Source organism: Stegodyphus dumicola, chromosome 1, assembly GCF_044657685.1.
Source record: "Stegodyphus dumicola isolate Sdum_Otavi_A_Nest chromosome 1, ASM4465768v1".
In the NCBI taxonomy this organism is placed as follows: Eukaryota; Metazoa; Arthropoda; class Arachnida; order Araneae; family Eresidae; genus Stegodyphus; species Stegodyphus dumicola.
Window position 1 is genome coordinate 12,070,655 of NC_140768.1, and position 72,089 is coordinate 12,142,743.

At 32.4% G+C, this 72,089-nt stretch overlaps 1 protein-coding gene across 1 annotated transcript; it reads right to left on the reverse strand.

The window, feature by feature from the left end:
* Positions 1–1,212: 1,212 nt before the first annotated feature.
* On the reverse strand, positions 1,213–57,566 carry LOC118187337 (aldo-keto reductase family 1 member B1-like). The gene is made up of 11 exons (XM_035357537.2): positions 57,461–57,566; positions 30,535–30,607; positions 30,251–30,418; positions 27,549–27,665; positions 20,858–20,935; positions 18,053–18,169; positions 14,317–14,423; positions 11,296–11,377; positions 9,139–9,222; positions 5,558–5,640; positions 1,213–1,369 (listed from the first exon to the last, which is right to left on the reverse strand). The coding sequence occupies exons 2-11, from the start codon at positions 30,604–30,606 to the stop codon at positions 1,327–1,329; spliced, it is 951 nt and encodes a 316-aa protein (XP_035213428.1). The 5' UTR covers position 30,607; positions 57,461–57,566; the 3' UTR covers positions 1,213–1,326.
* Between the last annotated feature and the right edge of the window lie 14,523 nt (positions 57,567–72,089).

Sequence of the window (72,089 nt, forward strand, 5' to 3'; positions counted from 1 at the left end):
AAGATAAGAAAGCCTGGACAGGAAATAAGCCACTGGCGCCATCTGTTGATGAAACCAGAACTAAAACATTATTTTTTTAAAGGCTGAAGGCAAAGATGAATTGGAATTAGGGTTGTTAACTAGAACAGAAAGTTCTTTTTTTGAGGCATTTCACATTCAAAACCAAAATTAGGTGAGTGTACCACAGTGAAGGATCTGTTGATGGTGATTGCCAAGTACTTAAGTGTTGTTTACAATTGGTACTGGCTTTCCAAAAATGATTTAAATTTTAGTGGCTAAATTTTTAACTTGAGTTTCCGAATGAGCAGTACGTGTGTATCTGCGATTTGTTGGGGTTCATGCGAGCCTTTCAGGTTTTATACCACTCTTGGATGGCAAGAATCTAACTTTGGTGTTTGTAGAGGGTATATGTTCAGGTTTTCTTGATTTGGCTAAGATGGCAGCAACATCTGTGTAGCAAGCTAACAGGGCATTATGATCCTGATTAGCCTTTGGAAAGCTATTCATGTAAATTATGTACAGAATTGGACTCAAAATTGAACACTGCTGCACTTCTGCCACGATGTGATACATATCTGAGATGTTATCCCCACATTTCACAGCAAAAATACCGTTTTTGAAAAAGGAGGGGAGAATCATGACAATTTCCTTAAAAGGAATTCCTCATGGTAAATTTGTTGAAAGATCCCTCATGCCAAATGCTTTGGCCATGTCTAGCATAAGAACAGCAAAATTCAGTGTGTTATGCAGTGCAATTTGCATGTTCTCACAAACTGTCTTGTAGTCAATAGATGTTTTCTAAATCCATATTGATCATCTGCCGGGATTTCAAGACTTCCTTGCATTCTGTAATAAATGATCATCCCAAGAGATTTCGCAGCAAAGTAAGAAGATTTGTAAGCCTGTAACTCATAGTCAGCTTTGAGAATCATGAAAATAACTATGTGTTCCCATTTTTTTGGGAAGTAGCAATTTCACAGACAAACATTTAAAATATTGCTGAGGTACGCGAAGAATTTTTTGGGAGGTTATTTAACATACGACGTTTTACAGTTTTTCTAAACAATCACAGTTTATTACATTATGAATTCTTAAATACCCTTGAAAAATGCACCATATTAAAGTCATAAAAAGTCACCTCTTTCTGTAACATTTAAGATGTTCATTATTACCAGAACACAATTAAAACAAAATAAATAGCAACACATTAAATTATATTTTTAATAATTTTAATCATAGAAAAGAATGTTTTACAAACAAAAGCCATTGAAAATGGTAGTCTGATCAGGTATTTCAGTAGCATTAGGTATATTGTGAAAAAATGCTTCAGAATTCCAGATGGAAAGGATAATTAGAGTCATTCTTGAGCCTAAAAACAGAAAAATGTGAATACATTTCCTTAGCATGTAAAATTAAGATTTCAATTCCAAGCCTTATAAATGTAAACTTTAAGGTAATATGAAATGCAAGATACTTTATATAGTGCAAAATAATAATAACATTAAAAGTTTTAATATTATTAAGTGGGGTACTTGCAAGCTGGGAACAGTTACAAATATGTATAACAGAATTTATAACAACAGTAACAAATGATGTAATAAACACATATTTAAAATATTTCAAATACAATATACTTTACAAAATACATGTGTTTACAACACATAAGGGCAAAGCGGCAAGTCAAATACCAGAAAGCAGTGAGGGAAGTTTTGTGCTAACACATAGCATTTAAAAAAAACATTAGCGAGCTGTGAAAATGACTTTTACAGAATCAGGAACAATTACGGCCCTCATTTTAAAGTAATGTTTCTATGCCCATACAAATATTTATAATGTCAAAGGCAACTAAACACATGAATAAATCAAGTCAATTTACAGATAAATTTTGGGTATGCTGTTATCCTGAGATAAAATTGATGACTATTACATTTAAGGTTTAAAAAAAGAAAACACGGCATTGATGCACATACAGCAGGAAATATGTTGATTTATTCAGCATTTTTAATATGGAAAATGACTGGATGAAAAAAAAATATCTTTGAAATCTTCAATATTTAAACTTGTACTTTTTGGTAGGAGGGACCATTAAAATAGATAAATGAAATCTATAACACAATTGGAATATTTCCAGTTTCTCAGATGATGCAGCTTACAATTTTTTCCACTAAAGATGGTATGCTTAGAGGCTGATTTCACCACTCTGCAGTGGTTTGGAAAGGATACTAACAAGCCTGTTTCAACCAATGTGGAATTAGGATATAATACAACTTTAAAATATGAAAAAAATCATAAGTCACAAAAGGCAGTCACACTCCAACGAGACATTCAACTGAAAATTACTTTTATCTTCAAAATCACTAATACATTTGTCCAATCGTTCTGTCAGCATTTCAGACCTAGCTGCATAAAATTCTGCGGGTTGCTGTCTCAGACCAAATAGTACTTAACGCTGAACATCATTAAGATTTACAAAACATCTGCCTCCACAATGTTTCTGCAGTAGATCAAACAGGTATGGTTATTGATGTTATTATCATTGTGTACATTGTATTTAATGAATCAGTTCTTCCACTGCTGTGCTGTTGAATCTGTCTCAGTTTGAAAAAGACACCTGCTATGGAGCAGCCTTGAGAAAATATTTTGACCCACTTCTGCATGGCTTTGCACAAAAACTACTTTTTCTCTTAAACAAGAAACATTCTTTTATGAATATATTCAATGGTTCTTTTCCTGTTAAGAAATTACACATCTTAAAACAATATTAAGGGGCTTTATTAGATGTTAACACTATTTTATTATTTACATCACCATTCATATTTTAGGAACATATGCTCTCTATCTATTATGTGCTCAAGATTCAATATTACACTCTACTGAACATGTACAGATAAATGCTAGTAATGTATTAGATCGATGAAGTGTTGAAAATCAAATTCACTAAAAACACTGTCATTTGAACCAATATCTACAAATAAATACAGACAAACATAAAGCAAAACACAGGATAACTTTTATGAATACGTTAGAAAGTGAAACAAGTGATGAAAATGATTGGAAGCAAAAGTTTTATGAACAATTTTAAAAGATGAAATACATTTTAATTTGTGTTATCTTTTTAAATTTGTTACAGTAGATAAAGATATATATCTAAAACCTTTCTTTGTTACAGTTAAAACTCTATCTTTTGTTACAGTGGTTAAGATTATTATATTTTTCCAACATAAACTAAGTAACAAAATATTACACATGCAATAACCCAAAATGTTAAAACTCTAATCAAGCATTATTTACAAAAAGACACTCAACAACCCTCAGACACTAAACTTTTCATTCTGACTCTTCAGTATTACTTGGTAAAAGAAGAAGTTCCCAAACCTCAAAGGGTAAAGAGAAACTGCACTGGTTTTCTGATGCTGTAATATATATGTTTTAAAAGCTTGAAAATGTGCCAAAAATGTGTAAAACATTTCAAGTTGAAATGGATGATTTACTTTTGTACATAACCTTGTAAATATTACACCATTTCTCTTTTACTAATATATGATAAAGCATATGGAAACCTTATGATTAACTTCACTGCACTTTGATAACGAGAAATGGCTTCCCCACCCACCCACCCACCCACCCACACACACCAAAAAAAAAAAAAAAAAAAAAAAAAAAAAAAAAAAAGCGCCACAGCTAAAAATTGCGCAACTTTTTTTATATGCATTTAGCCTTTAAAATTTGCATTAAGTTTAATTTTGTTTCAGAATTTCATTTTAAGTATGCAAATGACCAGATTACTTTCATTACAGCTCTGAAACTGTGATTCACAGACAACAGAAAATATAGTATACAAGATTTTTTATATGAAATAAATACCGAAAAATATTTTAAGAATTCACTATGTAGAGGATCTACATATATCAAAGTAAAAATGTCATATTAGTGTACTTATCCACCCTAAAAATTATAAACAATAGTTCAAAAATCATTTTATAATATAGTTGAAATATTTAAACTTAGATTAATTCCAAGCAAATTTTTTTAGCAATTTTTACTTTTTTGATTCATGGAAATTATACTAATACATATATAACAAATATAAAAAACTTTAGATAGATCATAATTGCATAAAATTTATCTACGTATTAGCCTATTTTGTTTCACAAGAATTATTTGAATTAAATTTAAATAATTCTCTTGCACTATTGCTGTTGGAATATTATATTTTTTCACAAGAATTATTTGAATTAAATTTAAATAATTCTCTTGCACTATTGCTGTTAGAATATATTTTTTCATGGCTTTAGATATGTACACTTAATTTATATATGCTCTTAGAATTTAAATGGTATTATAAATTAGTTTGCAGCAATAATTAATCTTTTATATTTGCAATTAAAATTAATTTTATACAAATAGAGAATATTTGTTAGCCTATTTTGTTATTTATTACCATAAAATAAATACAAATCTATCATAAAACATGAAAACTTGTCAAGATGTCAACAGCCAAACTCATGCATACTTTGCAAAGAGTCACTGGCAATAGAGATGGAAACAAAAAGATAAGTCATACCAGCATAAAATTAACTATAGTACTTACTGTGTGGTAATAATATTTCCAGTATTGCTAGCACTGACATATTATCAGGATCTATTTGTAACACTGAAAGGCACTGATCATCTCTACCTGAATAGTTTACCACTCCAGTAAACATGAACAACCATAGTTCTTGTAAAGACATGGTCCAAATTAATGATACCAATAAATACAATATTGTCCTGCAGATATATTTCCTCTTCCTCATGATTCTCTATCCTAAAATTTCTCCCTCTTCTCTAATTTACTTCATTCTAAGCACAATACATGGTGTACAAATTTTATTAATCTTATACATAAATGCAATAAAAACAAAATTTAGAAATACTGATGCTGGAACACTGAGACGTAGGAATGCAGCAATGTTGTTTGGTGTAGAAGGTAGATCCATACTGAAGAAGAAACTTGGCAGCCAAGGCAAATTAAATCCAATTTTATTTCAATAAACATGTTGCGGCCACACACAGCTTGGCACATTATTTGTGCCCATTTCAGAAACATTTACATTTTCGATACTGTTGTGATAGGAAGAGGGCACAAGAAGTCCAAAAAACACACAGAAAGAAGCTAACATGTGTATTTGTGTATTTACCCAATATGGCAGTCTCTTAAAGAGAAAGGTTTTGGTTGAAGTTAGAATGGTTTCAGTTCTCAGAGTTCAAGTTCCCAGTAAACTATGTGATCAGCATTACGCAAGCTTTATGGCATAGATTAATCTAAAAATGGCGCAGTCCAGAAATGCTGTTATTCTTAGAATACAGAAACAAAATACTCAACGAAATACCAAAATGAAAAATGAGGAATTAAGAGGCTATTAATAAATTATAAAGCTGATTTACATATTTTTTATCTTACATATTTGGGAATAGTCTATTAAGTTCAAAACAAAATTTATATACAGATGGGACAAGTTGATCTTGCACTTCAAGAGTTGAGAGTTTATATATATATAAATGAACAAACACTTACCAGTTCAAATGACAATAACGATACTTTTCTTTAAAGTCATTGATTGTAGCCATCTCTTCTGAGGTTAACTCAAAATCAAATATCTAGAAATTTTACAAAAATCAAATATAAACACTAACTTATGAATTAAACAGAGAATACCTAATAGTTTCCTTTGAAAGTTTAATAAAGAGACTGCAACATAATTTTGACATCTAACAGAACTGATATAGAAATAAAATGACAAGCACAAGCAATGACTATTGAAGATAATTTTTACAATTTTTTTTGGTGTATTTAAAACAAAAACAAAAACTTTGATCACTGAGAAATTTTTAGAAACTTTTTTTACCCTCATCTAACATCAAAATGCCCCTTTAAATGACTTTTCAAAACCTAGAAGATGGTGTGGTAGTAAATAAGAGTAATTATTCTCACAGAAAACACATTTGCATACATATTTATGAGAATACTGGGGAGCAATTAGCATTTCTAGCATGGTAAATGTTTATATCACAGTCCTTCCATTATTACAGCTATTATGGAAAGCTTTCGCAGCATTTTTATTTCTTACAGCCTCACAAACTGCCAGTTCTCATAAGCATTGATACACGACATAGCATAAAATACTTATCTTTCAATAACTACACTTTGCTTGATTAACTGAGCAATTCAAAAGTAATACTTATGCTTCATAATAATTTATAAATTTACTTCTTATAGCAATGCTGCAAACTATAGTAAATTTATAATATTTCTAATTCATGTAATTCATAATAGACCTAATTTATAATTTTTATAATCATCTGAACTATTAGTATAATTTACAAAAGATGTTGTCTATGATACATATTATGTACTCTAATAGACTGTAATCATTAACATGTCATCTAGCAATGAGTTAGTTAATTTTTATGAAACTCTGCATACTTGATTTGAAACAATATACACAAATTTTGTTAAATATTAAATGCATCCTAGATACTTTATTCAAGATAAAGGAACAGTTATTAAAACAATAACAACTAATAAGTTTAATTACTAAAGTACATTGTGCAGTGAGAACACGAAAAGAAATATTCCAGCAAAAACGTTCCCAAACATAAAGAAATATGACGACATTAAATAATTTCAATTTAAGAAATTCCACAGTTGACTTAAAAGCTATTGAATTTGAAATAGTATTTAAAGAGAGAAGTCATCCATTGTGAGTGCCTGATTAAAAAAGCATATAAATGTTTCAGTTAAAACTGGCAAGTTCAGTTAGTTAAGCAAATAATAAATGACTATAAAATTGCAATTCAAATATTATAAATTAGAAGATAATCTTTTCACATGAATTATATACATTATTATCACTTAAATCTTTACCTCAATAAACAGACATTGAAAAATACTTTAAAAAATGTTAATGGTACATAGTTCGAGATCCAGACTCATTGCAACTTCGGCAATACCGAAATTTTCTGGATATTTGACTGTTAGTTTAAATCAAGTAAGACAACATGTAGAAATTATAAAATTTGGAACCTATTGGAAGTTTGTAGCCCCTTTGACATCTTGGTGAAAAAGTGAAGTTTGGGACGACCATACTTCCACAATAGCTTTTAATATGTTATCAAATGCTTTTGTCGTCCCAATGTCTCCACATAAATTCTACTAGCTATGATTGAAGATGATGGTGAGCAGGGTCTCTTTTGTTTTTGATTCCGCCACGTCACAGAACCCCACAGTCTCTTGATGTTTTACATGTGTATGCTTGTAGTTTTATCCAAAAAGTAGTATTTATGGTTTACAGTCATATGATAATAACTTGCTTTAGAAGATCCTTAGTTTTATAAGCCTGCCAACAGTCAGAATAAATTATGGATTCCTCCTCTACATATTTGACCACCTTTGCCATCAAAGCACTTGCTTCTTTCACTACCTGAACTACAAAACATTCACCAGTTTCATGGCATATGTTGCTGAATACCCAGTACTGGGGTGGAATCCTCCCTTCATGTTTTTCTGTCAAACGAATGGGTTCTCATCGATTTCAACTATTTTCTCAAAACTATTCTCTTTTTAGGTTGTGGGAGGAGATCCAAACAACATTCTTCTCTAATGAAATTGTTCCAATGAAATTGTTCAAGCATTGTTTTATCGCTGATATTTAGTTGCACTACTTTTCACACTACTTAATTGAAGTAAGCTCTTCAGCCCAACAGTAAATAAATCTTAGCACTGTTGCAAGTGGAATTCTTGATCCACTAAACCAATTATCAGATCAAATGCATGTTTTAAATTTGCAATTCTTCATGTTGCACAGCCATATATTTGCACTGATGCAGATTTTCTGTGACCATTTTCACAGGTTTAATTACAAGGCAAAATATCTCTTTCTTGAAAGAAAACTATGGAATCTCTTCACTTCTCAGTAAATTAAAAATAGAAACCTTTTTGGAACAGAAAGTATTAAATAATATAATATGATAAGCACTTTATAATTCACAATAAATAACATGTGGATCAACAAAACTGCAGTAATTCAGTATTCATGATAAATAACACGTGGCTCAATGAAACAGCAGCAATTCAGAATTCACAATAAATAACATGACTCAACGAAACTGCAACAGTTAGGAAATAATGATTTGGCCATAGTTTTTAACTATCATTGGTGATTTATCATGGGGACCATAAAATTCCATACATACCTAAAATTCAAAATATGAAACAGTGGTTTATGAAATAACGAAGTCTTTATAACCTTAAAGGAATAAATAAAACCTCAATATTTATTTGTTTGCTTTATTACATTTTTTCTCAATCTAAGTTATTTAAGTTGCTTAGTTTTTTGGGTTAATACTTTCTCTTTACTTCCATAGATAGACATGATTTTATTGTTCAGTTACAAAGTTCCATAGTTCAAGTCCCATAATTGTCGTGTCTTTGACTCTTACTAAATTGTCATTCAAATTTTTTTCTCATTTTCAGCAATCTCTCTGTCACTTTCTTCACATTTGGTAGTGATATATTATAGCCTTAGAATCATACTACATACTTCAATGTCCGTTAATTGATTCATGATTGGAACATTGTGATTGTAATTGAAAATTTTCTGTTATATCATTTATCACCCCTCCACAAATTTCATTAATTGCAAAATTTAGAGTTCTGTTTGCAATATCCATAAACCTTCAAATTCATGGCTATCATTATAAAGCTTAGCTAAAGTCCACTACACACTATTGGTGATGTATCCCGAGTTGGCGACTAAAGATATGCTGTTCCACTAAATTCTGTCTTGCTTCTATCGCACACTGACACCTGAATTATACATGTTTAGTTATTTATTATACTTATATCTATTTCCTACACATGTTTAGGGCTAATCCAAGTCCCAAATAAATAAACCCAAGGCTTATCAAGTGCTAGTGCTAGACATCCTAAATTCTAAACAATGGCATCTCAGTGACTTCCCTAAATTCTAAAGATTTTGCCTCTCCTAAATTCTGCTACCTAGTGCAGCTGCATCAGCTCTGGTGTTGGTTCTGAACTGCCCGATTTTTAAAATAACAATAATGTTAATTAAAACAGATTGACTTCAAATAACTTACTTCAAAATTATTACGAATCCTTTCTTCAGTAACACTCTTTGGTATAACTACTACTCCTCGCTGAACATTAAACCGAAGCAAAATCTGTAATTTAGTCAAAATATACATATTTAAAACTAATTATTTATAATAATTAAACAGCATAGCTATAAAAAAGCAACAAATTTTGAAAGAACACTGCATAGAAAATGAAAAAAGCAATTGAATACTAAACATGATTTGTCTTTTTGATGTAAAATGAACACAAATAGCTCAGATTTTGATGAATTGTAGTAATGTATCAATAAGATCACTAATAAGGTTAACACAACACTTTGTTTTCCCCCATGTGTAATGTGAATGTGAGCCATTTTCTATTACAAAGTCCTTCACAAAAGCACTCCTCCCTTCCATATACTTAAATCTGCATAATAAATTTAAACCCAGAAATTATTATTATTTGTTTATGCACTTAAAATTTATATCATGGAGGATGGAAGATGAAGCTGATCAATGACTTTGTATAACTTTGCCTAGCATGAGCAGGTTTCGTACTGTCTCAAAGAATGCACCATAACCCTTCCAATTAGATGAAGTGTGGGGAAGGGAATTCCAGCAAGCACATTTGAAGCACTGGTTGGGAAAGTATGATATTCCCACCAGATGTTAAAAGGAAAAATATTATGTATAACTAATCAGGGAAGCATACTTGGTAAATGAGAACTATACATACATAACTTATGCATTTCTGCATGTCTGATACATAATTCTAAACACTCAAAGGACACTATATTTGACAGATGTTCTGTTTAGGGAGTTCCAAAGTTTGAGCCCATACTGTTTGACAGGAATTATGTAAGTGTAAATTTAGCTGATCATCAATAACTTCATCCAAATATTTCAGGTATTTCATTTTTTCCCCCACTGCAGTCCATATAAGGGATACATGTATACCTTCTACTTGGGCTGATAAGCATCCCTTGTGGCTTGGGCACAGAAACTGTGATCTTCGGCAACACAAATAAAGAGATTAACTACCAGTTATTCTGTATTTCATTCATTCTTTTGAGTAGAATAAAGAAGAGATAAGAGAGATCATCAGCATAAGCCAATACATTCACAATGTTGTTTCCATGGAAAACTGCCTAGCCAAGTTTGCCACTTTATTCCACAGCCCTCAGGGCTCAAGGCAAGGATAAGGGCAACTTTTGTTAGCCCCCTAGTTCTACAGATCTCTCCTGCCTTAATTTCTATCTTTCACAGATTGAAGAGTCTCATTTATGAGATGCAGACTAACTATCCCAGAAGACCCTGTCACCAGAACTAGCTTTGCAGCTGGAGAAATATGTGACATACTGGGTATCTTTAAGAGTGCATACCAATCACTATTGTTTGTGATGCATGCATGGCAGTCAGTGGCCATTCATTTTAAACAATTCTTACAAAAAAAATCAAACCTTTTTTTTGTAAATATCAAAGATCAAAATGAGTTTTCATTTTCCCTATTATTTATATTTAGTGAGTATCTGCAGTCACATTTCACCATGTGTCGAGTTAAAAAAAAAAAAAAAGTTTACTTTTGGAAAGTGTGTGTGTGTGTGTGATTATGGCAAAGCCTCGGGGTCTATCTGCCTAAGGGGAGGGATGCCTTCGTGGAGGACTTTCTAAGGGAAACTGGCTCGTATACACGTTACACATGGGGAAAACCACGAAAACGCCCATGCAGCAAGCCCGTTCGTGGGATTCGAACCTCGGACCGAACTACCAGTGTTCAGCGACTTTACCGCTCGGCCGCTGGTGGGCCTTACTTTTGGAAAAGTTCCTCTTAAAGTTGTGATCATCTTTTCTCTTACTCCTGTATTTGCGAAATAAACTTGTTACAATAGTCACATGGGTGATTTCTTTTTGTACCATTTATTTTTAATTAACTTATACTACAGCTACATGTTAAAGCGTTTTACCAAATTAGAATACATGCTTTTATTTAATAGTATTATTAATCGCATTATTTCTCCTTTTAATGCCTGGTACAATATTATGAATTATTTAAAATGGTTTACACCAATTAGTTTGCATAAATGGCATTTTGTTGTATAAAATACCTTCTACTGGAGTACATAAAAAAAAATCAAAGTATTATGAAAAATAAATAACATTTGGAATGAATGTATTATATACCTGTGCTGGTGTTCTCTTGTGCTTTTCTGCAATTTCCTTGATTCGGGGATCTTCCAGAAGTGAAGGTTCATCGGGTTTAACCCTATAAAAAAATTACATGAAGATACCTTGAGTGAATTTAATAACAAAAAACTTGAACATAACATAAAAACTGACAGAAATAACAATAAAAAAATTATTCATTACTATCCAGAGACTCAAAATTTCCTTATGTTAAAAAATTTGCCTAAAACAAAACTTTGTATGGAAGATTCAGTTAGGCTTCTCCCACTTTGTGAAAACACAACATTCCTGTAAAATCTTTCATAAACCAAAATGGCATTAAGTAACTACCCATTATTTTGCATGAAATCTCTGACTGCTTCCAGATTTTCAAGGAAAAAAATCAAATTCCCAGATATATCTTAAAACCTAAAAGAACATATGTATGATTCAGTTTCAATTCCTAAAACTGAAAATAGAACACACATACCAGAAAACTTAAAATATGCTGGCAATGACTATGGTGAACTGAGTTTTAGAATGTGATAATGAAAGAGATACAGCTTACAGTACAAGAAAAAAGGAATAGATATCCTATGTTACCTTATTTCTATCCAATAGATTTTTATACAATCTGTTTACAATTTCTATGCCTGCCTGGCCTGATTCAAAAGTCAAGATTGGTTACAACCTGTCTTATAAAAGTTTTAATAAGAAGCTTTGGACTGCTAATGTTATTTGCTCCTCCTAATGCACTTGCATCACAGAAAACTTGCATGTGTAAACTACTCTGTTCGAAAGTTACGACAGTCAGGGACAGTGGAAGCGGGCTTGCACAGCCTGCACTGCAGGATAGCACCACCAAAAAAGGGACACTGATTGATAGTTTATTATAATACAAATTTTGGTACTGCTCTATTATAGAAATGGGTCTGGAAATGTATGCATGTATATATGGATGGATGTGTTCCTAAATGCATGTATAAGTATGTGCATGCATACACATGTGTACACAAAGACAGACATTTCTAATCTGGTCCTGATAACAGAAGAGTACCTAAACTTGTATTAATAATCACAGATCTCGAAAGAGATAATTAAAAAGTACAGCAAAAAATGCGATTACGGAAAGAGTATGTGATATTAGTATTTTTACTGAGCACCAAGAAGTAGGAATTGAATCTATTCAGTGTTATGTTTCCTAGAGAAATATCTCCTCAAATAAACAAAATCATCAGGTATCCTGGATTGTTATTTTAGATTGATGAGTCAAAGCAGCTTTATCCTAAAACAGTCTTGACAATTTTATTCCCGATTTAGCTCGGACTAGCTTTCGACCATCATTCATCATTTAATGAAGAGTAATACTTATTATAAATGTAACAAATGGTGATTTTATGCCACTTCATATTCTGTTCATTATATCAAAGAATCACATGATTTGCAATAACCTATTTTTGCATTTGATTTATCTTAAAGACCAATTTCTAGTCACAGCTTAACACCTCTGCTGCCCTTGTTGAGAGAACCAAGTTTCCCTGTAAGCTCGTCACCTTGAAGTGCTGAATGTCCCTGGGAACCCCCAAACCCATTTTGTAATTAAGCCCAGCATGCAAAAATAATTCCTATAAAACTTGCTTTTTATCTAAATATTTGGATTTTGACACATGTTATTTGAATAATATTTCTTGTAACAAACAGAAAATTCTAATACTGTGCAGTATTAGTAATAATGATCATATTCCCATGTTTAAATAATTTTTGTACAATAATGAAGTAAAAACTTAAGAATTTAAATATCTCATCAGTAGAATGATGCATCACTGGAGTTACCTAGGTTACCTTACATTCATTGAAAAATAAATTATTTCGAATATATCAATATAAATACAAAATTAAAAGTTTTAAGGTTTAAAAAAAAAAGGCCCATAAAAGAACAGAAAATTGCATAAAAATCACAAGTCCATAAGGCATGTACATGGAACAGTAGGTAAAAATATAGAGTTGGCGACACATGATGAATATGATTAAAATACAAGCACAGGCAGCTACGAAAATATAAGGCACATAATACGTGATTTTAACATAATAAACAAATAACATCACAGAAATGTGTTCATTCCTCAACACATATCTGTTCATCTCATAATTTTTATTACATAATTTAATTTTGTAACTCTGCTATGTAATTCTTCTACAAGTTTAAAAAAACTTGTGTTTAATGATAACTTATGCCTGTATGTAATTTGTGATTAGAAGCATCTAACATCATTTTGCCCCATATAATCTTTCGGGTTATTTGTGCCAGAAAATTCACTACTAGCACCATCATCCCCATCCACTGTACTTGTACATATTGCTTCAAACTAGCATTCTACACCATAATTATTTATACTTTTCTTCAGTGATAGTATAAAATAAATACTGAACTATATCACTTTCCACCTTTCTTTGCAAAAGCAAAATCTTCTTTGTATTTCTTTTGATAACTAGGAAAGGTAAAAATTTAGGTTTTTCATAAAAGTGAATTTTTATAAAGCTCGATGTCATGATTCATGAAGAAGTCTCACTTTCAGATGCTTTCTGATGTCATCTCAAGAATAGGTTATATTTTTCAGCTCCTGAGTTGCTATCATGCCACTTGAGAGGACTTGTTGTGCGCATTTTGATTTTTACAGCTAAGAATTAAATGCTACTGGAGACAGAAATGTGTGATAATTAATGATAATCAGTTCATGTTTGAAACTATCCTTATCAGATGATTTATGTGCAGCTTGGTGCTCATCAATGAATTAAAATTTCTTAAGAATGAAAGAATATGATAGAAGATTCAACTAATTGTCCTAGACATTGAAGCTACAGAAAAAGTAAGCAAATTCCTTCCTACCCTTAATTTAATTTGAAATATCACAGATATTATGTAGCCTTCATGAGCACCAACACTAGTATAATTTCTGAAATAATATTCATGTCATAAATAGATAAATAATAGATGAAAATTTAAAAGGCTAACAAAAGATGCTATAAATGAATGTTTACCAAGGTCTATCAGGAGAACCAAGAGGACTATATGCAGTAACAGCTATGTCATGCTTTTTGCAGAAATCAATAAGTTTGTTCTGATTCAGGTAAGGATGGCATTCAACCTGAAAAATTATAATGCATTATACTTTAGAAAAAATGAATTAGTGAAAAAACATGCAATAAAAATTTTAAATGCGTTAGTGCTATATTGATGAATTTAACTATGTATTAGAGAGATGTAATAATACAAGTCACAAGTCAAAATAAAAATGCAACAAAAATCAGTTTTAAATTGATAAATGATAGAAACTAGTTTTGACTAAAAGATTTAATCTAGGTGAATTGAAATAAAGCAGGAAAGTAAAATTATAACAGTTTTTATACTATGCGAGTAAATTTACTAACTCATTAAAATATTTTAATTCTCCGTGTTCATTACAACACATACATTTACTGTAAATTCATGACTACTTGCTTATCTTCAGAAATTTAAAATTTTGCTGGACCTGCAAGGTTGTTTTGTTCTACAGCTACTTTAGAAGAAATGCAATCTTAATTCTTGAAGCTAGATATTAATAAATTGTACAACTATAACGCCAGTATTAACTTTCAGCTTGTTTCCTTAGATTCATACTTAAAAAGGTTGCAATTTTATGATATCCTACATGAGTTTTCATACATGACTAACAAATAATTTTAACTTTCAATAATTTAACGGATTAGTTAGATGCAGAAGCAATAAATTCTATTAAGTCTGGGTCACATCAATTATGATTTTTAATATTTGAATAATATTCATATAAAATTTATCATTCTAATATGCACAGCCACAGAAATTTTTTTAATCTTAAAATTATAAATATTTTACAAAGCCTAAACTTGCATTGTTAAACAATTCCATGGAGACTGAAGGTAATGAAATGCTCTGCAACCTTCAAATGGAAATTCGACCTTTAGGCAGACACATTTCTACTACATTAAAAAGTGGGATGTCTCTGAAAATTTCTGTAAACTGACTTCTTCAATAATGTTTCTCCAAACTGCTTAAATCCTCTCTGCAGATGTTATAACTGTTTGACAGTACATATATGTGTGAAAATGCTTTTTTTGCTCTCAACCAAATTAAACTGAAAACAAGAAATTACGTTCAAAGTTATTCACTGGAATCGAGCCTGAGACTTCGCCTTACTGAAGTTACAGTGAATATTGATAAACTTGTATCAGAAAAGCAGTGCCAATCATCACACTGACTTCTCGGCTGTAAAATAAAGTGATATATTAAATAGTGAGTCATATGTAATTTGTTTTCTTCCTTTGCTGTCTCTGGATCTCTTTTTCTTATATTAAAGTTTGATTGGTCCTCAGGTATGGTCAACTATAGGTTGGGCCAAACTGTCAATCGGTAACATCTTTACTTTCAACCAACTGTACTATTCATACGACTGTTCAAGCAAAACAAGACATTTGGTACTTTCGTTTTCTTTAATAAACATCAAATGCATTACTTTTATTATTCTTTGAAAAGGTTCCTAAGCAAAGAAAGTCTAATGAAATAGACAGTCATATTTAAAAACATCTGGCATCAAATTTGATAAAATTCTGCATGACTAGCTGCTTGAATCAAAAGCTTGACCTATCAACACCCTGATGTCAATGCTGGAAAACAACTTGTGAAGCCTTTTGTCCAAGTTCATGAAAAAGGAAGAGTTAAATGAGATACTCATAATTATCCTTAATCAAGAACATTTAAATAAAAATTTTAATACAGTTTCCTTTTAAGCGCCATTCCCACTGGGGTTTATATGAGCTAACGGAGTCGGTTCCATGTGTCGACTAGCTTCGCTGTGCCTGCAGTTCAGATTTTTCAACTTGCTGCCCTTTTGGGAAAAACTGGCTTTGGAGATGGGTCGACTACGTTAGTTGTGTTCGTTAGCTCAGATAAACCCCAGTGGGAATGGCCCTTTAGAGTACAGTTGTATCTAAAATACTTTTCATGATTGGGAAAGGATAAGTGCTCTTCTAGGAGCAAAATAATATAAGTAAATTATCAGGAGGTGAAAAAGCTGATTAAGGGATCTGTCTCTCTTTGTTTTCGGCTTTACCTATAGACAGCAGCCATTTGATTGTTGAATTAGGTTGCAGTATAATAACTCGAATTTATTTTCTCTTGTACAAAAAATAACTATTTAAACTGTCTGACTTTACTTTTTTCATCAAAATTAAATATAAAAAGTGTTAAAACTCTACAAATGCAAGCTAAGTGATTTCATGTTCTTAAAATCAAAAGCCTTTAATAAGCTTCACAAATCAGTTCAAACATTTTTAACTTATTGCAGAACGATATTTTTAAAAATAATACACACTACATTTTTACTTTTTGTGAGCCAACACTTCTTAGAGCAGGGGACCCCAACCTTAAAAGCACATTCTAAAATATCTGTTGGATGGTGGGCACCATTAATTTTTTTTAAGGTGAATTTACAGTTGGATACAATTTCTGTTTCATTAAAAATGAGAAAACTTTCACAAAACACGTCTTGGAGTATATCAATCCCAGTGCACACAACACTTCTTGTACTGGCACCAAAGGTCACATGTAATCTAATTACTGTGTACAACTTTTAAACTTGAATTATTAAGCAATAAGATGCTTTATGCAATATAATAAACATTTGTCAATAGCCAATAAAACTATTTTTAGTCAGTCTAAATTTTATCAGATTTTATTGCATAGATAACGAGGAATTGTAGTTTACAGAAATACATATAATGCTTGAGGTTATAAAGCAAAGAAATTAAATAGCTAAACACACAACAAACAAATTAAGAAAGAATTCAAATTTCTAGCAAAATAATGTTGCTTTGAAAATGGTTGGTTTGATTTGGTTTGTTTGATTATGGTGAAGAACTCGAGGACTATCTGCCTAAGAGGAGATATGCCTTTGTGGAGGACTTTCTACTAGAAACTGGCTTGTATCCACATTATACATGGGTAAAACCATGAAAACACCCATGCAGCCAGGCCATTCACCGGGATTCAAACCCCAGACTGAACTGCCAGAGTTCAGTTACTTTACCGCTTGGCCGCTGGTAGGCTCTTTCAAAAATAAATTAAAATTAGACTGCTGTTTCCATATATGAAATCAACATTTCATGTGTATGTTTATTATCAAATGATTATTGTGTTTCAAGCCATTCCTTTTGTTAAAAACAGAAAACATGAAGTTATTTTGCAAACTGAAGCTGTTTTACCAAATTTTCAGTCCTTAATTACTAAATAAGATAATCTTACATTACACACTTATTTACCTTCATAACTGACCAATGAAAATTTTCAAACAGAGCCACTTTTAAAGGTTAATCGCATTAAAAATTGAAAAAAGGTGGAAATATTTAAAACAATTTCTTTTTTTAACTCCATAATTTTAACAGGGGGGGGGGGAAGAAGAAGAAGAGAGAGAGCACTGAATTTTTTTAACATTCAGTTAGGTTTAATTCAAATATTTCGAACTGTAGTTACTTTTATACATAGAAAGTAGTTAGTAAAATTTCTATGCAAACAAGTACAAAAGTAACTACAGTTCTATTAGTTACTTTTATACTTGTTTACAAAGAAATTACTGTAGTTTTACAAGTATACATGCACACAATGCAAACAATAATATAAATTAAAATGTTCATACAGAATATTTTTAACTCAATTCTAATTTGGATAAGCTTTAATAAATTATTAATAAAAATTAGGAAGTACCTGTAACATGACTGGTTTAACTTTGCATATATCAAGCACTCGTTTAATTTGCTCACTGTTGAAATTTGATAGCCCAATTGAGCGTACAAGACCTTTCTCATAACACTCCTCCATGCCCTGAAATAAATATAATTGTTTCCCTGTATAAAACATTTATTGCATATTATATGCTTTACAAAGAGTTGCAACATCACAGAAAATCTATTTCAGCAAATTAAATTTTGTACATTAAGGCAGCTGTAGTTAATAATAATAATAATAATAATAATAATATAATTTTCCAATTAAGATTTCACAGCATAGAACTCCCTCCCACCACACACACACACACACACACACAAAAAAAAAAAAAAAAAAAAAAAAAAAAAGGGAGAGGAGACTTCTATGGATATATTGCAATGTTTCTCCCTATGGACATATTAAATGAACTCTGTGCGTACTACTCTTTATACAACATGGGTTAACTTGAACTGCTAAATATTTTACTCCAAGATAACTCATGAAGTTATTGTGCAAGGAAAAAGCATCAAAAAGGAATATATTTAGTTTTTGAATTACATTTATTACTCAGTGGTTATTTACTGCCAAACATATACAGAATTATTTACACTCTCAAAAGACATTACATTTATTAACATGATTAACAGTAGAAGATTTTATTAGCAAACTGTTGCAAAAGTTGACAAAAAATACAAATGTAGTCCCCCTACAAAAAAACCTTATCCTCAAAGGAAGTGATAAAAAATGATTTAGAAAAGGAATACAGGAGGGAGTCTTCCAGGCATTAAAAAGAAACAAAGAACTAACTTTACGGTAAACTGGTTCTTTTGGTTACTATCATTAATAAAACATTACGATTTAAAGAACATTTGTAAAGTACACAGATTTGTTAGGATAGGGTAAACTTTGAGCATGTGCACTTTAGCCTAATCAATGCACCCTGCCTCAAACATTCAGACATTTCCAAGAAGGCTAAATTACAAAAAAGTGGTTACATGAGTCACATGACCAGAAGAGCAAGAAAGATAATATACTTTAACTAACTATGTGTTTCAAATATCTATGCTTATTTTGCTCATGTTATTCAGTATAAATAAAATGTTGTCCAATATTTGAACTTGTGTTTTTTCCACCTTATGCAATCAAGCAATAAATTGAGGGCCCACATTCATGCATTAAAGAAAGAATCCATAATTGATGAACATCACATTGAATTTAGAAGTAACTTTTTTATATTGGATTACATATGGTCCAATAAGGTGCAGATGATTCATCAGGAAACACAGATGTGCTTCAATTTATTCTGTTGGAAAATATTTGAAGTTAAATCATAATAGCAGAGCTTGTGAAACTCAGAAAGGAAAGTTATTAGTTCAACTATAACTAAAGTAATATGTTCTATTGAACTTTCAATTACTTCTAATAATACTGAAGATCTAGAAGAATAACTAGAAATTCTAAAAGTAAAAGTTGTTCCTTTGAAAGTGTTAGATGCAAAAATTGGGAATTTAACTGACATAAACAATACGGAAACCGAAATCGAAAGTGCCTTGGAATATAAGGAAAAGATAGCAAAATAGAATTTCAGAGGTACAAATTATAAAAAGAAAAACAAAATGTAAACGATATGCTAGGTTTTAACAGTACTTCTCCTGATAACAGTAACACATCAGTTGTTCCTGATGTTATTAGTAAATGTTTCTGTTTATAATATTTGTTAAACTGCTGAAAATTATGAATGATAAATTTCATGGAAATGCTCAGGAATGGCGATTATTTTACAATTCTTTTGATTTGGCAATAAATCAATACGAAAATTTAGTTAAAAGTGGTAAGTTCAATTGTTTGTATAGTTTATTAAGTGGTGTAGCTCTAAGAACTGCTGAAGGATAGTAAGTAACTTTACTGTGTTGCTCACCGGAATTTTTCAAAAGAACTGGATCTTTACCATTTAAGTTTAAATGGCAGACACATTTTGTAATTATAATAATTCTATAAAATTTTAGTTTAATTCTAAAAAGATTTAATGCTGATTTGTAGGGAATGGTACATCATTTCCATTGCAGAATTTTTTCAAAATTGGGAAATGGGCTTACTATAGAACCTTTCAGATATTTTATGGAAGGTAACCTAATGAACCATTATCTATCTTGAATGATAATTAAAAGGCTCGTCATAAAAAATTAAGGAAAGTGGCCCATGATAATAAAAAAAAGTTTATGCAAGAAAGAACTTACAACCAACAAATATCACAAGGAGGATAAGTGTATATTAATTTATCAATAAGCGTGTCACTGAAGTATTCTACTGTTACATGCTCTCATAAGTTACATTTTCTGAATAACAGTTGCATTTTTAAAGAAGTGCAGAAGATATCAAATTTTCCCTATTGTAAATCAATACCGAATGGTACTTTTCAAGGTTTTAATTTATGGAATGGTTTCATTATATTTCAATTTTACCCTTGAACAAATTTTACTTTTTTTTCAAAATCAAAAGTTGACTTTATTAAAAAATATTGACTTTCTAAACAAATACAAGAAATTAAAAAATCAGACTGGAAATTTTATAATTGCAATAATAATAAAGCACAATAGGAAATTTCTGCGCTGTCCAACAGAATACCCAAAAGCAGACAAAGAGGTTCCCTTCACAACGAAAGACTGCATATTTTATCTAATCAGGATACAGATGTTGCATATACTCAAAATTTATTATATGTAATTTTTTAAAGCATACAAATTATGAAATAAAAGTAGAACAATTACTTATAAAAAAGAAATAGGGGAAACATAACAGAATTACCTTCCATGTCTCAATATAATCAATATCGCTAGTAAGCATTTCTCCCTTTTCATTTTTTGGAAATAGCTCATCTCCTTCCTATGAAAAAAATTTAATGTAGTAGTAATAAAATGTAATAGCCAGATTGAAAAAAATGTAGCAACATTTAAATAAATAAAAAACAACTGTAGCAACAATAAATATATAAATAATAATTTTAAAAAGTCTGAAAGTTTTCAGATTTCATATTTTGCTCAAAGGGGTGTTTTTTCATGGGAGGTTCAAAACCAGATTTGAAAAGTGATACAAGCATTAACAGTCATTTAACACAAAATACCGTTAGACAATGTAATGTCTTTGAGTTGCTACGCTACCAACATAATACCAGTAAGAAATGTAAAGAAATCTTGCACATAGAATATCCGCACTTGAAGATGCACGCAATGATAATGTTAATGGAACACTTTGAAATCGTTGAGTTTGTTAATAAAAAATTCATTAAAAGTTGTACAAAACATGAAATAGATAATAAAGTAAATTTCAAATTTGAGCTTTCAGATGCCCATATTTGAGTGGAGGATTACATTATTCAAAATTTGATGTCTCTAGGTACCATTATTTTTTCACAATTGCGAAAAACATACATTCATGCAGATTCTTCATTATTTAATTTCTTTAAATACGAGGGCCATCCAGGAAGTAGATTACGTTTCCGTCTGTGTCCGCTAGGGGCGGGGCTAGCGCGGCCATCTTGGGGTCAGAGCGTTGCGCAGCTCAGTCTGCATCTAGCCGTGCTAGTGAGAGGTTCGTGCTGTGCTCCGTTCAGATACTGTGACGGTTTGAAATGTCTGCGTTAATTGAAAATCCCGCGAGCTGCGAGGTGCGCTCAGTAATAAGGTTTCTGACTGCAAAAAACTGTAAACCGATAGAAATCTATCGGCAGCTTCGTGAAGTGTATGGGGACAACATTATCACTGAAGGTGGAGTGCGTCAGTGGGTCATAAGATTTCAAAATGGCCGAACCAATGTTCACGACGAAGATCGAAGTGGGAGACCCAGCATAGTGACCGCCGAACTTCTCGAAAAAGTCGATGCTAAAGTCCGTGAAAATCGAAATTTCACAATAACGGAACTTTCTTTGAGTTTTCCACAAATTTCGCGAAGTTTGTTGCACGAAATCATCAGCGAAAAGCTTGGTTACCACAAGTTTTGTGCAAGATGGATTCCAAAAATCTTGACAGAGGAACCACAAAAATCAGCGAATGGCTGCAGCGTTGAACTTTTTGGATGCTTACCATACGGATGGTGACTCTTTACTCGATCGCATCGTTACTGGTGAGGAAACATGGGTGAAACATGTGAACTGTGAAACGAAATTGCAATCAATGCAGTGGGGGCACACAAGTTCTCCCCAAAAACCCAAGAAATGCATGCAAACAATGTCGGCAAGGAAGATGATGGCGACTGTTTTTTGGGACAGAAAAGGTAATTTTGGTGGACTTCCTGGAAAGAGGCACTACAATAAACTCTCAAAGGTATTGCCAAACTCTCCAAAAACTCAGAAGAGCAATTCAAAACAAGCGCAGAGGAATGTTGAGCTCTAAGATCTTGTTGATTCACGACAACGCCCGGCCCCACACGGCAAATGTCACTCGTAAAGTTCTTGAATCTTTTAAGTGGGAGTTGTTTCCTCATCCGCCGTACAGTCCCGACCTGGCACCGAGCGACTTCCACCTATTCCCAGCAATGAAGAAGTGGCTGGCTATGCAGCGTTTTGATGACGACGCACAGCTGCAAGAAGAGGTAACGAAGTGGTTGAAGGCGCAGGCGGCCGAATTTTTCGACGAAGGAATTTCCAAGCTCGTACATCGCTACGATAAATGCCTTAATTTGTATGGTGACTATGTAGAAAAGTAGTATTTGAGTGTGGCTTTCATCTGTATATAATAAAATTTGTTTCCTATACTTTGTTTATTTTTTTATTCCAAAACGTAATCTACTTTCTGGATAGCCCTCGTATAATGCAGGTATCTAATATTTGGTTGCAACAGTTTGAAAAATGATTCAGACTTTTACAGTGAACCACTGTAAAATGCCCCCTCCCCCCAAAAAATGACAGACATAATTTAAATATACAAACTGGATATTATTATTACTTTCCAAAATTCAATGATTAAATATTTGACATCAGTTTCAAAGAATAAGTGTTCTTTACTAGAATGGATCATATACTACAGCAGTTTATGTCAGAACATGATTCCTTAAACCCTTTTATTAATCATAAATGGTTATCCAAACAAGGAAAGAAGTATCGAATCTTATTTCAGTTCAAACAGACCTAAACAACTGGGAAAAATATTTATTGATCAATTTCATAGCAAATGTAAATTAAAATACAGGTAAAAAAACTATAAAATAATGTGTTTAGGAAATCAATTTTTAGTTTAATCTTGAAGCATCTGCCGCAACACATATTGTTTGGAAATCATAGCAATACTCTTAAGGCTTATCTAAGCCCTAAATAAATACCTTTCCATAGACTCCAACCTTCAGCAAACCTTGTCAGTAGTCAACACGCGAACGACATTTTTACAACTTTGAAAATGTGCGCGTAGCGTATGTTGTAATTAACCATTCATTAATTTTAAATTAATAATTAATTGTAATCAATTTTATTACATTTAAAATCCATATACATATAAAACTGAATAATTAAAAATATACCTTGTAAATTATATGCACATTTAATTAGAAATTTTCTTTTAACTCCTCAAGCATTCACTAATAAAAAGTACTTCAAATAACTACTAATCATGGAAAAAATCAGAAGCTATAAATCATATCTTTATTCTGGATATGATTTCTACAGGGAAATAAAATTTAAATAACCAAGAATGATACATATAAGTATTAAACAAAATATGCATAATTTATGAATGCAAAGATTTATATGTAGCATGCTTAGCAAGCTTAAGTTCTGATTTTGAGAATGTTTTTTTATAACACAGTTCTTCATTTGCCTGCATATTTATTTTTTCAATCAAAACTGCTTCAAGAGTTTTAAGACCTAAATTCGGTCGAAATTCCGTCTGATTTTTTTTAACAATAGAAAAAATTCTTTCGCAAGCTGCATTTGAATGAGGTATTATTAAGACAGCAAGCATTACAGAAGGCAATGCTTTGTATTTAATACACCCATTCATATTTCTTAATTTGGAAATTTCTTTCCATGCTATATCAATATGCAAATCTACAATTTCTTTCAAATCATGGAAAATGATACATGGAAAATTCAATTTCTACTTGATTAAGACATTTTTCATCAATAATGGATGGAAAAGTATTCATCAAGTAAAGAACAGATGAAAATGAGACTTCAGTTCTCAAGTTGATGTCAGCAACTTCAGCATGTTTTAGAAATGGATCACTCAATGGAAATTCATCAATTATATATGAACATGCAGTTACAAAAAAAGCTCGCACAGAATTGAAAAATGATTTCACTTCACTTTCATTCAACTTGGCATTTTTTAAATATAGTCTTGTTTCCGCACCAATCACTAAATTTTCATTTTCTTTTTGTTTACTATACTTCTGAAATGGAATAGACGTTAGAGTAACATCTTCATTTTCTTTAGAAATTACTGATGGTTTTACGAATCTAACAAATAAATTCATTAAAAGTTCAAAAAGTTCTCTTCTCAATTTATGTATATAAGGAGCTTGTTGTTGCAAATTAATATTTACTGTTATAAACAAAGGAAAGTATTTTTCAAAAATAACAAGTACAATTTGGTGGTCGGTGACTGTAAAATTTTTTTAATGTTTTGCAATCTCTTTCCTTCATTCTCACTGTTATCTGGTTTATCTCCAAAAAAATTTATCACAGCATCCCACTGTTCCAAAATCCTTGTTATAGATTCTAAAAGAGACAACCATCTCGTACTGCAATATTTCAAAATTTTATGAGATTTTGCATTCTGTCCCAAAATTTGTTGAGCAACTTTGAAGCTATGCTTCCGTTTCGAACTTTTCTCCAAGTAAAAATATATATCTATTATCAACATTTCAATTTCTGAGCCAATTAATTTTTCAGTAGCTTTTTTTTGCAGCTATATGCAAGAGGTGGCACGGACAACCTCGGGTGATTATACTTGGTTGATGCATTTTGATAAATGATGCTACACCTTTAAACTTTCCAATCATATTACTAGCATTATCTGAAGAAAATGATAAGCAATTTTTCCATTCTAAACCTTTGTTTTTAAAGTTTTCATTTATACAATTAAAAATACCTTCTCCTGTATTATTCGTGCATTCTAAAATAGAAACCAATGAAGTAATTATCACTCCCTTTTCTTTACTGTAGTATGTTATAACCAATGGGTACAGTTTGTTATCATTGTTATCATTACTTCCATCAGTACTTAGAGAAAATGATGTACTGCACACTGATTTTATAATATCAGCAACAGTATTTTCTGCAAGCGTTTTCACAATAGCAGCAGTTTTGGTATGACCGCAGCTAAATTTTTTTGCTATGGCAGAATCCGGAAACATTGCTTTGAAAAGCTCTTTGGAATGATCCGAAACAGAAAGCGGTAGATTATGTTCAATTAAAAAACGAACAAAATAGCATTCGGCTTTTATAGGATCTGTTTCATCATCTTTTATTAAGAAATTTATTTCTTTAGATTTTACGGTGCCAAGTTCTATATGCTTTTGAGAAAACACATGCCGTTTACAGTCATCTTTTCCGCCATGAGCAACTGAGAAGTCTTTGTTGCATACACTGCAGTGTGCGTGATTCACAGAAATTTCGGACGCTTTAATGCATGGAAATTCTGAAGAATATGGATCTTTAAACTTCTGCTTTGATAATTTTGGCTTCTTCGTTCGAGGCAGCATTATGATTAAAAATCTTTCACCTGATTCACAGTTCACAAGACACACGCTAAGCTCTCGTCGTAAACTACACAATGCAGCCGAATGCAGCCTAAACACGCATCAGCGAGGAACCTGGGAGACAGACAATTGGGTGGAACTATTGATAAGTCGTTAACGGTTGGAGTTACTGATCTACGATTGGCTAATTCTTCAAAACTAGGAATGCACTCAACACGTGATATATGATAACACGAGTATTCAGCCAATCATCGGATGAATTAGTTGGTTCCGTTTTGCATACTGGTTCTCCTGCTCTTGTTTCTGTAAAATCCGTAGTTTTTTCCATACTTTTCGTAGCTCGTAGTTTTTCATGAATTTCCGTAGAAACTACGGAGAATCCGTAGTAGTTGGAGTCTATGCCTTTCTCCATGTATTTAAAGTTTACTGGAACAACAAATTAATTATTTTTTATTCAAACAACACTAAATGTTATCTTTTGGCCTATAAATATCAGAGAAAAACTACAAAAAATTCATTTTTTGTATACGGAAGAGAAATACCTGCTAAATTGTTCACTACCAATGCACTCAATTTTTTGCAGTGCAGTTGGCCGAAGTCTGTATTTGCTGCTAAGCATAAAGTCAACAAAAATATTACCATGGTGTTTGATACTCATTTATTCAAGGGGAAAAAAAAATTAAGGCATGGCTGCATAAGTCATTTCTCAAGCAGCCATCAGTTGATAGATAGTCATACCGCATATAAAGCAAAGAATAAGAAAAAAATGAGTCTCCAGGTTGGCATCAGGTTATAAATTACTCAACACAATGTAAAATCACACATAAACTTAAGTAGAATGTTTTGGTTTCAAATATATGTCAAGCAAAAAAGGCAGCTACCGAGTCAAATTATTGATCATAGAGATTTATGCTAATAAATTATTGTATTTCTTTAACATGAAGGTGTTTTTTTAGTGCTGAAGTAAAATTAAGAATCGAGAACTTCCACATGCCTTATCATGGAAAAAATAAAAATATCTATTGTGCATGCAAGAAGCATTAAGCATATGCTAAAGAAAGATGTTACTCTTTGAATCTAACTCTTTTGCCTTTTTGCAAAAAATTTCTTTATTGCTCGTGATCCGGATATAGGACGTCCAGTTTTCGAACTTTGAACTATATCGAAAAGAACATTGCTTGCTTTGTTTTGAAGTGTGGTCTTGTTAAAATGCAGATTAAATTTACCAAAACAAATGAACACATCCTTCAAATTAATCTACTGAAAAATACAGGTAAATTGTTAATACTATTTTTTTCCCTATTATTTGTTATTTATAATATAAGGTATTCATTCCTCTTTTCTGCCCAACTAAAAGCATAATTTTAGTTCTAAAAGTTTAAGTTTACTTTTAGTTTGTACAAGTTTAGTTTTACAAAATTATGCAGTAATTTAAAGGGCAACAGTTTCACACCATTTCAGAGCTTTTATAAAGCCTTTAAATATTTTTGCATGAGCAGATGTTCACTGCAATTTTTTTCCAAAACAGATGCCAATAAACATATTATTATTATGCCTGGAAACATTATATTAAGCATATTTCATACAATTCAGTCATCATACAGTATAAACTCAAACCTCTTGATTACTTTCAGTTTGCAATTATCTTCTAAATTGCATCTTGGTTAACATCTTAAGACCTTGGTTGCTATAGTTAGACCTCTGATGGTAAGGTTACCATTATTTTTTAAAAGCAATAAAATAGACAAAATTTTTGAAAAAAATAGCAACTGTTTCTACTTTAAATTTAAAAATCTGTGTGTCTTACTTTATAAGCCAAAGGCCAATGAATGAGATACAAATCTAAATACTCCAAGTCTAAGGCTTTAAGAGACTTCTGGCAGCATTCTAAGACCTTTTCTCTCCTGTGGTATGTATTCCAAAGCTAAACAAAATATAAAAAGAAATAAGTAGAAGTTACGTTTAAGTACAAGTATGTTTTGAAAGAATTTGCAACTCTTTATTATGAGAAGCAATTTTTTTGAAATATACGTTTATTGATCTACGTCAAATAGATATAAATAAAAAGTTATATCAGATAAAATATAAAATTTAAGCACACCTCTTATACTGTGAATAAAAAGTATTTTTACATTTGTAACACCTCAAGGAGTCCACTGATGAAAAAGCTCTCTTGCCCACTGCAGTAAAGCATTACATGATACCAACAGAAAAGCTCTCAAATATTATATTTGAAAACAAATCACTAAGTATTATTACAGCTCGAACACCTCATCTGTGACCATAAGCACAAAGACACGTGTACTATTCGGACCAATTATTCTCAAAATAGAGTGGAAGGATGGGGACTTTCTTACCCCAAAGCAACATAAATTCTTTCTTTCCAGAGAAGAGATGTGACTTTTTACGTCGCAGCAAGTAATAATGTCCCTTTTGGACCAGTCTATGTGCTTTGGCAAAATGGCAGTCAAGGTTGTGTTTAAGGCGGTTGAACTACACAAATTATAAAGAAAGACATAAAATGCTACAGGAACAGGTAGAAGTGGGCAGAACACCAGAATGTCACTGTCGGTAGTACAGGTACAGTTCCACCTCTATTTGAAGGACAGCCCGGTGGGGGATGGACTGAGGGTCTCTTATCCCCATTTTCCCAACCACTTAACTCTCGAGAGGATTTTCGGCTCACCATGTATTTCGGGTGCCCCTATGCCGTGCAGACACTACACACTTACAAACATCCATGTCTTCTTCAGACCCAATGATATGGCAGTCAGCGTCACAACCACTATACCGGCTAGGCGACGCACCAACTGTTATAATCAGTTAAAAAGAAAGGCCATTAAATATTACAATCATCTGAAAAGAAAAATTCACCATATATCATTTTATAAATTCTACATATGGCTGAAAATTGATAAGGATTTTGCTTGCATAAATATTTCAATCCATGCATTAACAACTTTTAAATGTAATACATATTACAATGACAGCACTTTCTAATTATGACGGCCTTCGAGATACACAAAGAATATAATTAATTGCCAAATCTTATAACCAGATCAATTAACACTGATTCTTTCACGCTCAAATTAAAATTTCCTTGCTCTTTCTATAAAACAATGTGTATTAACTACGGGTTCAAAATTTAATCTCCTATCAGGTTGTGAAAAAATATATGGATAGTATTTAACTTTTTTAATATGTGAGAAAAATGCAATAGCATTTTCTCAGAAAAAAGGAATTTTAGTTTGTCAAAGAACATGGAAAAATAACACAAAACGCAACTGGCTGATGATAAAAGCACTTGGAGAAGCAAAATGAGTAATTGCAAAAAACAAATATTTTTACTCAGAACTAGTTTGTTTCAGATTCACATCCGTAAGAGAGTTGGGTAAAAGAATTCACTTCTATAAAATGGTATGACAAGCAGCTAGATACTAGTATAACTTGGAATGATTATATGATGAAGATGTGCACAGATTATTTAATGGAACAGTCTAGAGGTCAAAATATAAACAAGGTAAAATTATACATTTCATAATTTACTTGCAGAAATCTAATACTTTTCAGACAAAGGGCTCTAGTTTTCTAATTTTAATTGGCAAAAAGATGAAGAAATTTTCCTCCCGTGACCATATGTAGAGACTGACATTCATTCAGCACTGACCACTGGCAATTCAAACTCTCCATTTCCTCTTTTCCCCAACCCCAGCTATTTGAAGACTCTGTACTTATTTTCTATTTTTTTTTTTTATTCTGCCTCACATCAATTCTCATTCTGAGAACCCCCAAAGATCAGAAAACTAAAGATTTGGCAAGGCTAAGATCTTAACTTCCAAAATATGACTTACTAAACTTTAAACAGTTTCATTTATTTTAAATACCTAAATATCATTAATTTAAAATCATACACAGCAATTAAATTTCTTAATATTAAACTTTGCACAACACAAACCTGAAAGCATATGCAAGCAATGGATAAAATGGAACATATAATTTTCTTTTGCAAATGTATCCTTACAGTTGCTACAAATGCACATATAACATAATATTCATAACTTGTTTAATACTTCAACTGTATTGCTAAAAGAATAAATACACATTTAATTTTTTTAACTTAATACAAGATTTTCTCAACATGCTTTTAAAATTTAAATTTATTTGTTTTTAATTTAATAAACTTACACATGTTCGAACATAAAGGCTATATGGTTAAATATGTACAGAACAAGAGGCAGCAGCGGATATTAAAAACACTGTCAACAGACAAACAAAGGGTATCACATTCTGGCAGTTTATTTTCAGGGCTTCTAATGGAAAAGTACTTATAAAAGTATTTAGAGATAATTTTTTTATTGGCATGATCAAATTTCAGTGCATTAGATGTAAATAAGTATGATAAGAAAACCTGGAATCTAAAGTATTGGAAAGACAGATAATCAGATTAATCAGTATGAAATTTATCAGTTTATTGAAAGGCTACTTAATATTTAATATTTACTAACTTACCTTGCTAGTAACAAATATATCTTCTCTCTTGATGGTTTTGTCTGCAATTTTTTCCTTTATAGCTTGCCCAACTTCATTCTCATTTTGGTATGCTAAAGCACAATCTACATGCCTATATCCAATATCAATAGCAATTTTTACAGCTTCAAGCACTTGTCCTGGCTTTGACTGCAACAAAATTCAAGTATTACATAAATACATACAATAATAGTTAAACAGATGTTAAATTTTTATGATTTATACTATCTTTGTATTCTAAGTTCAAAAACAAATTATGTTATTACCTTCCAGGTTCCTAAGCCAATTATTGGCACTTCTTTTCCATTGCTCAGTTTAACATTTGGAACTTTTGCCATCCTAGAAATAAAAGTATAAAAAGTAAACAAACAAATAAAACTTTTTTCAGCTTTAACTAGAGAGATGACAGATAAGCTTAGAGTCACATGCATTTATTAAGAAGTCTCTGACATTTTTTACTAACAGCAAAACTTTTTGCTTTAATACAAATGCTTAAACTAAACTTTTTGTTATAATACATTCTGCATATTTTTGTAAACAAGATTAAACATTTAGATTCAATTGCTAAACTAAGCCTATAACTGGTTAGCCTTTAACTGCTGTGAGCGGTCTGAGAGACTGCTGAGGATTTTCTAACCATCGTTTCCACCCCTAAAAATGGAGAATGGTCCCTGTCCATTCTGCTACCTTTCCAAACCCGTGCCACAAGGTCACATATCCAGTTTCACACTTCGAGCTTTATTATGGTTTCAGTTACCATATTTTTTACTTTTTAAGTTGTCTGGGAGACCACTCGCAGCAGATGCGTACCAGGTTTAGTGGACAATAGACATTTATTGGATGCTTGTTTTTCGTAAAAGTGATAAATATGGCTTCAAATTTTACAAGAAAACGTCCTGTATATCTCACTCAAAAAGAAATTGAATATTTTGTTAAAAATATTTTTGATGCAGAATACTCTGATTCTGAAGAATCACGTAGTATTCACAGCGAAAGCAAAAGTGAATCTGAGCTTTCTCCAGATGAATATCATAATTTTCCTAACGACTGTGAACAAAATGATAGTTTTTATGGAAAAGAGCGCTTCTAATAGTGAAAAAAAGAACCAAATCAGGAGGTACAAACACCGAAGCATAAAATAATAATTCAGCTCCTTGGTCTGAAACATCCTGCAAAAATAGACTCTACAGCAGAGCCCGAAGATACTTTGAATTTATGCCTATACATATTGTTCCAGTCATATCCTGATGTTACCCCCTAAAAAAAAAGAAGAGCTTTTATTAGCTAATTGACTTATTAAACCGCATCTGAAAGCTGAGATAAACTTACGCTCGCTTTTTACCAAGGGAACTGAAGATAACAATTAGAAGAATCCTTTGACAGAAGGAAATTAAAAGAATGGATTTATTAAATCTAGAAGAAAGAAAAACACGTAGTCTTGTAAGAAGAGAAAAACAGCATACAAATGCTTGAATGCAAGGAACCAGTATATCTTCAGTGCTCTAAAAAAATGTGTTTTCAGACTTTCATCCTTGTAAACACAGATACACTGATCTACGAGGGTTTTTTTTTTTCCCAACCACCGATGGCACAGTATGATGGCAAGGCATGCAGCAGGTGGTTGGTGTGCCTATTAGGCAACTGCGCATTTAACCCTACATACACTCCGTCACTGGCGAGTTCAACCCGCCATTTCCTGTTGAGCTGCAGTCACGTAAACATGGCTGCGCTATTGATTCTCCTGCCAAGTGCGAATTGTTATTCTTTTCTTGCAATAGCGCAGTGGAAATTCATCGAAGAATGAGTGTATGGAGACAGCTTTACGAGTTATGGCATTGTTCATGAATGGCGTCGAAAGTTTAAAGATGGCTGAACTGATGTGCACGATGAAGAGGGTCAAGGGCGCAAGTCTGTCCGTACAGATGACATTGTTCAACGAGTTGACCAAGCACAGTTAAGGAAAATCGAAGGTTCATCATAGGTGAATTATCGATGAAATTTCCAAAAGTTTCAGGATCTTCCCTGTACTCTATCATTATGAACAGCTGCGCTACAGAAAAGTTTGCAGTCTCACAGATGTTGACTGACGACCACAAAACTTGCCGAATGGCTGCAGAGTTGGAGAGACATGCTGACTTCTGGAATTGTTCTGATCCATGACAATGCCCGTCCTCACAGCACTCAGCAATTTCAGTGAGACATTTTTGGACACCTACCATATAATCCCGACCTAGCGCAGAGAGACTTTCATCTTTTCTTTGAACTGAAGCATTGGCTTGGGGGACAGCGCTTCCAAAATAATGTGGAGCTCAAAGAAACCATTACAACTCGTTTCCAATCATTGGCAGGAACATTTTATGAAGAGGGTATTGCAAAGTTTATTCATAGATACGACAAATACCTCAATCATCAAGGTGATTATATAGAGAAATAATCTGTATTGTACATTTCTTTTTGAAATAAAATCTTTTTTGTATATTCAACCATCTTTTCTTTATAGCCTATCGGAGGTTGAAAAAAATAGCCTACATATTATTTATTAATAATTAAATTCATTGGTGTAGAATTGTGTTTTAATTGACAGTAATACTTGATTAAGTCACATATTTTCATGCATGTTTAATACAATCTTTGTTATTTAAAAGCTTTGTTCCTTAAAATAAAGAAAATGGTAGTTTTTTATGTGAATTTAACTGCACAAAATTAAGTGAAATAGAATTTCATACATATGCATAAAGTATCTGTAACATTCCTTGAAAAGCATAAAAATATGCATTTTTATGCATTTCTCTAAGGTAGTCTGTGAGTCTGAACTGATTAATGATTAATTACTGTGAGACCGCTTACAGTAATTATGCCAAAAAAATTGCTGTAGTAGTTAAGGTTAAATTCTATTATTTACAGAGCTACATAACAAATCCAAACAAAAAAATACTTCATTAGGACTGTACTTGAAAAAAAATTGTACATTTAAAAAAAAAAAAAATAAGTAAAATAAAAAATTAAAAAATTTTTTTTTGCCAGATTTACTATATTGACTTGAATTTAAGACTTCTTTCAAGAATTCTTGACCTTTCATCATCATTCTACAAAACAGTTCAACATAATGCAAAAGAGAATGCTAATATAAGACTATTTAAAACTACGTTCTAAGAAAGAGATTGAACTCTTCAGATATCAACATAACACCATAACTGTGAATGTGGTTATGATTACTGTTCAATTTATTATAGCTAGAGTAATAGTTTTATAATTCAGTACACTTGAGGATTTTCAATGATTTTACTCTTCACTTTGTTAAAGAATCCCAGACTATTTATCAGTCATTCTGTACTTTAAATACAGCTCTATATAAGGCATGATTAAAGAATGCTAAGATAAAATTATTTAAAATTACACAATAAGGGGGAAAATTTTTTTTAAAGCTCATCACTACATTAATGTAGGTGTGGTTTATGATTTCTATTAAATAAATAATGGCTCAAATAATAATTTTATATGCTGCAAATTTGAGAATTTTCAATGATTTCACAAATTTCGGATTTTTCTAAAAACATTCAGTACATCAGCAGATTTTGGCCTAATCTTTTAACTTTTTCAAATTGTTAGAATATTTTTCATATTTATATAGCTTTTGATACTATCTTCTACTAAAACTTTTGCAAAAAATACTGTAAAGTAAACTTATTTAAATATCCAAATCTGAACTTTAAACTAACGAGAATGAACTACAAGTTATTTAATTCATTTTTGCTAGATGTCTTTTATGTTGGAAAAAGACATTTTCTAAAGATGCATAAAACAATAGCCTTCTAATTGCCTTTCAATACCTGTAAACAATTTCAATGTAAAATATTCCCTTTTCTAAATTTAGAAACAAGCCACTTTATGAAGAATATCTATGTAAATTTAATGTATGCAGATTTATTATTAAACATATACATGCATCCAGATGTTATCCAATTGTAATCGAAATTTTGATCTGAAATTATGGTAATTGATATTACTGGATTTGGCAGATTGAAAATTAAATAATAATTAGTTACATAGTAGTTATTTCATTACTGTTACACAGTAAGAAATTCTTCCCCAGGGAAATAATAAAGCAAATTCTTTGTAGGCTGCAATTTTCATGAAATTATTTACATAAATCCACAAAATTTCATGACTTATTCTGAAACTGCACTATGAATTCTGGCATTTCTTTTCCTATGACGAAAATGCAGTCCTAAGTATATTTAAGTAAGTAAGTTTACTTGTCAGTAAAAGCACATGAGGCATATATATCTGTTTAAGGAAAGGAATGTCTTTCTGGAGGAATTTCCAAGAAAATTGCCTTGTATTAAAATTAGAAAGAGTTTGAAAATGTTTTGCAGTTAGCTCATTTCCAGGATTTAAAACTGGGTCAACATATGTTCCAGTCTCACACATCTGGTCACCGTGAGCCCTCATATTATACACTGATTGGGGATGCATAGCTACAAACAATAATGGAAAACTGCTCTATGAATGTGTCTGCAGTAAATCAAAGGCAATTGATGCTCCAGACCAACTTACACATGTATGCACCACCCAACCAATACAGTGGTTAGCATCGCTGACTGCCATGCCGAAGGTTCGAATTCCGGAGAAGGCATGGATGTTTGTATAGTATCCGTGTGGTATGGAAGCACTCTAAATATGTGGTGAGGCTAAAGTCCTCTCAACAGGTTGGTGGGAGGGAAGGAGGGGTGGGAAATCCTCAGACTTGTCCCTCCAGGGTGCTCTTTATCAAAATTGGGCATGGAACTGAACTAAATCACACTGTCACCTGTAAGGTGCTAAAAGCTGTTGCCAAGAACAGGCATATACTTGCACTCCTTGTCACAAGGAATTTTCGCAGGCTTGGGCTGACTATAGGTAAGAGCATTAGCAACAACAACAATATATATATATATATATATATATATATAATTTATCAAGCAAAGTAGTAATTATAATTTTAAAAAACCAATTTCAAATAAATGAAATTTCCCTTGAAAAGCCTGTTTGGAAGTCGAATTGGGCTAATTTACCATTTTCCGCTTACTTTTTATCTTTTTCTGTTTTTTTAATGTTTTACATGTCTTATGGTTTGATTTTCATATGTATTAATTTTTTTAAAACGTGTTGAACCTTTTGGGGCAGCAGCTCTTGGTAACTTTCAGGCGAGCTTACTACAATTTATATATATATATATATATATAGAGAGAGAGAGAGACAGACGATAAACAATTTAGTGATAATATGGGCTTTTTCTCACTCACTTAAGCATTTCTAAGATCCTGGAAGTGGAAAAAGGATTCTTTTTTTGATTATTTCTGGTCTTACCAAGAGACCACGTAAACAAACCACGTGCCCAAAATAAAAGCCCATACTGTTTGGTGCTGGTCTTACTATAACAGTGTTAGAATGTTACCATCCTAAATTTGATGAACCGTGAACAAACCTAATATCAATACTGCTATTAATAGTTTTACCGAAATTATTATCCATGTTCAGGAGAAGGCCACAACTATAAATGAAATTACTAGTTACTCTCTATAAACTTCGAAGACACATTACCGAAGTCATTTCACAAAGAAATTACCTCAAAACAATACCAATTCATGGGCACCAAAATTTTAATCATGCATAAAAAAGATTAGCATGCAAAAAAGAGATTTGACAAAAGTAAATTAATAGCCTGGATTGTGAATTCATAAAACACCTCAGGATAAAGGCTCTGTGAAACAAATTCTTAGAGGAAATCAAAGTTGTGTAATCAAATGAAGAAAAAGCCAAGTGATTGCTAATCATTTGAAGAATTCATTCACTCCAATATTAACACTTAACTTAAACTTAATCATTTATATTGTTTTTATCCGGCCGACGAGATATTTCTAGTATTTTCTGCTTCTCGAAATTACTAGAAGGAGTATAAGGCCCAGATACGGTTACAGTTAAAATAGCGATCAATTACAATACTTAGTACCGTGACACAGGGACCGGAATGTCGCCAAGTCTGGCGTTTTTTTTGGCGATTTCTCGTCGAATTTGGCGACAAAAATCAGTCACCAAAAACCGTTGCCAGCTTGGCGATATCTCGCCAAATTAGCGAGATAGACATTTACTCAATGTTAAATAAATTTACCCCTGTATTTTTACTTTTCCGGCACAGCAACATTTCTTTAGATTTCACAAACAAAAAAAGGGGGAGGGAGAGAAGGGGAAATTTTACATATAACTGCACTAAAATCATCTATGAACAAAATTCATAACGGTATACTTTCTCATAAACTAAAAATGAATAACAATAAACCTGCGTTCTCAGAATCCTGACAGACAGATTAAAAAAAAAAATAGTTTTTCATTATATTGATGGAGGCGGGAGGGAATTGAGTAATATCACATCAGCAAGGTTACTTTTACAACATTATTATGCTTTAAGCAGATCGTCATGGCATTATTTTATCAATTTTCATCCAGCAGGAATTCAAATAAAATCGGGGAAGCAAGATTTCTAGGTAATCAGGAAAAGAAACTGAATTCCAAATAAATTTATAGCAGCAATTCTTCAGCAGAATGTTTCGCAATACAGAAAGAAAAGTCTAAATGTTCGTTCCAGTTAGAAATATGGGAAAACTATTTTACATCTGAATAAGGAAATCTCGACTACGCTCTTTAAATAACTCAGGAAGGCTCAGAAAATAAATAAATGGTTTCTGTGTTTAGGATATGTGTTATGTATCCCTGCGAGGGGGGGAAAAAAAGTTTCAACCCTGTTCTTTGCTGCCATTTTTAGTAACAACATTACTCGGTGAAACAGACGTGCCGTTTAAACTCTTAAAGAACTCGTAATCCAATTCAGATATACCATTGTTTTAAGTCGAACAATGCTACAAAGCGCATACAAAGAATTTCGAAAATAAGATAGCTCTGTAACATAATAAGCAGATAAGAGTACGGTTTCATCAACCATGGCAAGTCCTCCTCCCTAGAAGTTGGATACGCTTGCAGGGCGTACAGGACATAGTTTATGAAATAATAATACTGGGTCAGTCCATAAATTCGTGCGCACTTTTTTGGTAAATTTTTAAATAATATAAAAAAACACAATTTAACATTTTAATCAATTATATATTTTCCTCCATTATATACAATATCTTACTGGCAGCTTTTTTCCAAAATCTGGAGAGTAAGCAGGATGTGGCAAAAGCTCCCGATTAAATTCACTAATTTTTCCGCAGCGTTGTTCATGCGGTCTAGCGTTATCATGATGAAACAACACTTTCTTGATCTTCACCGACCGTGGGCGTTTTTTGATCAATTCTGAGTTTAGACAGCAAAGTTGTTCACTATAAACTTCTGAATGAATCGTTTGAGTTGGTTCTAACAGTTCAAAACGTCCTGAACGGGGTTCATCATCCATGCTGCTTTTTCCAACTTTAAATTTTTAAACCATTTCTCGGCCGTCCTTATAGTGTGTTCACCATGTACACTATTAATTTTTATCGCTGCAAACCTGGCAGATTCACCACATGAAAATAAAAAATGTAGCACAGCCCGTTTGTACTGATTCATCTTCTATGGGTACTAAAATGCGTTGGATATTTACGATAGTAGGTGACAAATTGAATAATATATTAGTCAAACGATGACAAGTTTCAACAGGTTCAAAATTGTATTGTTTTAGTAAATGCGTCATAGTGAATTCCACGCATACTCTTAATGCGCGCAAACTTATAGATTGACCCGATAATAATAAAAATAATAAAAGATTACGCAAGGCTAAATATACTCGTAATTAAGAATTAGACAATTAATAAGATTAAAATACTTCACTTTACTATTATTACTAATAAGTTATTTTTAGGGAGATTAAATAACACTGTTTAGTCATGGCATTCAATAAAGTACTCATATTTACATGAAGGTACAGGCAAGAGTTTGGACGACAATAGCGATGTACCATGGGCCCACAAGTAATGCCTTTCATACTAATCCCCCCCCAAATTAAAACTTTATAAGATTACAAAGAAAGGTTGAGGAGACGAACTATAGGGTATTTTGTCCCTTCTTTCCGCATGCCTTCGTGGCATAAGTGGAAGCATACTCGACGCGTATTCGAGAGGTTCGGAGTTCGAATCCCGGCATGGACTTTGTGGATTTCTTCAGTTTCCTGACTTCAGAAAAATTCTAAAAGACTACAGCGGCCCCCGAACTAAAGGTGTCTTCCTTTTTCCGCGATTCCTGTTTCCGCGTTTGTCAAAATCATTCCTGTTTCCGCGAAATCATCAATCTTCATTACCTTCCGAAAGGGGTTACATTGTGGGGGGGGGGGGGAGCGAGTGGAATTTGGCCTCTCCTGAAAGGTAGGAAAGCAAAACATTTTTAAATTTAAAAACAAATAATCGAAAAATATTTACGATCTCAGATCTTTGCGTGAATGAAGATAATATTGTATTTAAAAGGAGAGAGAGAGAGATAGATGTTCAAACTCAGCGATTATTTTGGCAATGAACTAAAAGATTGTTTCCTAAAGTAAAAAACAGTATTCTTCCAAAATTCTGCATACAGGTGAGTTATAATAGAAATCTCTCAGAATAAATATTCGTTCTAAAACGACGACTTCTTTGGTCTTAATTACGCTTTTGCAGGTTTTAATTTCTTTCATTTATGCAAATCCAATAAACTACATTTTCTTTTTTTTTTATTCTGAATTCGATATTGATAACCTTTATTCTAAATTTAATAGGCTGAAGGGTTTTTTTTCCTTTTAGTTCCAATAATGCCTAAAACATTCATATTGATTAATATAAGATGTGAAAGTAGCAGCTGATATTGTAGCAGAGTTACAAATGGAATGAAACTTAAGATTTCAAGAGGAGCCTAAACAAGACACGTCTTCAGTCTAACGAAGACTAACTTATTTACAAAGGAACTGCCCAGCTCTTCTTAATGACTCATCATGACATCTCCTGAGGAGCTGTGGGAGGGGTACTGTACTCTCCGATTTCGCGGGAACAGGAAAAATTTTGAAAAACGCGGAAACAGAATTAATTCGAACTAAAAAGGTGATGGACGATAATTCATCACCACTAGGAATTCGCGGTCCCCTCATCCCCAGTCTCCCTTTTAAAAGGGAGAAGCATATAAGGTATTTTCTCCCTTTTTCCAGCATGCCTTCGTGGTGTAACGGTAGCTCACTCGGCTCTTATTCAAGCGGTCCAGGTTCATGTCCCGGCGAGAGCACGGCACATTTTTCACGTATCTTGCTTCAAAATATCCTAATGACTCAACATAACAGCTGAAGCTTCCCGAAAGATCTAGAGTTCACCTACTATGGTACATCGTACATTCAAGATTCTGCTCATCACTGGGGAACAGTTCTAATGGCGAGATTCGAGATTTCCAGCATCTACCAGCAAAGAATTGTAGCTGTAATTCCACAACTCAATAAACAAGATCGCGCGAATACAGTTTTCAGATCTGCTATGCAACAAACTGAGCGAAATTCGTAGAATATGGTCTATACGACAAAGCTGCATATTTCTTAGTAGTTTAGCATTTCAACCATTTCGATATGCTTAACAATAATTGTTTTTAAAATGCCTACATTCGATTTTGAGGATTCTATATTATATAGGGAACAAATACGGCAAAGATTGTAAAATATTTATTCGGAAATTTCCATTTCTGAATAGTAGTATAAAATTGTACAGTTTAAAAAAATGTCCGAAAAGAGAAGCTTATGAAATGTTATACTTCCAAGTAATGTTTTTTTTTTGGGGGGGGGGGAATCTAACGCAAATTTATAAGATCTCAAAAGAATTAACCTCCTGCTATCTCTAAAAACTGAAGTTAAAAAAATCTGACGTGTACAGCACATGACTTCCTTGTACATAATATTAAATTACAAGTATATATATGCAATTTTTCTTGCCTTTCATTTAAACTTATTTCTTCCAATTTTATTAGAGATATATTCCTCATTCAATTAATTCAGTTCTCACTTCGCGACAAGGCAAAAATACATAAAAACTCAAAATATCTATATTAAAAATTGAAAGATATTAAAAAACATAAAACACCAAAAACAGTTAAAAAAATTTAAAGAACAACTTTTACAACTAAAATTAGAGATTTTACGGGGAAAAAAAAAAGCAATTCGGTCAGCGGGCAAGAAGGCAGATCTTTCGGTTACTTTTGGTCTCACTCGGCAAAAAGACACTTAAGGCGTAGAAACTGACTTAATTTGTTGTGGACGCTATGCTGAGTGACTATATGAGATAATTTAATAACTTAAATGATAATTCTAGAGTGGATTAAGCATAATTAAATTCGAAATAATAAAAGAAAATGTTACTTTAGTGATGCGAAGCTTAGTTTCTCTAGATTGGCAATAAATCCACTATTCTGCTAAGTTTCAAATGTAAACAAATATGGCTGCTATGGTAAAAAAAAAAATTAGGTTTACCCGCACTTAAACAACATTTAAATTGTTGATAATTCTACAACGATAACATGCAGGTTAACTAAGGGCATGAAAACCTTAACCGGAAGATTAATTTTTAAACCAAAAAATGCACAGTTTACAGACATAAGAATAAAGAAGCTGAGCTCCTATTTTTTTTTATAAATATATATATTTATGAAAATATGAGGTGGGCATCTACATGTTATAGCAGTTCCATATTCAAAATTTCAACGTTCTGAGGCTACTCGTTTTTGAGTTATGCGAGATACGTACGTGCATACATACAGACGCCACGAAAAAATCTCTTCTGAATCCATTTTAACCATTTTTTTTTTTTTTTTTTTTTTTTTTTTTTTTTTTTAAGTTCGTTTCGGAAAAAAGAGTCCTTTAATCTGTCTTTACGTACAAGATGTCATGCAAAAACATCGTTAAATTGCATTCGATAGCTGCCAAAATGGATATTTTCATTGAAATATGATAACGCTGGTTATCATTAAGGAAATATCACAGAAATTACAATTACTCAAAAAGTTAATCGTAGAATTTAATGAAACTTACCCACAGTATACAACAATTAATACGGTATAAATTAACACGTAGAGAAAATATGGTTATTTGGGTGTTATAGAAATCAGCAATTATGGTGTTATAGAAATTAGCACATGTATAAGATAAACAAATCGGATGAGTCAGTTTGGTATACGAAAATTCAGTATGGAGTATGATCTGCCCTAGAAGCAATACAGCACATACAGCGATGTGTGATAATAACCTTAACATAAAAGGTTTTTATGCCACATACAGCGATGTGTGATGCTGTCAATTATGCGGTCTATTAGTTCCGTAGGGAGTGAGAGCATTATTCTTCCAAAGTAATTACAAGCATGTCAAGGATCTGAGAGGAGAACTGAGATGAGAGCAGTTGACGTTTACCTAAAGCATATCAAACACGCTCGATAAGATTCAAGTCCCCAGTGATCAAGTTGTCCATTCCATTAGCCGAACTGTTTGCTGCTGAAGATAATCATTCATCAGCCCTGTGCGGTCTAGCGTTAGCAGGAAATAATCACCTACTGCCTCGACATAACGTTACACATAAGCATCAAGGATGCCATCTCCATAGGCCTGAACACTTCCAGTTCCACGTAGAAAGACATGACGTCTATGCGTCCATCCAAAGAAATACCTCCAAACACAGATACTGCCTCCTCCGCACTACTTTCCATATCCTCTTTTCACAGATGTTTGATGGATGATAACAAGTTTCAGGTTCTCTCTAAATCAAATAATGCCAACTATTGCTTTGGGGGTAAACCTGGATTCATCTGTATAGAGAAGAGCCTTCCAGTGATCAGCAAAAGATATGCCCAACTCAAGCGGTGGCTGCAGCAAGGGATGATATGAGTTGAGTCGGAGTTGCAGTTATATTCCTTCATGGACATAACAACAACTTATACATGTTAGCGCTCCTAATTATACATCGGCGCTCGTCGTAGCGGCTGGCCGTTGAACCTCCTCGATCTGTGGTTAGAAACTATTACCAAAGTCTATCAACCATTTTTTTTAGAATGACTCACATTTAACCATCTGGCCACTTCTGGCTGACTTTGTCCTGCCTCTAGTCTCTCAATAGCTCTCCATTGCAGTTCTTTGGGCAAATGATGCTTATAGGTCATTGCTACGAACTGGATATCTCAGTATCACAGCAAAATATGCATACTTGCTCTGAAACAGGCAATTTATGCTCCGCTTGTGTAGCCGACCACAGGACGTGTAACTGGCCGGACAGAATTCATGCCAGATATGGCAATTTAATTAAGACACAATAACACGCCGAATAAATACTAATTCAGAAGTCAAACAACAAAAATCAGCGTTAACGCTGATTTTTGTTGTTTGACTTCTGAATTAGTATATGGCAATTTATCTAAGAAAAAAATTATGCGTAGAATGGAATGCATAAGTTACTCTTAGTAGAGTCAAGTCACAAGAAGAATTTACAATTCAGAAGAAGAACGCTTACAGAGAAGAAGGGGGATAAAACAATAATAATACATTAGCTGAAATGGAAAGAATACGAATACTTCAGCCAAGATAGTTTAAGATCAAATACAAGGATATTTTTATTACAGATAATATACACAGATTTTAATGCGAAGTATATTATACTGGTTCGGTTAATTGATAAGGCACATGGTCCTCGCGTGTTTTGCCAAAATGGAGGGCTTTCTAAGGGAATCTAGCTCATACTCCTTCACATATGAGGAAAATATAGGTCAGTAGTTAGACAAGGTTATGCTCCTCCAAGGTCAAACCTTTTTTCTTCCGACGCTCCAGATGGTGACGTCACACAGAAGGAGAAACCAGAAGCTATGCTTTGGAGCAAGCATGGACCGTATAAGGTCCATGGGAGCAAGACGTTGACGTCACCATGGTGGTTCACTTCGGTCAAGAGCAGCAAATCTTGTTATGGGTACCTGGGGGGGGGAACCCGAAACGAACCATTCAGCCAGCCTGTTCGCTCAGGTTCTATCGACATTCAAAGCGGTCTTAAACCACTTGGAATTGGGTGGGGCGATGTAAAGTTAGAAATAATATATTTTATCTTAAGTTTGGAAATAATAATAAAGTTGGTGGAAATAAAATAATGTTTATTGTTGAAAAATGATTTTTCGATTGATAACGTGTAATTAAGACTAAAATGAAGAAGGAAAAAATAAGTTTTTGTAAAATAAGCTTTTGTTTAAAACTCATAAAATAATAAATGAATTATAAGGTGAAAAATTTTATTTTAATGAGAACAGATTTATTCTCATTATAAAACAATTTTGTCATGAATAATAAAAAGAGTGTTCGGATTCTATAACTAATGAAACTTGACCGTCCTTGATCATTCATTCTGCATTACGATACGATAGATTATTTAGATTAAGTAGACATAATATCAATGATCTGCGAAACTCGCATCAAAACTTGCACTCAATGAACGTCATTCCGATAACGAATGCGTAAACAGATGAAGGACCATCTGTTTCGCTTCACGCAACTTGGGTAACACGAAGAATAGTACAAAGTCATCTCTCAGTTATTTATTAATAAGCAATTGTATAAAGCTACGAATTTAATTCACAAGAATGCATTTTAAGTAACGTTTGAAAAATATTTAAATATAAATAAAATTAAAATTGTTTTTCCAAATATTTTGACAAAATACACAATCATTTTCAATAGATATGCCCATACAAGGTTCGTACACCTGCTCACGGAAATCAAGTAGTTTTAAGGACTTTTAAGGACCATTAAAGAAAAAAATTAAGGACCCATCAACAAATGGAAACTGAATAAATTCAATTAAAGATATTAGCTATGCCTGAACTTTCACTTTTGTGATATCCCCTAAAAATAAAATAGACCCACAAGTAAAATGCAATATTATCAAACATAATTATAAATAAATTTGAGAATAAAATGAACTTTATAAGATTTATCAGGCAACATTAAATATTTTACCCTTATAATAGTTGGACATATTTGAAAGAAGATTATTGACATTTCGTCTACGTTTTATTAACAGTTAGGTAGCTTTAATGTTGATTTTTTCTTTTATGTCTCATTTGTCCCGTACTAACTTCATTAGAAAAAATGAAATAATTTCGAAATGCTTATGTTTCACTTGTTGCTCAGAAACTTCAGTATCCCACCCTTTACATTAGAAATAGGAACAAATTATAATTCATGAACCTATTCACCCATTCAAAAAATAACTATATTTGTCAACGAATTCCCAAAAATATTTGTCCAAAATGCTAATTCACGTTCAAAATGTCAGTCGAGAAAAAAAAAAAGGACAAAAATTTCAGATGATTAAAATTAAGGACATCCTGCCGAATTTGGTCGAAATTAAGGACTTTTAAGGACCAAAAATCGATTCCAAAAAACCTAAATACTTTTAAGGATTCTTAAGGACCGTACGAACCCTGCCATAGGGCATAATTCTAGATAAAACAACTGCCTAGTGCAGGGCCTGTGCAGACTCTGTAATTCCTAAATCTGATAAATAAAAAGGATGACATTTTATGACATCTAATATTCTATATAAGTATCTAGCTACTCAAATCAAAACTCACCGTTACATTATTTTAAATGTGGTTAACAGTTAACTCGCTCAGTGGCTAATAAATAGCTGGATTTTATCCCTTTCTGAAAAAGAGAAATTCGGTTGCAGTGAAGAAAACATTTTGGAAAAGGCGCCAAAAGTTCACAGATTTCAGGCACATTGCCAACATTGTTCGGATTACTCAAAAAAAAAAAAAAAAAAAAAAAAAAAAACAAATTGCATGAATTAAACAACCGCATTCGCTGTTCCAAGTCGTGAGTGGGTTTTATTGGTTCAGATATCCAACGTGTGAGTTGGAGTAATCTAAAAAGAATGTATTGTTAACATTAATTTCTCAAATTTCTATCACTTGAAGAATATTTTTCATGATTTCCAGCAAACGCAGCAGCAACTGCAGCTCCATAATTTAGCCTTTGAACAAAACTGAATTAAAATTTCGAATTTTATCTTGTGATAAATAAATGAAATGCGCAAAGACGAGAGTAAAATTTTAAAACTGCACTCGTTTCAATCCATTAAATAGTTCTTGAGCGTTGTACTTCCATAATCTACGCAGTCTATGCGAATGCTATACACCAACTGGCATTTTTACACTCTATTATACACTGAAAAGTACACATTTACTTAGGCAAAAAGCACATTTGGAAATCTCTGGAGATAAAACTCTATACGCAAACAATCCAATACAGTAGCTGTAAGCCACATGTACTAATGAACACCTGATAAGTGGTATGAAACATAGAATTTTAATTAAATTTACACAAAAATCCAAAAATACTTTATTATACACTTCTAAAAGATTGGGGTTTGGCCTCTTGTCATGGATTGGTTTTTATGTTTTCTGGGAAAAATGAACTACAGCCGTAAATTGTACATCCGTAAGCATAAGAATGATATACTATTTCAAAGCTAAATTAATTTGAGAAAACATGAATCAGCTTTAAAATGGTTAATGTAATTGTTAAATGCAAATGATTTTATTGAACTGCATTCAGTACTAAAATGTAGGGACTAGACTCGAATCCAATGAGTCATTAAAAGTTTCGAATATTCGAATCTTCGCACTTGTTTCACCTTTCGAGTTGTAACCTTCCCGAAGTTTTAAACAGAAACATTAAAAAACTCAAAATTTTGGAAAGATTAGTTTTATTGGCATTCATTTGAAGGGCTCATAAAAAGATTCATAAGTTTTAATTACGTACTTTATTTTACACATTTTTAATAAATATAACCGCATTTTAAAAACTGTATTCTTAAATTTGTATTTCACTAAACACACATTTTAAATTTGTCCCTAAGACATGAAGATATCGGTTTGAAACGTTTTTAATTGTTTCTAAAACGAAACTGTTTGTGGGATAAGGCAAAACCGCAATGGCTTGTGGCAGGAAGAAGCAAATGATTTACGCAAATAATCAATGCAGTAATAGGATTTAACTTGTTTTCGGAAAATGGTGGACGCTACATGGAACATGCTTTGGAACAAGTTTCAGAAAAGATTAAACACATTTCAAACCGATGCCTTTATGTCTTATTTCGTTTAACAATATTGCACACAGCGCCACGCCTCCATGGTCAGATTGAGATTGCTGGAATGCTCTCCACCCACCTGATCACGAAGTGATCTTATGATCTTAAAGGGGCACCCCATAAAACAAAAAATAACTAACCAAGAAAAATATATGTTCGTATAAAGAAAACAAAAATAAGGAAAGGTACATACAAACACAAACACAAAATACTACCAAACAAACAACACATTGGAATTGACAGGGAACCACACATAAAAACTAAGAATTAAAACCCTTTAAATCCCAAGTGTAATTAAAAATTTAAATTAAAACTCCTAAAAATTACTGCACCACCAATAATGCTCACCAAAGTAAATCCCTTAAATCAAAATGCCAATAACTTGCCTATTATTATTAACAAAGCGCATTAGAATTCTTGAAAAATGCTTAAAATGTTTAAAATTCAAATTCTTAAAATCAAATGATACATTATTAAAACTTTTTCTAATAGTATCTATTAGCGGCATCTCCCCAAAGTGTCTGGAATTTCCTGGAACACCACAATTCAAACATAATTCATTGTCTTGTATATCAAACCTATTCAAGTAATATGGGAACCTCCCATGTCCCGTAATCGATTCATATTTATCATTGTAAATAAACATTTTATTCGAAATATTAATATCTATGAGTAGGTTTTTCTTCCTATCAGAGTTTTTCCACAGTTCTTTCCACTCATTATTAAAATATTCTTTCATGAGAGTTAAACCTACTCGTTTGGAGCCAAATATTTCCATAAATGGTATGTTCTCTTTAGTAACAGCCTCCTTGGCCAGAATGTCAGATTTTGAACATTTTTTTTTTTTTTTTTTTTGGTCGCGGAAAGTAAATTCCCATGACCACCTTTTCAAGATTACCATGTTTGATAACATTTGGTAAGTGGCGTAGCGAGGGAGGGGAGCAAGAGTGTGTATGATGCCTCTGTCGCCGCTCGCGGAGGGGCGCCAAATGGTCTCCAAACAAGATTTTTAGGAAAATTTCAGTTTTTTATTTGATCGATTTCTAGAAAATATATTTAAAATTAACAATTATTGTAATATAATTATTTTCTTGATTTGTCTGATAAAATGCGTAATAAAATGTTTGCAGTACATCAATAAAATATCTCCTCATACAGAACTTTCTTTCTGACCACTATATTTCTCTAAAATAGAGTTTTTTTTTTTTTTTTTTTTAATGAAATGCATGTATAGCTCCCGCTTTTTATTCTGAAACGATAACACAACTTTGTTCAGAATTTCAAAACATATCCATTTTCCCAAAACCGATTCCACAGTCTGGAAATGACCTTTTGGGAAACTCCTAACGTTTTCGGTACAATGGATTGCGTTTGACTCTATTGTAAACGACTGATGGCCTTCATGGCTACCGATTCAACTAAGTCATCTTGCTGAGACATCGTATATTCACTGCTACAAAGCAGTAAACGCGTGTCGATTGTTTTTATTCTCTTACTACAAAAGGAATGTTGCAGGTTGCTCATTACTTTTCATCTAAAACGCTTAGTTTTCGAAGTCAGACTAAATTTGCATATTCCCAACATTGTAAACGTTATAATTTTCCTTTTATAATCTCTTCTATTTCCTTTAGTTGAAAAGGTTGTCGATTACATGGTTATTTCATACCGAACTCACAATATCCCCTAATTGTTTAGAACAGTGAATGCGACTTCAAGATGTTACTCCATAACAGAAAAGAAACTGAATCTCCGACACAGATACATTTCCGAATTCAATGCTAATGCAGTTAGGTAGTGACTATTCTTAATATATTTTATGACAGATTCAGAATTTTATTATTTTTGCATTATTTTCTTATTACAAATATATTCTATACATCATATAAATGTGTTTTTTATGGGGGGGGCGCCAAAAAGTATTTTGCCCCGGGCGTCAGTTATGCTCCATTACTCCACTACATTTGGTCCAGTAGTTTTTCTTTTATGACACCCACCCTGTATTTCATCTTAAAGTATCTTTATATCTCTTTCTCTGACTTCTCTCATATAATCATCTTTCTCAGACTCAATCTCATCATCATGTTTATTTCAGTAGTTTCCACTCTCGCCCCCAAATTACACATTTTCTATGCCTGAATATTGTTAGCTTTATACTTTCAGGTGGTATTATTTATGCATGCTAAGGTTTCATAAATCATTTCCTAATAATGAAATTAGAAAACGAAAGAGATAATAAACTCTAATTAACTAGTGGTAAACTTAAATTAAACTTAATTAAAACTAGTAATCTAAATTTATACCTTTTGGTAAAGTGAATGTTAAGAGAAATTGTCTGCCCCCCCCCTTTTCTATTATTGAGAAGAAAGAAAATAACAGATCTGATTCTAAACGGATACTAGAATACTAAAAATTTTTGAAAAGTTCTAGATATAGTACAAGAATATTAATAATGGTCACTTTACTGGAGGCAAGGCAAACCGGCCATTAGGTGCCACAAATCTTAAAAAAAAAAAAAAAACAGCTTCACTTTTACTCCTCGATAAAACACCCCTTGTTTGTTTTCTCTATCATTCTTGTACTATCTTGTGACCATCTTGGAGCAGGAAATTCGTCCTTGAACTTAAGCAGCATGATACAATGTTCATTTGGGATTTAGGCAGCAGTAAAGAATTTCGCTTATCTTACGACGGGACGAAGGAGGCGATTTTTATCCTCACAAACAATGTTGGTTAAGTAAATAATTATGAAGGGTTGAGAAAGTCTTGTTTACTTTAACCGTCAAAACGGAAACAGAAAAGATAAAAACACCACAGACACAAAATGCGCCAAACTGGAAAAGATTTCTGAAATGCAGTCTGTTTAAAATTAGGCAGTATTTAACCATAAACCGATTTTGGCTTCACAAGAAAAAGAAAGTGAGAGAGAATGCATTTAGAGAAAGACTGTTACAAGGTCTAATTTCCTTAAGGTTCAAAATGTAATAATTCATTTACATATGAAAAATATCTGATTAAAGCTTTTATAATAAATGTAAGGAAAACTAACAATTCTAAAGTATTTGAGAAAATTTTTTGTTTATTAAAATTTAAAATGAAACTCATCACAGGTTTTCTAATTTAGTTTTACAAAAATAAAACTCATCACAGGTTTTCTAATTTAGTTTTACAAAAATAAAACTCATAAAAGCAATAGTTGGCGTTAAAGATATATCAAAATACGAACTAACATTTTTAATATTTACAATTAACCGACGAGATTATAAGTACAGTTGTCAGATGCAACTAATTCATTAATTCTGAATATAACACCAATGGTCATTACATTTAAATGATTCCCTTTTATATTTTCTATAAGACAGGTTTTATTAAGAAACTTCATATATAAACAATTTTTCCCATTGTATTTATCCCTAAATCTTTTCTAGCTCATACTATCATTTCTAAATACTGAGCGATTTGCCTAATAACCCTTTCTCAAATGGTTCCAGTCAGTTTCAGTCTTCTGGGAAGTTGGCCACCTTAAAGAAACGTGACCATTGGCAGGGCCAGATTTACGTATAAACTATACAAGCTATAGCTTAGGGCCGCCTAAAATTTAAATATAGTATAAATAGCATTAAAATATATTGTAACAGACTTATAAAGGGCTCCATATCTCAAATATGTGTGTGTGTGTGATTATGGTAAAGCCTTGAGCACTATCTGCCTAAGGGAAGGGATGCCTTCGTGGAGGACTTTCTAAGGAAAACTGGCTCGTATACACGTGGGGAAAACCACAAAAACGCCTATGCAGCCAGCCCGTTCGCGGGATTCGAACCTCGGACCGAACTACCAGTGTTCAGCGACCGCTCGTGGGCCCCCATATCTCAAATAGCTTAGGGCCTTATGAAGTCTAACTCTGGCTCTCATCATTGGCTATGCTCAATATACCACCGTTTATTATTCTTAAAAAAAAAATCATTTTTAGAGGCAGTTGCCATAAAAAATACTGAAGTCCTCTTTATGAATTCAAGAGATTACAAATTTGTCTGGATTTCATATGGAAGAAAAACAGGTCAATGTAACATTAAAAATTCAATAACATTCTCCTCCCCCCCCCCAAAAAGTCTCAAAGAACAACTTCAGAATTTAACAGTTGCCCAAGTTGCTCTTTTAATTACAGTTCAGTATGGTTTATCAGTAGGATTGGATTGGATTGGATTACAGTCAAAAGTCTTTAATCCGGACTCGTCGGGACTTCGGTGATTCCGGATTATAGATCATCAGTTTAAATCTGGTAAGATGGCATGCAGAAATTATAAAATTAAAAATATGCAACCGTAATTTATAAAGTAATGAGCAATTATGATCTAAAGGGTATCAAAATTTTCAAAAAAAAGCTTAATATTTATTTGTTTACTTTATTAAACATTTCTTTCAACGCGCGCATGCATAAAGCATACATTATGCATAGCCGAAATTAGCAAATTGCAACCAGAAAAACATTTGATTTGTATTCGTGATATTTATGATGACAAGGAATTTGATTTAAATCATATCAAAGACGAAGTACATAGAGATGAAATACTACATTTAATAAGGAATTATAAGCTGAATAAAATAAAAACATCTGCCCTGAAGATAACGATAGTGTTGAGAGATCAACTTCCAGTTCATTGCGCGCCGCCACGTCCCCCTCCCCCGCGCAGAGCAACGTGAAATTGATAAACAGATTTCGGAACGGTTAGATAAACAAAGGATATGCCTTTATCCATTTTTTGGAGCAATTCCACTTTTTGTTTGATGGACATCGAAACATACTTTCATTTTCGTAGATCCTGTGGGAGCTCCAGCATCGGAAATTCTATTTGACATAATCGAAAGTTCAAGCTTACTTTTATAAAATTGCTCTTACAGTCTGCAAAAAATAATAAGCCGGATCCAATTCGAAGATTAAGGAACAACGCAATCATCAACATTAACTGAAATAGACAATTAGATAATTTTAGCTTATACCGTCCGTTATACATTAAACGCGCAGCGAAAACGTATTCTGCACTTGTGCACACGCAAATGCGCAGTCGTTAAGGTCTTATGCGCACGCTTAAACGCCTATGCGCATGCGTCAAAGCGGCGCATGCGCAGAAAGTTTTTAGCTTTGAGGTCCGGATTATAGATCATTCCGGATTATGGGTGTCTGAATTAACGACTTTTGACTGTATTTGATTATGGCAAAGCACACGAGGGCTATCTGCCTAACGGGAGGGATGCCTTCGTGGAGGACTTTCTAAGGGAAACTGACTCGTATACATGTTACACATGGGGAAAACCACGAAAACGCCCATGCAGCCAGCCCGTTCGCGGGATTTGAACCTCGGACCGAACTACCAGTGTTCAGCGTCTTTACCGCTTGGCCGCTGGTGGGCGGTTTATCAGTAGAGATTATCAATACAGATGGTATAGGTGGAAAAGCAAAACATTTTTAATGATGTATATCTTCTGCACATTTGGAAAGTGGAAAAAAATATGTAACACTATGTAATTCAATAGAAATATTTAAGGTTTTTATTACATATATCATGATTTAATGCATTATTTCAATCAATAAGATTAAAAGATAACAAAATAATATTCTTTAGAGCTGCATCTATTGCTTTTAAATTAAATTAGATTGTTTATAACAGATATTGAATTTGAAAGAGAAATATCTTGCATTTTCCCAAATACCAACAGATTCAAATGAAAAGTTAAATGATGCAAAATCGTGTTTCGAGACTAAAAAACCCTCTTAATTTGACACAGATTTTGAACTAATCACAGGGTGGCTGGAGCCAAAAAAAATGCTTTTAAAACTTGAAAACTTAATCTCCGACCTTTCTCGAAATCAATGCAATTTTATTCAAAATTTAGCCAAATTAAATATAATATTTCTTTGGATTCGTAATGTTTAAAGTTTTCACATTATTATCTCAGTATGAATTTATATAATCATACATTTATCTGGATTATAGTGTTAAAAATGTTTACAGAATTGTATGCAAATCCATTTCAACAGCAAAAATGATTCCAGGCCAACAATTAATATTATCCATAATTTTATATGAATATCTGAACTTTTTATATCAAATTTTTAAAAATAAATAGCACTTCAAACTTATCTTTGAATTTTAAAATCTTTACTTCAAATTCAGACACAACATTATCAGACATTGAAAATTGGAAGTTAGGGAAGTTTTAATTCTAAATTGAACAGGTTGGCAACAATTCCTAATAGAGAAATATAGTTTAGAAGAAAGTTACTTCAGACCACATTATCCATTAGGGAATTCCTCAGGCAAACATAAAATATTGTGCTTCTTAAATGATACCACATATAAAAATAGTACATTCTTATTAAAAATGTTTATAAATAATAAAACAAAGAAACAGTATGTATTCTTAAAAGTGCACAGCCTTTACCTTCATATATGTAACTTTTTTTCCAAACTTATTTGCACATAATTTTTTTTATCAAAATCTTTACATAATTCTAACCCAACAAAATGATATGTTTTGTTATTTTTGGTGAACCATACTAAATAGTTAAATAGGTGTTAGGTTTCAGAAATAACTGATTTAATTAACACTTGTAATGCAATTTAAAATATCAGTTGTAGGCAAAGTATAAGAATTTTGAGAAATTGGTTCATACGTAGGTTCTGGATGTTATTTACATCACATTCGTTTCAATTCAACCAACTACTGCATCAATTTAAGCAATTTTAGAAAATAGTTACAAAAGTCAGAAATATTTCCCTTAGTTTTCAAACTAATCTAGTATGCTGTTAAATCAAATCTAATTTATTGCTATTATTTCAATATATCTAATTTATTGCTATTAACTCCTATTGCTACTCCTTAGCAAGCTCTCGAGTGGTTGTATACTGATCTTTTCCCACAAATTCTTGCAGGTGGGCCTCATCAACATCAGTAGGCTGGCCAGACAGCTCTGCTTTTTGAATGTCATAGTCCATGTTTTTGAACTTTCAGTACCAAACCTTCACAGTGTCGTATGATAAAACATTACTTCCTAAAGCTTTACACATGATTTGGCGAAATTATGTAGGTGACTTTTTGCAACGGAATTGGAAATAAATCATAGTTCTAATCTGATAGCTGTTGGTTCCATTTCAGATACCTTGTATTTAAGCATTCTAAAGTAAGTCTCTTTCTTTGAAATGTCAAAAATCATTTGACAAAATATGATTAAACATGCCAATGCAAACTTTTTGGATACACGATATTTGTCGTGGTGGTGGTGGTGGGAAACTTATGTTAAAAACTCGATATTACACCGTGAACTTAACAATTTATTACAAAACAACAAAACAGTAAAAATACTATTCTCTTTTTTTTCCTTTTCTTTTTACAGTTTCAAGTTTTTAAGATGTTTTTCATTTATGAAAAAAGATAAATTCTGTTTATCAAAAAGAAATTACTCTCAAAAAGGAGAATCAATCTGCCAAGTTACTTCATGAAACTTGCAGTATTAGTTTTGCTAGACTAAATAAAATGCTTTCAAATGAAATGAGTTTGAACATCATTTAGTTGACGGAAAGGAAAGGATGAATAATTCTTAACCTGCTAAAGAAAAATTACGTATACTTTTATGCGTTTTCAAATAAAGCAAACAGATAAATAATAAATTATTACCAAAAAACAGCTTGTAATATAAATGTGTATTTAGTATAAATATAGGCAAATAAGTGGTACACAAGGATACGCAGGTACAGTATGTATATTACAGTGAAATTAAAAGCAATTAAAAATTACTTAGAAATTATGCAAAATTTTTACTAATGTACTAAATTACTTGTACTAAAATCTATTGTTCATTTATCATGGTACAGCAAAAGCTATAATAGTTAAGTAAAACACACAAGGGCCATCTTTCATACCCTGGTCCTAGTTTTGATTCCAGGGAATGAAATCCACATACCTCATATTTCAAATTGAGTCACCAACCTACCTTATCAAGACAAGTGCCCTCATGCCAAAAAAAATTCATATGTATTTTTTGGTTACCGGCATCCTCACAAAAGATCTCAAACCCACTCGAGAAAACAATCTGTTTCATTACCTTCAAGACATTAAAACACTGTTCTGCTTACAAATAATAATAAAAAGAATCATTTAAAAAAAAAAAAAAATGAAATTTTTGGAGAAAAGACAAAATTGTGCACAGTCCATACATCTTTAATCTCGATAATAACTGTTCGTAGAATAAAATACGTAAAACCACAGGTATATAAAAGTGTAATTGATATATGTAAGATAAAAATATACAAATCAAAATTACAATTCAAAAAGGCCTCTGAATTAATCATTTTTAATTAGGGTACTTCCTGTCTAGTAATAACTTTCTGGAAACTGCACCATATCTGAAAACTAATTCTGCATTAGGTCATCTTAAACTTTTGCATTACTTTTAAGTTTTAGCCAATCAGATCAATGAAAAATTTTACTACAAATACCACTGCAATCCTACTACCCCTCCCCTTTTCTCTGCCTATGCTTGCTAGCTAAAGGAAGTTTCATGCTTAGCTGCTTCTGTTAAAAACGTAATGCATCATCATGAAAACTGTGCGAAGCAAATTGGCCCCCTTGTAATGTGCCGTGCCGTGCCATAAGGCAATCAAAAAGTAATAAAGAGATATATGAATTAGCAAACGAGTTTGCGATTCTTCAAAAGTTCTCTACATCTTATTATATAATTGATATTTTCAGTGATCTTCTACCCTCAATCTCTTCGCAACTACAAAATCTTCCCTAGTATCACCTCACCTCGTATCAAATTACCCCAAGTAACAAATTACATCATTACATATATATATATAAACGTGCGAGGTGTGCTTATGCATCGGTTGACTACTTTTTCATGTATACTTGAAAACATGCATAAAACAGATAATCAAAGCAGTCACCTTGTGTTTTTTTTTTTCCAAATTTAGGATGCAATGACATGGGTATTGGTTAATCCTTTTAAACCACACTATCATAAGGGACAGCTATGAAATAACAAATCTAACATCTCACAATATTTTATGGACATTGTCAAATGAAAATCTAACATAAGGAATTATAAACAAGAAGTATTATGATGGGGCTAAGGATCTAGAATTTTGGATTTCAATCTAACAATAGAATTTTTTTTCCACCTTTCCATACATCACTTGTTTGCTGCAACCAGTGGACTGATGCACTGGGATGATCATGCCATTCACAGAGCATTATGTGAAACATTCTTCAGTCAGCTTCAGAGTAGCCTTAAATGAAGATACGGAACTGAGAATGAGACTTAAAAAGATTTCAGTAATCTAAATGCAGTCATAACCACAAGAGATGCGTAGAATGTAAAAAAGCAAAAGCCAATCTGGAAAAATATCTTCCTCTTTTCTTTACAAACCTAATGAATTTTGTTTCTAAAACAGAAACTGGTTTCTCCCCCTTTCTTTAATAACTGTAATTGTTATGATGAGAGACTTTAATTTGGAAAGTGATATTTAGCATACTAGAAAACTAATATATTCTGTTTATCAAAAATTCATATGCAACAATTTTCTAGAATTTCTGAATATCCTTGAATAAACTAATGAATCTTATCCTAAACCCTCAGAATAAAATATGATAGCTTGAGAATTAAACAATGCATTAAATTTTAATGAAGATGCTGCTTTACACAAACACAACAGCCAGAAAAAGAACAAAAAGTATTTGTGCTTACTATGAGAAATTTTTAAAAGATGAAAGGGATCTTCATTAGGAAAGACTTCAGAGAAAGTCTTCCAGTCTTTGAACATTCTCCCATCGTAACATACTTACCTCATTTTATAACAGCGATTCAAGTTACAATATTTAGATATATTAGTTACAGATGTACAGCACATAATTGTCAAATTTTCCCTCAAGTACAAAATAATATATACTATGTTCTTTGGTGAAAATTACATTAACCTCTGTAATTTAAGGCTGCATTTATGGATAAAGTTTAGTCTTTAGTCTAGAAATGAAGTGTGACATAACTTTGGAGTATTACTGTACTTTTTCTTTATAGCATAAAGCAATGCATCAATATTATAAATAATATGACAAAAAATACATTTTTAACTACATAAATAACATTCTTAATTATTATAATTCTATATAACATCTAAAACTTGACGAGGGCTCAAATTACTTTAAATAACATTTTTAACTATTATGTTTCTATATGCCATTTAAAACCTGAAGAGGGCTCAATTTACTTTATATTACAAAATTTTATAGACTACATATTGGAAAATTTTTTTCTAACTAATTAGATCATTAAATGGTTCTACTACAATATGAGTTTTTCTACAGACTTTAGTAGGAGAAAATATACTTGCTTATATGATTTTTCAAAGCAACTGAGTGTGATTTCCATTGTTATAATCAAGAAACATTAACAATGCTGAAGTATAATGTTTACAGAAGATGGTCACTCAAATATTTTCATTAATAATTGCTGATATTTTAACTTCCTTCCATGCGTTAATATGCTACAGAACATATCGTATTTAGCTACATGTGCATATCACAAGTTTACCAATTCTTTTTATTCTCATCTGTTTCTACTTTTGCTTCACGAATATTACATGAAATCCTGATGATATAATGAAGAGATGAATTAATTTATTCATCAGGAAATTAGCCCAGTACCAAAACATAAATGTTACACATAATTTTAAAGATTAAACGAATTTAAAAAGAGTTCAAAAACTAAACAGAATCACAAATATCATTTACACATATAATTTGAAATCCTCTTTTTTTTTTTTTTTATTTTATGTTGTAACATTAAACCCTTTTTTTAATCTATAATAACCATGTTCACTGTTAGATACATTAATCTAAGTAAATATGATTATCGTAAGTGCTTAAAGCAAATCATACTTTAAAAAAAATATTAATAATTTGCGCAATTTTTAATACTCTGCATGAAGCACGAAAAATATGGAAGTAGGGAATAATACATTATAATAAAAAAATGGCATAAAATTAGTGAAACAAAAAGTAAGATAGAAATTCACCTGAAAAGAAGTGTTTAACAGAACGCTACCGGCGAAAACGAACGTAGCAGACAAGCTTCAAGTTTGAAGTGAGATCCGTCTCAAATTTCGCAGTAGAAGTCGATGTGCAAAGCTGTGACGTAAAAAACAAATAGTAAATTTCGTTGCAAGAATATAAAAATAAATGCAACGTAAAACTAATACATGGAATAATAATAATAAAAAGTGTTATTTCTTTAAATGTTTGAACTGAAAATAAGGTGATTTCAAGATCAATTAATATTATTGTGAATCATATAAGAATTTATTATATTATTTTATACTGTTACCGGTATTTTCGTTAATTATTCTGGATTATGTAAACATGTAACATAAATCTGAAATGCACAAAAATAAACTGTGAAATTGTTATTAATATGAATTACAAAGTTGTAAAGCAAAAATGCTAATATTTTCTGGCTTGCAGTACACCATTATTCGATGTGGGGTAGAGTCTTGGACTTAGGCAACCTGGTGCTACACCGAAGTTTTTCTCCGTTTTGGCAACAGACAGAAACCAGACGAAATTTGTACAAATATATTTTTTCTCAGCGAGCAGTAACAAAGTGTATTTAGTTTACGGTATAAAATTCTTTTATATGAGTCTTTGATAAACAGTGTCAAATTTGCACGGCTATGAATTTATTAGCGTAAAGAATGTTTATGAACTTTATAACCTTAAATGCTCAAAATACAGAAAAGAATTCTGCTTAAAGAACGTTTTGATCATTCATGACTGCGTCTTATATTAGGGGCCTCTGCATTATGGGTGCAATCAGAATTTGGATATTTTTTAAGTAGTCGGAAAAAAAATAATAAAAAAATGGTGACCGAGTGGCTTATGGAGAAAATGTTGATTTCAAACTCTTACAAAAATCCGTCTTGTGAAACGAATATGAAACTGGAAGAGGGAAAAATAATGTTGATGGCTTTGAGTGGATGTGTGGAGTTAGGGGGAATTATCGAAATGAGACTTATCCGAATGTAAGCATGATATTACAAAATCTTTTCTAAAAGATTCGTGATTTGCGAAGATACTTCTGAGTGAGTTGTCGATAAATCATTCCACAAAAGGAGAGGACTGAACGTAAGTTTCATTTATTATTATTAGCTAAAATATCATGTGCAGGCCAAATTTAGAAGTTTCGTTGTTACGTAATGAATTTTTGATAATTTTTAATAATAATGAATTTCGTTGTTAGGTAATTTGGTTCTAGTGTAGAATTGGGTGCCCCTTCGATTGGCGACAAAATTTGTTCAGTTTTTGTTATGAAACCCCATTTCTGGTTACCATGATAGTTTTAACCAAGGAGGTTAGAATAAGCTACATATTACCATAACCTCCTTGGTTTTAACTTGGTTTTAACTTCCTGATTTTTTTAAAAAGAAAATAGGTCTATGTGTGTATGGGCAAAGTCAAAGGAGGGCGCAGTGCCGAGTTTGTGCAATTCTTTGATTTTTTTAAGTGAAAATAGATTGATGTCTACATGGACATCGAGTTTGTGCAATTCTTTGACGTCTTATTTTGCTTTCGTATAGCTGCCATCTTGAAATTGTGCCTTCGTTGTGCCGATCTTGGCGTCAAAAAAGCAAGGGGCACCCAATTGTAAGCTTTTACCAAAAATTTCATTGTTACGTAATTACTGAAGTTTTATTTTCAGCGTTGGGTCATTTTTCTGAGAATGTTATTTTTTATAACTCGAACTCAGGTGCTGAGTGCGATGCCGAGTTTGTGGAATTCTCTGATTTTTTAAAAGTAAAAGCAGATCATTTGGTACATGGGAAAGACAATAATATTACGTATATTATATGCAATGTTTATTAATATATTGTTCGTTTTTTAAAATTTGTATTGCCGTTTCAGTTGTAAATTATATTTTAGAGCTCATTTTTTACAGTCACATTGCATTTTTATTTATTTCTTTTGATATGTTTATAATGTTTTCTGACGAGATAAATCGAAATGATTTTTTTCATTTTTTGATGAATCGAACTGATTTTTTTCAACAGCAGTAGGAAAACTAGAAACTTCGACCCGATTAGTAACTTATTATTTTGAGACCTAGTGTTTGCTTAGGTAATTGCAGTTAATAACATATTTTCTGCTTAAAACATTGTTTGTTGTTCCGAATTTGAAGCTTTTTTTTTTTTCTATGGTAAGGAATTAGATTTTTTATGTATAGAAGTATGCGTGTAGAGAATATGACGAGATATAGGAATTTAAGAAACGGTGACATAAAACCTATGATATTCATTTGTCATATTTAAAATAACTTTAAATAATTTAAAATAATTTTTTCATATTTAAAATAACTGACGTCATAATTATTAATCGTCTTATAGAATTTCTGTTGATGATATGAATGTAGTCCTTCATGCAATCGATTTTCAAGTTTTAGTGTAGTAGCTCCTTCCGTCCTTCGTACTCCTTAGTGCAGTAACTCCTTTCTCCTTACCAGGAAGTAGAGGTAATCTGAGTCAGTTGCTGAACTAAACGTAGAAGAAGCGTAAATTAATATTTTGTTTTACGACAGAAGTATGTAATCTCCTTTTGCTTGCCAGGTCGATATACAATGCGTTTTTTAAATAATCATCTGAGATGAATAGAACTTCGTATTGCTTTACTGGTTACATTTTTTACATGATTTTCCAGGTTATTCTCTTTGTTGAACATCAAAATAGTAGCCTTTTTGTTACTATATGAACCTGAGATAGTCAAAGAATAGCCATTATATTCCCTTTCAGCAAATAACTTGGAGAACACAAGTGATTAAGCACGTGCTGCCATCTATACATCAAAAGTAGAAATAAACATCACTTTTAAAATTGACGAACGAAAATAACTTTCAGACGAATGACAAGAAATCTCAGTCGGCATTGTTCCAACGAAAAATATTGCTGGGAAAATTCTGAAATATAAAAATAGGAAAATTATTTACAACTTTTAATATCTATAGAATTAGAATATCCATTATGATCTCTGGATATTAAAATTGTCACGAAGCAATTTTATACGGCCCACGAAGACATTTCAATTATCATTTGTTGCAAAGATTTCAAAATTTTAGTTATTTGAAGTTTGAGTTTATATAATTTTTTCATGTCCATTAAAAATGCACATGAATAACGTGCCAGGAAATCTATAAATGTAGTTAATTAATTTACAAGTGTGATATAAATCTTATTCAGAAATTTAAAGATACAGATTTCATTAACTTTTATTCGTACTTATTAAAAATATATAATCTCAGGTGGGAATTTTTGCATAAAGAATAATCGTTTAGTTTGCGAGTAAATTTACGTATGAACAGCTGTTTTTGCATTAAGAATAATCGTTTAGTTTGCGAGTAAATTTACATGTGAACAGCTGTTTTTTTCCCATTTCAAAACTGATAAGAAAAGAACATGATTGAGCGAATAGCAGTTGCTATCCGTGATGTAGATAATTTCAAGTACTTTCTCGCTAAGGCTAGACTTTAGTCTAAACTCTATCAAATTATTATTAGTTTATTATTTATTTTATTACTAGTTTATTATTTATTTTATTACTAGTTTATTATTTATTTTATTACTAGTTTATTATTTATTTTTTTTATTTGTTTGTTATATACTTATTAGTTTCTAATTTTACATTTATACTATATTTTAATTTTGGGGGGCCAAGAAAGGGGGGGGCTAAGCTATAGCTTGTTTAGCTTATACTCAAATCCTGCACTGCGTTTATGGCGATTAAGGCGAGCGTTACGTATAACTCGCACGTATCATTACGTATTGACAACTCGCATAAGAAAACGTTCAATACAACATGATACTTAGAGGATAACATACCGTAATAATACAAGTATAAAGTGAAATGTAAGCCGCTCCTAAGAACAACTTAAATTGTGCCTTTCAAAAATCGATATGCCTAGGTCGCCAATGCCTGGAACTGACCCGACTGACCAGAAATTTATATTACCTTACGCTAAGTAAAACAACGAATAATGCCCACGTATTTGCGAACTTCAGTAGATGTAGCAGTAGTTACTCCATAGTAACGATAGCTGTTATTTCCTAAAATAAGTGTTTAGTTAATTGTTTTGCAGAATACATTTTTCTAGAAAACTACATGTTAAGCTTGAATTCACTGTATCAGTTTTATTCCAAAATGTTCGATAAAGGAACGATGAATACTCATTCACCTTGAAGTTTCTCCTACCATTTCCGTAAACGAATCCGCAGATGGGAGAATATTTCCTTTCCTTATATCTAAAACTCACATGGCTTAGTTTCTAAAATTAGAAATGCTGGTTGAATTTAAGCCCTGAATATAAGGTACAGTCAAAAGTCGTTAATTCGGACAACCATAATCCGAAATGATCTATAATCCGGACCTCAAATCTACAAACTTTCTGCTCATGCGCGTAAGACTTTTACGGCTGCTCATAGCATAATATGTTTACGCATTCGCGTTTAATGTATAACGGACGGTATAAGCTAAAATTATCTAACTATCTATTTCAGTTAATGTTCCAGATTGCGTTGTACCTTAATCTTCGAACTGGATCCGGCTTATTTTTTGCAGACTGTTAGAGCAATTTTATAAAAGTAAGCTTGAACTTTCGATTATGTCAAATAGAATTTCCGATGCTGAAGCTCCCAAAGGATCTACAAAGCGAAAGTATGTTTCGATGTCCATCAAACAAAAAGTGGAATTGCTGCAAAAATTAATAAAGGCATGAAGAAAGTGACGAGAGGTTAGTGAAAACGAAAAAAATTCGATTGACAAGTTAGTCAGTATTCTCGGCACATCAATTACAGGACTTGAACAGCAGAACTTTGTAAATGAAGAAGAAATTATGTCTGTTTATACAGAATTAAAGAGAAAGTATTAGCACATAAAACAAGGCAACTTAAACAACTTACATTGAAAGACATGTTTCATAAAGTAAACAAATAAATATTAAGCTTTTTTTTTTTTTTGTAAATTTTGATACCCTTTAGATCATAATTGTTCTTTATTTCATAAATTACGGTTTCATGTTTTTAATTTTATAATTTCTGCATGCCATCGTACCAGATTTAAACTGATGATCTATAATCCGGAATCGCCGAAGTCCCGACGAGTCCGGATTAACGACTTTTGACTGCACTACTTTAAGAGATGATAGAAATTAAGACCATTTCTTTTTCTAGCACACCGATGAAAAACGTTAGAATGTTTAAATCGTCACTAATGAGACTAGAGAAAATGCTATAAACAGCCACATGATATAGAGAAAATTTTAACAGATGATGTGTAAATTTGGAAAAAAAAAAAAAAAAAAAAAAAAAAAAAAAAAGAAGAGTCTAGCATTTTGAACAGCAAATGTTTTTCAAATTATTCGAGGGTTAGCTGATAAAAAGTAACGAATGACGATTTTCATGCCCCGTCTTTGGTTACATCTCTCCGAAAAGTTTGCAGATGCTCTTCCGCGGGATGACACAAGCGTTGAAACGAAAAATTTACCCGCTGTCATAAGTTCATTGTACTTTCAGAAAAAAAAAAGCCTTTGGCATCTGACGGGAGGCTTTTCTTTCATTAAAATTCTCGACTTCCGTCTAAGGTTTTGTTTCCCAAGGAAACAGAGGAATGCCTTCAGAAGTTAGATTAGATTTATAATATAGTTTTATTATTAAAAATAAAATTTTCGATATCAAATTTCTGCTGCATTTGTTGTTCAGTTGCATAAAAGAAGTTCCGGAGCCTTTTGTTATTTAGGGTTCCAGTGCGCTCTGGCTATAAAATTATGATTTATCCCCAAAACTAAGAAACACCGGAGCCGAGCTTCGTTGAGCCCTGTCGCAATTTAAGCTCTGAAAATTCATCAGAATTCAGAACAGAGAGCTAATAGTTTGAAAAAATTTAAAAAAATCTGATGTGTACACCACATCACTTCCTTGTACGGAACATTAAATTATGCGCATTTTTTCTTACATTTCGTATAAACATATTGGATTTAATTAAATCTACTTCGCCGACAGAGCATAAACCACAAGAGAATAAAGGCATTCTTTAAAATTCACTCTATTTGTTTACCATAGCGACACTCTGACGCTAGGTTCACTTAACAGTATTATATTTCGTTCGTATTATAAATCAGAATGCACAAAATTTGTATCATTTAAATAATTATTTAATCGTTGCCACATGTTCTATTCAAATACTATAATAAAGCTAGAACGATGTATAAAAGAAATTAAGAAAACAAAACAAAACAGAAACAGTTTTTCACAGACGATTCAGTATTTCTCATTCAATTAATTCAGTTCTCACTTCGCGACAAAGCAAAAATACATAAAAACTCAAAATACCTGTATTAAAAATTACTAATTATTAAAAATTAAGTAAATCTTAAACACTTATTTCCTCGAAAAAATTCCAGAAAGGATTAAGCATGATTTAAATAGCAATAATAAATGAAGGCGTTACCTTTGTTGTTGCGAAGCTACGTTTCTCTAGATTGGCAACAAACTCACTATTCTGCTGTTTCAAATGTAAACAAGCAATGGCCGCCATCAAAAAAATTATTAGGCTTAGCGACACTTAAACAACTTTTAAATTGTTGATAATTTTAAAAATATTGCATACAGATTTACTAAAGTCATAAAACACTTAACCGGAAGATAAGAACAACATAATTCTATCATTTTTAAAGCAAAAAATGTACAATTTACAAACATATAAGAGTAAAGAAACTGAGATCACTGAGCCGGGTAACAGAGTGGATATATTTATAAATATACGAGGGCCATCCAGGAAGTAGATTACGTTTCCGTCTGTGTCCGCTAGGGGCGGGGCTAGCGCGACCATCTTGGGGTCAGAGCGTTGCGCAGCTCAGTCTGCATCTAGCCGTGCTAGTGAGAGGTTCGTGCTGTGCTCCGTTCAGATACTGTGACGGTTTGAAATGTCTGCGTTAATTGAAAATCCCGCGAGCTGCGAGGTGCGCTCAGTAATAAGGTTTCTGACTGCAAAAAACTGTAAACCGATAGAAATCTATCGGCAGCTTCGTGAAGTGTATGGGGACAACATTATCACTGAAGGTGGAGTGCGTCAGTGGGTCATAAGATTTCAAAATGGCCGAACCAATGTTCACGACGAAGATCGAAGTGGGAGACCCAGCATAGTGACCGCCGAACTTCTCGAAAAAGTCGATGCTAAAGTCCGTGAAAATCGAAATTTCACAATAACGGAACTTTCTTTGAGTTTTCCACAAATTTCGCGAAGTTTGTTGCACGAAATCATCAGCGAAAAGCTTGGTTACCACAAGTTTTGTGCAAGATGGAAGGCAAGAAGAGGTAACGAAGTGGTTGAAGGCGCAGGCGGCCGAATTTTTCGACGAAGGAATTTCCAAGCTCGTACATCGCTACGATAAATGCCTTAATTTGTATGGTGACTATGTAGAAAAGTAGTATTTGAGTGTGGCTTTCATCTGTATATAATAAAATTTGTTTCCTATACTTTGTTTATTTTTTTATTCCAAAACGTAATCTACTTTCTGGATAGCCCTCGTATTTATATACGTTTGACGCTGCCGATTGCAACCAAGATACGAGGTGCACATCTACATGTTATAGTATTCCTATATACAAAATTTCAACGTTCTGAGGCTACTAGATTTTGAGTTATGCCAGATACGTACGTACATACGTTCGTACAGACGCCACGAAAAATTCTCTTAGAATTCATTTTAAAGCAGCTTTATAATTTTTTTGGAGGAAAACTTTTATCCTGTCCTTACGTACAGATATCACTCAAAAACATCGTTATATTGCATTCGAAAGCGGTCAAAATGGATATTTTCGTTGAAATATGCTGCGTGAAACTTTTCGCGATTACAATACTTCCTTTTTACTTCGTACAAGGAAGTAAAAAGCATTACAATTACAATTTTACAGCGTTTTACAAATTATACTACGCACTCAAAATTTCTATGCGGCTATAGTTACAAAGGTAGGAGAACGTTCGCGATAAGTTTGATACTGAAGCACAATAAAAAGTACATTCTTTCCTCTTGCGTATCTCCCTGTGGCTAGCCACTCAGCTTTCTGTTCATTGCGAGCGAAGAGCCAGCTAGACAGACGGTATAGAAGAGTGGATTTGTTCGCGGTAACTTCTGCCAAGTGTTCATCTTTGTATTTGAGTTTGGTTTCTAGCCGGGTGGCTGGTAATTTTGTAGGGTGCTGAGATAACACCTGAATTAAAAAATTCAAGGCAGTGTATTTTTCCAAACTGCATTGGATTAATCTTTGCGAATATCGTTGTAGTTACGTGTAAACAGGTAATACAATGTTTAAAATGGATAATCAAGAGTTATATAATCCTCACCATCCTGCTAAGCACGACGCTTGCGTACTTTAGTTATAAGATATTTCGTCCACCTTCTTACCATACCTTCGTGGTGTATTGGTCAGCACACTCGGCGCATATTCGAAAGGTCCTAGAGTCCTGGCATTGCTCATTTTTTATCTCTCCTGCTTCTAAATACCTAATGTTTCTGCATTGGCGCCCAGACTAAAAAAGGTGGTGGATGACGATTCTCCACCACCAGGATTTGGTGACTGGGTTCCCTAATCCGCTGTCGCCCTTTAAAAGGGGAAGAACTATTTCTCCTGCCTTCTTAGTATACCTTCGTGGTGTAATGGTCAGCACGCTCGGCGCGTATTCGAGAGGTCCAAGGTTCGAGTCCCGGCGAGGGCATTGCTCATTTTTCATCTCTCCTGCTTCGAAATAACCTAATGTCTCTACACAGTGATTAGGCCCACCAGCGGCCGAGCGGTAAAGTCGCTGAACACTGGTATTTCGGTTCGAGGTTCGAATCCCGCGAACGGGCTGGCTGCATGGGCGTTTTCGTGGTTTTCCCCATGTGTAACGTGTATACGAGCCAGTTCCCCTTAGAAAGTCCTCCACGAAGGCATCTCTTCCCTTAGGCAGATGGCCCTCGAGGCTTTGCCATAATCACACACACACTACACAGTGATTAGGTAGGAAGCAATGTTTCGGAAAGTGATTCCACTATTCTTAATACTCACGATAATAATTTTATCCAGATATTTTTGGAGCCACTTTTGAAGCCATTAGTCTTGAAATTTTAGGGGAAGAAGCTTAGGAGAATAGAGTTTTTTGATACTCAGAATAGGAAAACTTGAAGAAGTTAGAATGCAGAGCATACAGTGCATATGATCATCTTGGCCGTGAATACTATGAACAATGGGTCACCTGAAGAAATATTACAATAGTATTTACAACTTGAGATTATAAGTAAATGGTTTGAACATTAATATTTTCCTCTACCGAACCTAATATTTCTCTTTTAATTACTATGAAACCTGTCAATTCGTTCGTTAAATTTAAGTGCTTCCAATTTTTATTCCTTTTACGAAGTAAAGGAAGACTGCAATCGTAAAATATTTCGGGTATCATATTTCAACGCATATATACATTTAGGTTGATCTCGAATCTATTCGAATGATGTTTTTGGGTGGCATGTGTACATACGGACAGAACAAAGGACTCTTTTCTAGGACGGATTGTAAAATGGATTCAGGAGAGAGTTTTCGTAACGTCTGAATGTAAATTGCACAATTCAAAAACGAGTAGCATTAGAAAGTTGAAATTTTGTATATAAAACTGCTGAAACATGTAGTTGTGCACCTCCCTTTTTCCAAACGTTCAATTTTATGCACCGAATAATTTGTCTTATCCCCTTCCGCCGCTGACCGAATTGCTCGTTTTGGCATACCAACTCTAATTTTAATCGTAAATAATTTTTTTTTAAAACTATTTTAAGTTGTATTTGGCGTTTAACGTTTTTCTGTATTTTACAGCTTTAATGAAGATGCATTGAGTTTTTATGTGCTTTCGCCTTGTCGCGAAGTAAGAACTAAATTAATTGAATGAGAAATATATCTCTAATGAAATTCGAGCAAATAAGTTGAAATGAAATGCAGGAAAAAATGTGTATGCTTTAATAGTCCGTACAAGGAAGTGATATGGTGTCTACATCAAACATTTTGCTACTTTTCCGTTTTGCCGGCGCAAACCATACAGTCGCCAATAATGGTACAACTGATTCTAAACGGAATATCTTCGCTGTTAACCTTTTACGCTTCATTTTCAAAATAAGTCGCAGCCATTTTTTACGAGATTGATTGTTTCTTTCAATACTGGCATACAACTACATAGAATATTTACAAAGATAATTAAATTTTATGCCCTAAGACCATTCGCGGTCATTAAGTCAATTAGGATGCAATCACACTGTTCACCCGAAGGCGAAAATATAGAAAAGGCAAAATCAAGGGTTAAATTCATCAGTTCTATTGAGAATGCACTATGGAAATAAAGCACTGCGGTTTTACATAATTTCTGAGTAAGCTATTCGTACGAATTGAAAAAATTCTTGCTCTTAAACTTGTATTCCAAATTAAGATTTAACTTGAAATTAATGTAGATAATGACTGAGAGAATTATATTTTTGTAGCGTAGTTTATGTGAGATGAGATGACTTAGGGGTCATGTGATAGAAACCGGCGAATGAGAATGTTGAACCATGACAGCATAGTAAATTCTTAAATTAATGTCTTTTTACAAATTTATTGTCTTTATTTATTGGATTTTTACAAAATTTTAAACCATATTAAAATGTTTATGCCTTCAAAATAAAAAATTCATAGAACTAACGTTTGTTAACAATTTTTATGTGTATACTGCATGTTGTCGTCAACAAAGTCTGCTTGGCGAGATCTGCGCCAGCGAAACGGAAAACTACCAACACTTTTTTAAAAAAATTCACATATATGATATATTACTTATAGATAATTCTCTTTTCCAGGACTAACTTTTAAAAGAAGAAAAAACAAATCCAATAAAATTTTAAAACTGAAATTAAAAAAAAAAATATATAGATAATACATTTGAATTAAAAATTAATTTATTAATTGTTATAGAATAATAAATCTTCATAAAATCATATATTAATTTTTTCCTCGTACCTTTTATATCAAGTCAGTAAATTAAAAATGGTGGAGTACCTGAAAAAATATTACATTTAAAAATATAAAGTAATTTTAGATAAGCCAATGTTTTTAAAACATCAATATATTTTTCACGAAACGTTTTTAAACTTTATTTAATAAAATAATAATAAAATTCTCTGCCGGGGGATGCGCCAAAATTTTCTTTTATTATGGACGTCCAAGGAAAGATGAGGCTTAGAAACGTTGCATTAGTAAAGGCGATCCATTAAAAACATTGCCAGAAACTTCACTCACAGTTACTTTAAACAACATGAGTCTAGTAGAATTTACTTATTTATTTTTTTGTTTTTGTTTGATTTCGCCTGAAGTGATTAAATGAACTCCTGGCTAGGGACTAAAAGCAACAAAACAGATTTAGGTTTTTGGAATGAGTAGGTGGAAGATTAGAAAAGCACCATTCGCTTTCGTAACAAAGATTAGGTCTCTTAACCAGATTAGCAATTTGGAAGAAGTGCCGAAATGTGGCTGCGTTAACAGAAAATGCAGCTAATAAGGCAGCTGGGAGCAGTTTACTCGACGGAGTTTTTTATATTTTCCTTGCGTTTACCTTAGATTGCAAATTATATGTACTACTGCTGGTACGGAGGAAAAAAAAAATTAAGAAAAATTTAAGTGTAGGATGGGAGATTGAAGCTTCTTTGGTTGTCTAAGGTGAGTCGGTTCATCATCCATACCATGATTTCGTTTTGCTTCTTTAATGTTAATGCTGAGGCATACAAGAATATACAATTACTACATCGATAATTGAAGTAATGTTAGTTATATTTATAAATGTTAATGGTTAATCTTTGGATTATGGTAACTTGGCGATTTTTTGGCGACCAACCCTGCTACAGCACCTGCTAGTTTTTGTTTGGACGCCATTTTGTTTTCACGAAGTAAAGGCATGTTTTTTTCTTTTTTTTTTTCTTTTCTTTTTACTAAACACTTTTTTACAACAATCTGCTAGCCGAATTTCGCTTATGCTAGAACTTTTATGGAACAAAAGTGCTTAATCATGACGAAAATTAGGTGCGAAATTGGGACAAAGTGCAGAATCGCCCACTGCTTGCCGCGTTTTTAAGAATTGCACATACACGGTATCATCCATGTACACGTCGACCTATTTTCACTTAAAAAAATATCCCAGAATTGCACAAAAATGGTATTGCGCACACTCTTGACTTTATCCATGTACACTGCTAAAGTCCTAGCTAAGTAACCTTTACGCCTTACCAAAATGTAGCCAAACTACCTGTTACCATATTCCAAAGATTAGCCATGTTAATATATAAAAGTACATCCCCCCTTGAACTGTAAATAATAATATAGTTCTAAGACGATCATCTAGGATTCCAAAATTTTTGCTTTGGGGTGGAATTTGGCATCTTAGATGTGATCGCTACTAACCAGAGCTTGAATGAGCTACATTCCGCAAAAGAAGGATAATAAGAATGACCTTGCTTGTTTGTATTAGCTGTACATAGTCACGTGATCTCTGAGGTCATCTGCATTGTTTGTTTATAAAAGGTATACATAAGTCACGTGATCAATGAGATCATCGGAATGTATCTCATTGCTCTGGAGCTCAACGGAGGCTGGCTTTGGTACTTCTTAGTTTTGAGGATAATTCATAATTCTAGGCGGATAAATAAAAATCTAATAAAATTATGTTAAACATTACTTATTAAATTTTAATTTATCTCTTTCTATTTTATTAAATTTTAAATTTAATTATTTAATTACTTTAATTATTAATTATTTAATTATTTTTAATAATGAATTAGTTATTATTTTAATTATTATTGATTTAATTAGCCATTTTAATTATTTATTTCTTCTTTTTCCTTTTTCGAAGGGCTCCGATACTTACAATTTTAGAAATTAATAGGGCTCCGACACTTATTTTTATAAATTAAGCCCTGCTACTAACTACTAACTGTGATCGCTAGAAGTGACGCTAAAATCATCGCTACTAACAATTTTGAATGACGTCATTTAATTAAGCGTTCAGAAACTCTTACTTTTAAATGTGGTTACTCTCAGGAAGTAATCACAGTGAGAAATTTCACTGTATATTAATCTGAAGGTATTTAAAAAAAATGCGTGCGTGGCAAATTTTCCCTGTTTTTGGTACTATTATTTTTATTTTTTACTTTCTCGACGACTTTGAGGTATGTGTTAACCTTGAAAGTGTTAGCCATTATTTTATTGTTATTTACTTATTTAATTTACTTTATTATTTATTTAATTTTTAGTACTTATAGATATAGGAAGAGTAAAATGTCCGTATTTATGAATTTTTATTGATGGGTAAATTTCTTTACGGAGAGAAAATTACTCTTTCTCCCCCTTATAACTTGACAAACATCCTTTCCGGCGCAGTGTGTTTGGTATGAACACATCAAAAATATTCCCTCTTTAGACACTGAAGATAATCGATAAATATCACTAAAACTACACTAATGGTTACTTTTAATCTCTTTTATGAATAATAAATGGCAGCACCACACAAGCAAATCATTAACGTTGAGATATATTCTGTTTTAAAAGACATTGATTTTTCAAAGAAATGTTTCAGATTTTTTTTAAAATATAAAGAATATCAATGAAAAAAAATCTTTATATAATTTTGTTATTCGTATGCTAATCTGCCTATTCTGTATTACTTTTAACTTTTATTTCTGAAATAATGCGTATAGTGAAGCCTTCAGTGTATGGTGTGTTCGGACTGAACACACTGTACTGGTAGCGCCTGTCACGTGGGAGTGAAGAGAACCACAGAATCTGGTCTCGTACTTCAAACACGGGGGAGGCTGAGAGCGCAGATTTATTTATATTTGTTTTTATTCTTTTTTGTTTTTGGTTTTGAAGACCCCGTGCTTTGTTTTCACTTAGACATTTAATTTTCAGCGAGAGCAGACCCTTTTTTCTCTTGCTTTCATCGTGCGTAGTTTGCTTAGTTTTGATTTTTGTAGGTTTTTATTTGTATATATATTTAATAATTATTTTTTTAGTCAATTAAGTGTAAATATTATAGTATTTTAATTATTTTTCTTATAAATTTTAAAATTGTGTAAATAGAGGTCTCAGCATTGCCGAAGCAATGAGAGTTTCCTTTTTTCCCCCGGTTTTTTTGGGGGGTGGTGGTGGTGTAAAGTAGCAGTCCTCCCCGTGGTGCACATTGGGTTATGCTAAATCTGCTACAGAGATCAGATTCTACTGTTTTTAAATCATAGACAAAGTATTTTACTGTAATACGTGCTTCACAGCAATGCTCACCTATCGCAGCTCGTGCGGCTCAGTCTGTTCGCTTCGGGCACACCCACAAAATGGAAACGGTTTGTGCAATCTTTGTAAAATTATACCTGCAAACTCCCCTAAGCCTAAATAGACTGCCTACAAATGTTTTGGTAAAATTCCAACTTTAAAGAGTAGCGTGCCGGAAAGGGTTAATACTCAGAACGTCATGTCACATTAAAACAGTATCACGAAATCTTCTAACAAAGCTAATTACACATAATGTATGTGTCATATGATAATTCCCATCTTGAATTCCTTGTTTCCCTGTGAC

Bases quoted from the DNA above. Each gene is read 5' to 3' on its own strand.
- LOC118187337 (XM_035357537.2), bottom strand. From the start codon at position 30,606: ATGGCAAAAGTTCCAAATGTTAAACTGAGCAATGGAAAAGAAGTGCCA. The intron at 18,170-20,857 runs GTAATTCTGTTA...TATTTATTTCAG, and splicing joins ATTATATTGAGACATGGAAG to GGCATGGAGGAGTGTTATGA. The intron at 9,223-11,295 runs GTATATAATACA...ACTAAATTACAG, and splicing joins ACAAGAGAACACCAGCACAG to ATTTTGCTTCGGTTTAATGT.